The 72,089-nt window shown below is 39.0% G+C and overlaps 2 protein-coding genes and 1 long non-coding RNA gene across 3 annotated transcripts in view; 1 reads left to right on the forward strand and 2 right to left on the reverse strand.

The window, feature by feature from the left end:
* Nucleotides 1-2,481: 2,481 nt before the first annotated feature.
* Nucleotides 2,482-55,770, reverse strand: LOC130928943 (gastrula zinc finger protein XlCGF26.1-like). The gene is made up of 3 exons (XM_057855778.1): nucleotides 55,361-55,770; nucleotides 47,385-47,468; nucleotides 2,482-4,428 (listed from the first exon to the last, which is right to left on the reverse strand). Exons 1-3 carry the CDS (start codon nucleotides 55,485-55,487, stop codon nucleotides 2,765-2,767), a joined length of 1,875 nt encoding a protein of 624 aa, XP_057711761.1. The 5' UTR covers nucleotides 55,488-55,770; the 3' UTR covers nucleotides 2,482-2,764.
* Nucleotides 55,771-57,172: 1,402 nt separating this feature from the next.
* LOC130928977 (uncharacterized) lies at nucleotides 57,173-59,472 on the forward strand. Its single transcript, XR_009066774.1, has 3 exons — nucleotides 57,173-57,298; nucleotides 57,530-57,607; nucleotides 57,843-59,472. It is a non-coding gene; the product is annotated as an uncharacterized LOC130928977 (long non-coding RNA).
* Nucleotides 59,473-65,518: 6,046 nt separating this feature from the next.
* Nucleotides 65,519-72,089, reverse strand: part of LOC130928954 (zinc finger protein OZF-like) — a 10,291-nt gene continuing 3,720 nt past the window's right edge. Inside the window, exons 2-3 of the mRNA XM_057855803.1 lie at nucleotides 68,176-68,292; nucleotides 65,519-67,613 (exon numbers count right to left, since the gene is read on the reverse strand). Coding sequence (XP_057711786.1) covers nucleotides 66,331-67,613; nucleotides 68,176-68,292 — 1,400 coding nt within the window. The 3' untranslated portion in view covers nucleotides 65,519-66,330. The remainder of the gene's footprint in view (nucleotides 67,614-68,175; nucleotides 68,293-72,089) is intronic.

The raw sequence follows: 72,089 nt of genomic DNA on the forward strand, positions 1-72,089 counted from the left end.
AATTATTTAAAACTGATCTTACAGTCGTAAATCCATTACTGTAAGGCGTCCATGAAAACATTTGATGTTTTCACGTCAATAAAGCTTTATAAATAAGCGCTCCTGACAGGGGGAACATTTCACGCAGAGCAGCTATTTTTCGGCACACACCGGCCCGTTGTCGATCAAATTTCATTTTACAATCGTGACAACGGTGACGCTCAGCTGACCAAATGTCGGCTTTTATTCGGGCCGGTGCCAATTTTGGGTACCCGACTCCTCATCGTGACATAAACTGGAGTATGATTGGAAATTTTGTGGTCTCGGGACGAGCTCTGACGCACGGGACGGGACCGGACATCGGTTTGCGCATCAAATATGGATCTGGCGACTGAATCGACCGAAGCTTTTCCAAATAACTGCTTTTATGCGCCTCATCCAATGAGTTTACAATGTCTGAAAGCACCGGGGCTTCCATAATTTGCAAGTGAATCCGCCTATAGAAACTACGATCATTGACAATACGGACACACAACGACGGACAATATGGCGGCACAATACAGCGATCACGTGATTGTGTGATGTTGGTGATTGGGGTCTATTGCAGAAAAGGCTGTCCTGTCACATTTTCTGAATGTTAGAATCAACTTGGTAACGAAGTATCGGTTTTAGTTACAACCCTAGTTTTGAGTTATAATATTAGAATTATAATTAGGCTTGTTCTGAACGAAGGGAAGGGGAGGTTAGGACTGAATAAAAACAAGTTGTTTGTAATGAATAAAGTTAAAGTTAACAAGCACAGTGAAGTACAAGCACTTTAACATTTGAATAGGAAGAGTCGAGAGATTTTCATCGACGGGGGCCAGAATGATTAGCAGCTCAAACGATTTTAATCATCATTGTCCAATTTGTAAGACTAAGTATTAGGCCAAAATAAAGAGATTATATAGATTATGAAAATAATACGAGATTATGGTCGTACTGTTACTACGAGGGAAAAATGTTGTCCTGTTAAATCGGGGTAAAGTAGCTGAATAAACAGCCACGTGTTATGTATGCACATGTTATTCACGATTTTACCACAAGATGGTATCAGTTTTCTATGTTCTACATGTTGACTATGGGAAGTAGAAAACAAAGAAAAATGATAAATGAACAAGTGTGAACCAGCCAACAGTGTCAGCGTAGCTCGGTGTCGATGTAAAAGTGTTTACATTTAGACACAAAAAGGAGCGACATAACACCTCGTACTTTCTGTAGCGCTTTGCCATCTCCACTCAAGTCAACAATAATGAAAGGATCTCGTGGGGCTGTGTTTAAGAATCATTTTCCAAAACAAGGAAATCCGTTATCTTTTAGCTCATCTACATCAAATTATAATCAATAGAAGGATTTTACTGATGCTTTATCGGAGATACCAGCTATAGTACATGTACATAAAGTGCGTAGCCCCTTATTCAGCTATGTGGTGGCTACCACTACCAGCGCCATTTAGAGTCTCAAGATTTAGTTATTTATGTGATATTCTTTTGGACATGTACACTTTGGTTAAAGTTTGTTTGAATGCTTATGGGATCTGATTTTCTTCTTCTAATTTGAGGTAGCGACTACAGCTGTTCAAGATCTGGCACCTACTATTCTGGAGGGGGGATATTTAGGTTGTTTTAAATATGGTTTGGGGTAAAATTTTCAAGGATTATTTAAATGCACATTAGTTGATTATTGTTCTAAGTTGATGTATGTCATTTCTCCATCTGTTGTTGTTTAAATTGACAATGTTTACTTAACTGGTTGTCATGCCTCCCTCAGGTGGTAGTTCGTAGTCTGTCCTTATTTAAGCAGCCCCAGAGATGGGTCTGCAGGTCAGTTTGGTTGAAGCCTTTTGTTATGTTTGCCTCATTTATGTTGGGCCCAAGATATTTTGTTATATTGGTTCTCTTTTGTGATTTTATTAAATTGAATGTTCACCTAAGTTGAAACACCAGTGTCCTCGTGTATTTTTGGTCCACTACAAGCTACATTACTCCTACATAATAATACGACTTTTTTTCTTGTAGTAAGAGTACAACTTCAATCTCGTAGTCATTTTTTCCCATCCCTTTATTTGGCCCATTAATCCGTTGTAATATGTCACTGTCAATCAAGAGCAGTAATAGTAACTTTTAAAATTATATATAATCATCCCTCCCTCAAAAAACAAATATTTGCGAGTCATAATTTTCCATATTTATGTAATTATATTATTGATGAATGATTTAGAATTTTTGTAATTTGGGATCTACTGTTTCAAATATTGATTCTGAAAAGTGTAGTTTGAAAGAGGGAGACTATTGTATACTGGACTGTCTCAGGAAATTAGAATATTGTGTATTCTAATTTTATGAGACAGTCCTGTATATATATATCTATATATATATATATATATATATATATATATATATATACTGTACATCCAGTTGACGATAGCACCAACATACAGGACTGTCTCATAAAATTAGAATACACAATATTCTAATTTCCTGAGACAGTCCAGTAAATAATGCCACTCAACTTGAGAGTAAACGCAGGTGAGCCAGTACTTTTGGCAAAAGTGTGGATCCACATTATAAAAAGTGCCAATCCTCAATAGGATTTGAGGAAGCTCTCCAGAATACAATCGTCCTGTGAGCACAATCTGATGAATGCAGCATGTATGACAGGCAAGAGAATCATTGGCCACTGCTTCTCACACCAACACACACGTGTCTCTTAATCCGATCCTTGTGATCAAATTCTTGACCACAAACTAAGCAAGAAAAAGGTTTTCTCCAGAGTGGGCTCTTGTATGTACTTTTAAAGGGTGAATTTGAGTGAATCTTTGACCACAAACTGAGCAGGAAAAAGGTTTTTCGCCAGTGTGGGTTCTTGTGTGTACGATTAAGACACTCTTTTGACTGAACCCTTGACCACAAACTGAGCAGGAAAAAGGTTTTTCACCAGTGTGGGTTCTTGTGTGTGTGTTTAAGTTGTTTTTCTGAGTGAATCTTTTTCCACAAACTGAGCAGGAAAAAGGTTTTTCACCAGTGTGAGTTCTAGTGTGACTTTTTAATTCGTTATTGCGACTGAATTTTTGACCACAATCTGAGCATGCAAAAGGTTTTTCCCCAGTGTGGGTTCTTGAGTGTATTTTTAAGATTTGCTTTGAAGTGAATCCATGACCACAAACTGAGCAGGAAAAAGGTTTTTCACCAGTGTGGGTTCTTGTGTGTGCTTTTAAGGTAGTCTTATGACTGAATCCTTGACCACAAACTGAGCAGGAAAAAGGTTTTTCACCGGTGTGGGTTCTCGAGTGTCTTTTTAAGCTTTTCTTTACAGTGAATCTTTGACCACATACTGAGCAGCAAAAAGGTTTTTCACCAGTGTGAGTTCTAATATGATATTTTAAGTTGATCTGCTGAGTGAAATTTTGACCACAAACTAAGCAGGAAAAAGGTTTTTCTCCGGTGTGGGTTCTTGTGTGTGTGTTTAAGGCGCTTTTCTGAGTGAATCCTTTTCCACAAACTGAGCAGGAAAAAGGTTTTTCGCCATTGTGAGTTCTAATGTGACTTCTTAAGACGTTTTTGCGACTGAATTTTTGACCACAATCTGAGCAGGCAAAAGGTTTTTCTCCGGTGTGGTTTCTCGAGTGACTTTTTAAGCTTCGCTTTTCAGTGAATCTTTGACCACAAACTGAGCATGAAAAAGGTTTTTCCCCAGTGTGGGTTCTCGTGTGTGTTTGTAAGTCTTTCTTCTCATTGAAAGTGTGACCACAAACTGAGCAGGAAAAAGGTTTTTCACCAGTGTGGGTTCTTGTGTGTTTGTTTAAGGTGCCCTTATGCGCAAATCTTTTTCCACAAACTGAGCAGGAAAAAGGTTTTTCACCAGTGTGAGTTCTAGTGTGACTTTTTAAGTTGCTCTTCTGAGTGAAATTTTGACCACAAACTGAGCAGACAAAAGGTTTTTCACCAGTGTGGGTTCTGGTGTGTGTGTTTAAGTTGGCCTTCTGAGTGAATTTTTGACCACAATCTGAGCAGGCAAACGGTTTTTCGTCAGTGTGGCTCCTCATATGCATACGACAAGAATAGTTATTAGCAAAGTTTTTCCCACACTGAGAGCATTTGCAGAGTTGACTGTCACGGTGAGATTTCTTCTGATCGCCATCTTTGTAAGGGGAGTGTGACGTGGCACCTTTTCTATCTGATGGTGCAATGAAAATGTGTCCTTCTGTTGAGCTGCTGCTGCTGCCGCTTGGAGGCTCCGTCCCTCTGCTTACCTCACTCGGACCATCCTCGCCATTCGAGGGCTCACCAGTCAACATGGTGATATCATCCTCCTCTTTAACGTATGGCAGCGCTACATCCTCCTTTTTGATTGGAATTTGTACTTCTCTCTTTAGCTGTTTAGCATCAGGACCAAGATATTTGCTGAAACCTGCAAGACACAAGAAGATAAATTTTATATTTTATAGATCCTCTATGCCGCTGGTAGGCCGTGAGGGTAGATTGGCTGAGAGAGTGTGAGTGTATATCCCCGCGCACGCTAGATGCATAGGTACTGGCTTACCCACTTAATGGTGGCAACAATAATAAAGAAAAACAATAAAATAACAGCGAGCTACCGCGACATGCGACTGCTATCTCCTGCTATCTCGCCCATTCTTCCAACTCGCTTGCCCATACTTCACAGCTCCCCAGTCTTGGGGGGGGGGCGCTTTGTTACGGATTAAGCATGTACCGGTTACCGACTTCACGTGGTGTGAAAACGTCGCGGTTTCAAAACTCCTAAAATTTTCCGTCATACCGTAGTATGGTATTCGCTATTTTTCATGTGCTAAAAATGCAGCCGAAGTGGTTTGGCGCGGCAGTGCTCACCCCTTCCCCTGTTGCTGTGTGTGAAAGTGACGCTATTCTGTTGAACAGCCAGCGAACCCAAAAACACACACTCCAGACACAAGGCGTACTTTTCTTCAATTTATTGAGCTCTCAAATCGTGGGAAGTGAAATATACTAAATGAATACCGTAATTTCTCGAATATAACGCGCACTTTTTTCCCCCCAAAATCAACTTGTAAAATCATGGTGCGCATTATAAATGGGTACATGGATAAAGACAGCAATATAAAAATAGATACTGTATATCTATAAACCTTTTTTTTTTTTATTGACACGGCCACGTTGTGTTGAAGAATCGTATGCGGCGTTCTGTTGCTGACCATTATGGTACGTGACGTCACCATTTTGTTTCGGTAGTACTTCACTCTGATCGGCCGAATGATTTCGTCTGTGTTAAATTCTGCTTTTTTCACTCTTCATAAAGCACAGAATTTAGTTTCTTGAACTCATTTGAGTCAACGTTTATTGCAGCTCCGCAACTCGGACCATAACAAACGTAACAACGGGCTTCCTGTATATGTCCGTCAACTATATCTGTCCCTCGGGAAACTCAAACCCAAACTAGAAACTGCAATTTCGGGAGAAATTACACACCTTGGTCTTTCCTCTGTGGAGATACAGATCTTAGCCCCACTCAGGTCTATCAATAGAATGGACCATAATGCCAGTCAATGGCACTAAACAAAGTAAAAGCCATGAGAAAAGATTGGGAGAATTGGACGTCCATGTCCGTCAATGGCAGCACCCTCCATAATTGTTAATGGAATCGGGGAAGTTTGGGGGACACGTTCTATTGATATCTAGTCATTTTCTGTTGATTTGGGAAAAAAAAAAAAATTTCCCATTGAAAATGAATGGGAAAAATTTTGGACGTCCATGGACGTCAATGGTATCAACTTACATAAGCGTCAATGGAATCCAAGTACATTGGCATCAATAAAATGAACAAACATGAAGAAATGCCATTGGAAATGAATGGGAAGTTTGGACGTCCATGAACGTCAATGGCATCACCCTCCATAAGCGGCAATGCAATCGGGGACATTTGGGGGACACGTCCTAATGATATCTAGTCATTTTCTGTTGATTTGGGGAAAAAAAAAAAAATCCCATTGAAAATGAATGGGAAAAATTTTGGACGTCCATGGATGTCAATGGTATCAACTTACATAAGCGTCAATGGAATCCAAGTACATTGGCATCAATAGAATGAACAAACATGAAGAAATGCCATTGGAAATGAATGGGAAGTTTGGACGTCCCTGGACTTCAATGGCATCACCCTCCATAAGCAGCAATGCAATCGGGGACATTTAGGGGACAGGTCCTATTGATATCTAGTCATTTTCTGTTGATTTGGGGAAAAAAAAAAAATTCCCATTGAAAATGAATGGGTAAAATTTTGGACGTCCATGGACGTCAATGGCAGCACCCCCCATAAGCGTCAATGGAATTGGGGCGTTTGGGATATACGTCCTATTGATATCTGGTCATTTTCTGTTGATTTGGAGAAATTTAGTTTTTTCCCCATTGAAAATGAATGGGAAAAATTTTGGACGTCCATGGAAGTCAATGGCGGCACCCTTCATAAGCGTCAATGGAATTGGGGAAGTTTGGGGGACACGTCCTATTGATATCTGGTCATTTTCTGTTGATTTGGGGTAATTTTGTTTTTTCCCCATTGAAAATGAATGGGAAAAATTTTGGACGTCCATGGCCGTCAATGGCATCGACATCCATATAGTCAATTGAATCCAAGTACATTGGCATCAGTAGATTCGACATGCATGGCCGTCAATGGCATCAATGCAATGTAAATTCCATTGGAAATCCCATTGGAAGTGAATGGGACTTTTCCCATTCGAAATGAATGGGATAGTTTTTGGCAAATTTCCGAGGAAGCGTAATTTTTTTCCAAATTCTGTATACAACTTTTATGCCCCTCACCGTCCCGGAATTTTTGATGCCCAAATTATGTGATTTGGTCAAAAATTGTAGGACTAGATACATTTTGAAACTTTTTTTTTTTTCACGGAAAATTGCCGTTTACGGACGAACGGAAAATTTCTCGGGGCCATTTGTAAAGTTTCCTGTGTCACGCTAAAATTCCGGTCGTGCCGATACTTGAACGGTGCCGATCGGTCTAACGGTTCGGGCCGTGAAGCTCGCGTTTTTTTTCCATTCAAAATGAATAGGAAAGTTTTTGGCAAATTTCCGGGGAACCGTACATTTTTGCCAAATTCTGTATACAACTTTTATGCCCCTCACCGTCCCGGAATTTTTGATGCCCAAATTATGTGATTTGGTCAAAAATTGTAGGACTAGATACATTTTGAAACTTTTTTTTTTTTCCGGAAAATTGCCGTTTACGGGCGAACGGAAAATTTTTCGGGGCCGTTTGAAAAATTCCCATCGTCGCGCGAAAATTCCGGTCGTGCCGATACTTGAACGGTGCCGATCGGTGGTACGGTTCGGGCTGTGCGGCGCGCCGAAAAAAACGTCAACAATTATTGAATAATAATAATAAACTAGAAACTGCAATTTCGGGAGAAATTACACACCTTGGTCTTTCCTCTGTAGAGATACAAATCTTAGCCCCACTCAGGTCTATCAATAGAATGGACCATAATGCCAGTCATTAGCACTAAACAAAGTTAAAGGCATTAGAAAAGATTGGGAGAATTGGACGTCCATGTCCGTCAATGGCAGCACCCTCCATAATTGTTAATGGAATCGGGGAAGTTTGGGGGACACGTCCTATTGATATCTAGTCATTTTCTGTTGATTTGGGAAAAAAAAAAAAATTCCCATTGAAAATGAATGGGAAAAATTTTGGACGTCCATGGACGTCAATGGTATCAACTTACATAAGCGTCAATGGAATCCAAGTACATTGGCATCAATAAAATGAACAAACATGAAGAAATGCCATTGGAAATGAATGGGAAGTTTGGACGTCCATGAACGTCAATGGCATCACCCTCCATAAGCGGCAATGCAATCGGGGACATTTGGGGGACACGTCCTAATGATATCTAGTCATTTTCTGTTGATTTGGGAAAAAAAAAAAAAATCCCATTGAAAATGAATGGGAAAAATTTTGGACGTCCATGGACGTCAATGGTATCAACTTACATAAGCGTCAATGGAATCCAAGTACATTGGCATCAATAGAATGAACAAACATGAAGAAATGCCTTTGGAAATGAATGGGAAGTTTGGACGTCCATGGACGTCAATGGCATCACCCCCCATAAGCGGCAATGCAATCGGGGACATTTGGGGGACACGTCCTAATGATATCTAGTCATTTTCTGTTGATTTGGGGAAAAAAAAAAAATTCCCATTGAAAATGAATGGGAAAAATTTTGGACGTCCATGGACGTCAATGGTATCAACTTACATAAGCGACAATGGAATCCAAGTACATTGGCATCAATAGAATGAACAAACATGAAGAAATGCCATTGGAAATTAATGGGAAGTTTGGACGTCCGTGGACGTCAATGGCATCACCCTCCATAAGCAGCAATGCAATCGGGCACATTTGGGGGAAACGTCCTATTGATATCTAGTCATTTTCTGTTGATTTGGGGAAAGAAAAAAAAAATTCCCATTGAAAATGAATGGGAAAAATTTTGGACGTCCATGGACGTCAATGGTATCAACTTACATAAGCGTCAATGGAATCAAAGTACATTGGCATCAAAAGAATGAACAAACATGAAGAAATGCCATTGGAAATGAATGGGAAGTTTGGACGTCCCTGGACGTCAATGGCATCACCCTCCATAAGCAGCAATGCAATTGGGGACATTTGGGGGACAGGTCCTATTGATATCTAGTCATTTTCTGTTGATTTGGGGAAAAAAAAAAAATTCCCATTGAAAATGAATGGGTAAAATTTTGGACGTCCATGGACGTCAATGGCAGCACCCCCCATAAGCGTCAATGGAATTGGGGACGTTTGGGATATACGTCCTATTGATATCTGGTCATTTTCTGTTGATTTGGAGAAATGTAGTTTTTTCCCCATTGAAAATGAATGGGAAAAATTTTGGACGTCCATGTAAGTCAATGGCGGCACCCTTCATAAGCGTCAATGGAATTGGGGAAGTTTGGGGGACACGTACTATTGATATCTGGTCATTTTCTGTTGATTTGGGGTAATTTTGTTTTTTCCCCATTGAAAATGAATGGGAAAAATTTTGGACGTCCATGGCAGTCAATGGCATCGACATCCATATAGTCAATTGAATCCAAGTACATTGGCATCAGTAGATTCGACATGCATGGCCGTCAATGGCATCAATGCAATGTAAATTCCATTGGAAATCCCATTGGAAGTGAATGGGACTTTTCCCATTCGAAATGAATGGGATAGTTTTTGGCAAATTTCCGAGGAAGCGTAATTTTTTTCCAAATTCTGTATACAACTTTTATGCCCCTCACCGTCCTGGAATTATGGATGCCCAAATTGTGTGATTTGGTCAAAAATTGTAGGACTAGATACATTTTGAAACTTTTTTTTTTTTCCGGAAAATTGCCGTTTACGGGCGAAGGGAAAATGTTTCGGGTCCGTTTGAAAAATTCCCATCATTGCGCGAAAATTCCGGTCGTGCCGATATTTGAACGGTGCCGATCGGTCAAACGGTTCGGGCTGTGCAGCGTGCATTTTTTTTTCATTCAAAATGAATAGGAAAGTTTTTGGCAAATTTCCGGGGAACCGTAAATTTTTGCCAAATTCTGTATACAACTTTTATGCCCCTCATCGTCCCGGAATTTTTGATACCCAAATTATGTGATTTGGTCAAAAATTGTAGGACTAGATACATTTTTTAACTTTTTTTTTTTTTCGGAAAATTGCCATTTACGGGCGAACGGAAAATTTTTCGGGGGATTTTGAAAAAGTCCCTGCGTCGCGCGAAAAATCCGGTCGTGTCAATACTTGAATGTTGCCGATCGGTGGTACGGTTAGGGCTGCGCGGCGCGCCGAAAAAACGCGGAGAATAATTTGATGATATAATAATAATAATAACTAGAAACTGCAATTTCGGGAGAAATTACACACCTTGGTCTTTCCTCTGTGGAGACACAGATCTTAGCCCCACTCAGGTCTATCAATAGAATGGATCATAATGCCAGTCATTGGCAAAAAACAAAGTAAAAGCCGTTAGAAATGAATGGGAGAATTGGACGTCCATGGACGTCAATGGCGGCACCTTTCATAATTGTTAATGGAATCGGGGAAGTTTGGGGGACACGTCCTAATGATATCTAGTCATTTTCTGTTGATTTGGGGAAAAAAAAAAAATTCCCATTGAAAATGAATGGGAAAAATTTTGGACGTCCATGGACGTCAATGGTATCAACTTACATAAGCGTCAATGGAATCCAAGTACATTGGCATCAATAAAATGAACAAACATGAAGAAATGCCATTGGAAATGAATGGGAAGTTTAGACGTCCATGAACGTCAATGGCATCACCCTCCATAAGCGGCAATGCAATCGGGGACATTTGGGGGAAACGTCCTAATGATATCTAGTCATTTTCTGTTGATTTGGGAAAAAAAAAAAAAAATCCCATTGAAAATGAATGGGAAAAATTTTGGACGTCCATGGACGTCAATGGTATCAACTTACATAAGCGTCAATGGAATCCAAGTACATTGGCATCAATAAAATGAACAAACATGAAGAAATGGCTTTGGAAATGATTGGGAAGTTTGGACGTCCATGGACGTCAATGGCATCACCCCCCATAAGCGGTAATGCAATCGGGGACATTTGGGGGACACGTCCTAATGATATCTAGTCATTTTCTGTTGATTTGGGGAAAAAAAAAAAAAATCCCATTGAAAATGAATGGGAAAATTTTGGACGTCCATGGACGTCAATGGTATCAACTTACATAAGCGTCAATGGAATCCAAGTACATTGGCATCAATAAAATGAACAAACATGAAGAAATGGCTTTGGAAATGATTGGGAAGTTTGGACGTCCATGGACGTCAATGGCATCACCCCCCATAAGCGGTAATGCAATCGGGGACATTTGGGGGACACGTCCTAATGATATCTAGTCATTTTCTGTTGATTTGGGGAAAAAAAAAAAATTCCCATTGAAAATGAATGGGAAAAATTTTGGACGTCCATGGACGTCAATGGTATCAACTTACATAACCGTCAATGGAATCCAAGTACATTGGCATCAAAAGAATGAACAAACATGAAGAAATGCCATTGGAAATGAATGGGAAGTTTGGACGTCCCTGGACGTCAATGGCATCACCCTCCATAAGTAGCAATGCAATCGGGGACATTTGGGGGACAGGTCCTATTGATATCTAGTCATTTTCTGTTGATTTGGGGAAAAAAAAAAATTTCCCATTGAAAATGAATGGGAAAAATTTTGGACGTCCATGGACGTCAATGGTATCAACTTACATAAGCGTCAATGGAATCCAAGTACATTGGCATCAATAAAATGAACAAACATGAAGAAATGCCATTGGAAATGAATGGGAAGTTTAGACGTCCATGAACGTCAATGGCATCACCCTCCATAAGCGGCAATGCAATCGGGGACATTTGGGGGAAACGTCCTAATGATATCTAGTCATTTTCTGTTGATTTGGGAAAAAAAAAAAAAAATCCCATTGAAAATGAATGGGAAAAATTTTGGACGTCCATGGACGTCAATGGTATCAACTTACATAAGCGTCAATGGAATCCAAGTACATTGGCATCAATAAAATGAACAAACATGAAGAAATGGCTTTGGAAATGATTGGGAAGTTTGGACGTCCATGGACGTCAATGGCATCACCCCCCATAAGCGGTAATGCAATCGGGGACATTTGGGGGACACGTCCTAATGATATCTAGTCATTTTCTGTTGATTTGGGGAAAAAAAAAAAATTCCCATTGAAAATGAATGGGAAAAATTTTGGACGTCCATGGACGTCAATGGTATCAACTTACATAACCGTCAATGGAATCCAAGTACATTGGCATCAAAAGAATGAACAAACATGAAGAAATGCCATTGGAAATGAATGGGAAGTTTGGACGTCCCTGGACGTCAATGGCATCACCCTCCATAAGTAGCAATGCAATCGGGGACATTTGGGGGACAGGTCCTATTGATATCTAGTCATTTTCTGTTGATTTGGGGAAAAAAAAAAAATTCCCATTGAAAATGAATGGGAAAAATTTTGGACGTCCATGGACGTCAATGGTATCAACTTACATAAGCGTCAATGGAATCCAAGTACATTGGCATCAATAAAATGAACAAACATGAAGAAATGCCATTGGAAATGAATGGGAAGTTTAGACGTCCATGAACGTCAATGGCATCACCCTCCATAAGCGGCAATGCAATCGGGGACATTTGGGGGAAACGTCCTAATGATATCTAGTCATTTTCTGTTGATTTGGGAAAAAAAAAAAAAAATCCCATTGAAAATGAATGGGAAAAATTTTGGACGTCCATGGACGTCAATGGTATCAACTTACATAAGCGTCAATGGAATCCAAGTACATTGGCATCAATAAAATGAACAAACATGAAGAAATGGCTTTGGAAATGATTGGGAAGTTTGGACGTCCATGGACGTCAATGGCATCACCCCCCATAAGCGGTAATGCAATCGGGGACATTTGGGGGACACGTCCTAATGATATCTAGTCATTTTCTGTTGATTTGGGGAAAAAAAAAAAATTCCCATTGAAAATGAATGGGAAAAATTTTGGACGTCCATGGACGTCAATGGTATCAACTTACATAACCGTCAATGGAATCCAAGTACATTGGCATCAAAAGAATGAACAAACATGAAGAAATGCCATTGGAAATGAATGGGAAGTTTGGACGTCCCTGGACGTCAATGGCATCACCCTCCATAAGCTGCAATGCAATCGGGGACATTTGGGGGACAGGTCCTATTGATATCTAGTCATTTTCTGTTGATTTGGGGAAAAAAAAAAATTTCCCATTGAAAATGAATGGGTAAAATTTTGGACGTCCATGGACGTCAATGGCAGCACCCCCCATAAGCGTCAATGGAATTGGGGACGTTTGGGATATACGTCCTATTGATATCTGGTCATTTTCTGTTGATTTGGAGAAATGTAGTTTTTTCCCCATTGAAAATGAATGGGAAAAATTTTGGACGTCCATGTAAGTCAATGGCGGCACCCTTCATAAGCGTCAATGGAATTGGGGAAGTTTGGGGGACACGTCCTATTGATATCTGGTCATTTTCTGTTGATTTGGGGTAATTTTGTTTTTTCCCCATTGAAAATGAATGGGAAAAATTTTGGACGTCCATGGCAGTCAATGGCATCGACATCTATATAGTCAGTTGAATCCAAGTACATTGGCATCAGTAGATTCGACATGCATGGCCGTCAATGGCATCAATGCAATGTAAATTCCATTGGAAATCCCATTGGAAGTGAATGGGAACTTTTCCCATTCGAAATGAATGGGATAGTTTTTGGCAAATTTCCGAGGAAGCGTAATTTTTTTCCAAATTCTGTATACAACTTTTATGCCCCTCACCGTCCCGGAATTTTTGATGCCCAAATTATGTGATTTGGTCAAAAATTGTAGGACTAGATACATTTTGAAAGTTTTTTTTTTTTCACGGAAAATTGCCGTTTACGGACGAACGGAAAAATTTTCGGGGCCATTTGTAAAGTTTCCTGTGTCACGCGAAAATTCCGGTCGTGCCGATACTTGAACGGTGCCGATCGGTCTAACGGTTCGGGCTGTGAAGCGCGCGTTTTTTTTCCACTCAAAATGAATAGGAAAGTTTTTGGCAAATTTCCGGGGAACCGTAAATTTTTGCCAAATTCTGTATACAACTTTTATGCCCCTCACCGTCCCGGAATTTTTGATGCCCAAATTATGTGATTTGGTCAAAAATTGTAGGACTAGATACATTTTTAAACTTTTTTTATTTTTCGGAAAATTGCCGTTTACGGGCGAACGGAAAATTTTTCGTGGCGGTTTGAAAAATTCCCATCGTCACACGAAAAATCCGGTCGTGCCGATACTTGAACGGTGCCGATCGGTGCTACGGTTTGGGCTGTGCGTTGGCTCAAAAAAACGCGGAGAATAAGATGAATAATAATAATAATAATAACTAGAAACTGCAATTTCGGGAGAAATTACACACCTTGGTCTTTCCTCTGTGGAGATACAGATCTTAGCCCCACTCAGGTCTATCAATAGAATGGATCATAATGCCAGTCATTGGCACTAAACATAGTTAAAGCCATTAGAAAAGATTGGGAGAATTGGACGTCCATGTCCGTCAATGGCAGCACCCTCCATAATTGTTAATGGAATCGGGAAAGTTTGGGGGACACGTCCTATTGATATCTAGTCATTTTCTGTTGATTTGGGAAAAAAAAAAAATTCCCATTGAAAATGAATGGGAAAAATTTTGGACGTCCATGGACGTCAATGGTATCAACTTACATAAGCGTCAATGGAATCCAAGTACATTGGCATCAATAAAATGAACAAACATGAAGAAATGCCATTGGAAATGAATGGGAAGTTTGGACGTCCATGAACGTCAATGGCATCACCCTCCATAAGCGGCAATGCAATCGGGGACATTTGGGGGACACGTCCTAATGATATCTAGTCATTTTCTGTTGATTTGGGGAAAAAAAAAAAATCCCATTGAAAATGAATGGGAAAAATTTTGGACGTCCATGGACGTCAATGGTATCAACTTACATAAGCGTGAATGGAATCCAAGTACATTGGCATCAATAGAATGAACAAACATGAAGAAATGCCTTTGGAAATGAATGGGAAGTTTGGACGTCCATGGACGTCAATGGCATCACCCCCCATAAGCGGCAATGCAATCGGGGACATTTGGGGGACACGTCCTAATGATATCTAGTCATTTTCTGTTGATTTGGGGAAAAAAAAAAAAATTCCCATTGAAAATGAATGGGAAAAATTTTGGACGTCCATGGACGTCAATGGTATCAACTTACATAAGCGTCAATGGAATCCAAGTACATTGGCATCAATAGAATGAACAAACATGAAGAAATGCCATTGGAAATGAATGGGAAGTTTGGACGTCCGTGGACGTCAATGGCATCACCCTCCATAAGCAGCAATGCGATCGGGCACATTTGGGGGAAACGTCCTATTGATATCTAGTCATTTTCTGTTGATTTGGGGAAAAAAAAAAAATTCCCATTGAAAATGAATGGGAAAAATTTTGGACGTCCATGGACGTCAATGGTATAAACTTACATAAGCGTCAATGGAATCCAAGTACATTGGCATCAAAAGAATGAACAAACATGAAGAAATGCCATTGGTATTTAATGGGAAGTTTGGACGTCCATGGACGTCAATGGCATCACCCCCCATAAGCGGCAATGCAATCGGGGACATTTGGGGGACACGTCCTAATGATATCTAGTCATTTTCTGTTGATTTGGGGAAAAAAAAAAAATTCCCATTGAAAATGAATGGGAAAAATTTTGGACGTCCATGGACGTCAATGGTATCAACTTACATAAGCGTCAATGGAATCCAAGTACATTGGCATCAATAGAATGAACAAACATGAAGAAATGCCATTGGAAATGAATGGGAAGTTTGGACGTCCGTGGACGTCAATGGCATCACCCTCCATAAGCAGCAATGCAATCGGGCACATTTGGGGGAAACGTCCTATTGATATCTAGTCATTTTCTGTTGATTTGGGGAAAAAAAAAAAAATTCCCATTGAAAATGAATGGGAAAAATTTTGGACGTCCATGGACGTCAATGGTATAAACTTACATAAGCGTCAATGGAATCCAAGTACATTGGCATCAAAAGAATGAACAAACATGAAGAAATGCCATTGGAAATGAATGGGAAGTTTGGACGTCCCTGGACGTCAATGGCATCACCCTCCATAAGCAGCAATGCAATCGGGGACATTTGGGGGACAGGTCCTATTGATATCTAGTAATTTTCTGTTGATTTGGGGAAAAAAAAAAATTTCCCATTGAAAATGAATGGGTAAAATTTTGGACGTCCATGGACGTCAATGGCAGCACCCCCCATAAGCGTCAATGGAATTGGGGACGTTTGGGATATACGTCCTATTGATATCTGGTCATTTTCTGTTGATTTGGAGAAATTTAGTTTTTTCCCCATTGAAAATGAATGGGAAAAATTTTGGACGTCCATGTAAGTCAATGGCGGCACCCTTCATAAGCGTCAATGGAATTGGGGAAGTTTGGGGGACACGTCCTATTGATATCTGGTCATTTTCTGTTGATTTGGGGTAATTTTGTTTTTTCCCCATTGAAAATGAATGGGAAAAATTTTGGACGTCCATGGCAGACAATGGCATCGACATCCATATAGTCAATTGAATCCAAGTACATTGGCATCAGTAGATTCGACATGCATGGCCGTCAATGGCATCAATGCAATGTAAATTCCATTGGAAATCCCATTGGAAGTGAATGGGACTTTTCCCATTCGAAATGAATGGGATAGTTTTTGGCAAAATTCCGAGGAAGCGTAATTTTTTTCCAAATTCTGTATACAACTTTTATGCCCCTCACCGTCCCGGAATTTTTGATGCCCAAATTATGTGATTTGGTCAAAAATTGTAGGACTAGATACATTTTGAAACTTTTTTTTTTTTCACGGAAAATTGCCGTTTACGGACGAACGGAAAAATTTTCGGGGCCATTTGTAAAGTTTCCTGTGTCACGCGAAAATTCCGGTCGTGCCGATACTTGAACGGTGCCGATCGGTCTAACGGTTCGGGCTGTGAAGCGCGCGTTTTTTTTCCATTCAAAATGAATAGGAAAGTTTTTGGCAAATTTCCGGGGAACCGTAAATTTTTGCCAAATTCTGTATACAACTTTTATGCCCCTCACCGTCCCGGAATTTTTGATGCCCAAATTATGTGATTTGGTCAAAAATTGTAGGACTAGATACATTTTGAAACTTTTTTTATTTTTCGGAAAATTGCCGTTTACGGGCGAACGGAAAATTTTTCGTGGCGGTTTGAAAAATTCCCATCGTCACGCGAAAATTCCGGTCGTGCCGATACTTGAACTGTGCCGATCGGTGCTACGGTTTGGGCTGTGCGTTGGCTCAAAAAAACGCGGAGAATAAGATGAATAAATAATAAGTACAACTAGAAACTGCAATTTCGGGAGAAATTACACACCTTGGTCTTTCCTCTGTGGAGATACAAATCTTAGCCCCACTCAGGTCTATCAATAGAATGGACCATAATGCCAGTCAATGGCACGAAACAAAGTAAAAGCCATTAGAAATGAATGGGAGAATTGGACGTCCATGGACGTCAATGGCATCACCCTCCATAAGCAGCAATACAATCGGGGACATTTGGGGGACACGTCCTATTGATATTTAGTCATTTTCTGTTGATTTGGGAGAAGGAAAAAAAAATCCCATTGAAAATGAATGGGAAAAATTTTGGACGTCCATGGACGTCAATGGTTTCAACTTACATAAGCGTCAATGGAATCCAAGTACATTGGCATCAATAGAATGAACAAACATGAAGAAATGCCATTGGAAATGAATGGGAAGTTTGGACGTCCCTGGACGTCAATGGCATCACCCTCCATAAGCAGCAATGCAATCGGGGACGTTTGGGGTATACGTCCTATTGATATCTGGTCATTTTCTGTTGATTTGGAGAAATTGAGTTTTTTCCCCATTGAAAATGAATGGGAAAAATTTTGGACGTCCATGGACGTCAATGGTATCAACTTACATAAGCGTCAATGGAATCCAAGTACATTGGCATCAATAGAATGAACAAACATGAAGAAATGCCATTGGGATTTAATGGGAAGTTTGGACGTCCATGAACGTCAATGGCATCACCCTCCATAAGCGGCAATGCAATCGGGGACATTTGGGGGACAAGTCCTAATGATATCTAGTCATTTTCTGTTGATTTGGGGAAAAAAAAAAATTTCCCATTGAAAATGAATGGGAAAAATTTTGGACGTCCATGGACGTCAATGGTATCAACTTACACAAGGATCAATGGAATCCAAGTACATTGGCATCAATAGAATGAACAAACATGAAGAAATGCCATTGGAAATTAATGGGACGTTTGGACGTCCGTGGACCTCAATGGCATCACCCTCCATAAGCAGCAATGCAATCGGGCACATTTGGGGGAAACGTCCTATTGATATCTAGTCATTTTCTGTTGATTTGGGGGGAAAAAAAAAAATTCCCATTGAAAATGAATGGGAAAAATTTTGGACGTCCATGGACGTCAATGGTATCAACTTATATAAGCGTCAATGGAATCCAAGTACATTGGCATCAAAAGAATGAACAAACGTGAAGAAATGCCATTGGAAATGAATGGGAAGTTTGGACGTCCCTGGACGTCAATGGCATCACCCTCCATAAGCAGCAATGCAATCGGGGACATTTGGGGGACAGGTCCTATTGATATCTAGTCATTTTCTGTTGATTTGGGGAAGAAAAAAAAAATTCCCATTGAAAATGAATGGGTAAAATTTTGGACGTCCATGGACGTCAATGGCAGCACCCCCCATAAGCGTCAATGGAATTGGGGATGTTTGGGATATACGTCCTATTGATATCTGGTCATTTTCTGTTGATTTGGAGAAATTTAGTTTTTTCCCCATTGAAAATGAATGGGAAAAATTTTGGACGTCCATGTAAGTCAATGGCGGCACCCCTCATAAGCGTCAATGGATTTGGGGAAGTTTGGGGGACACGTCCTATTGATATCTGGTCATTTTCTGTTGATTTGGGGTAATTTTGTTTTTTCCCCATTGAAAATGAATGGGAAAAATTTTGGACGTCCATGGCAGTCAATGGCATCGACATCTATATAGTCAATTGAATCCAAGTACATTGGCATCAGTAGATTCGACATGCATGGCCGTCAATGGCATCAATGCAATGTAAATTCCATTGGAAATCCCATTGGAAGTGAATGGGACTTTTCCCATTCGAAATGAATGGGATAGTTTTTGGCAAATTTCCGAGGAAGCGTAATTTTTTTCCAAATTCTGTATACAACTTTTATGCCCCTCACCGTCCCGGAATTTTTGATGCCCAAATTATGTGATTTGGTCAAAAATTGTAGGACTAGATACATTTTGAAACTTTTTTTTTTTTCACGGAAAATTGCCGTTTACGGACGAACGGAAAAATTTTCGGGGCCATTTGTAAAGTTTCCTGTGTCACGCGAAAATTCCGGTCGTGCCGATACTTGAACGGTGCCGATCGGTCTAACGGTTCGGGCTGTGAAGCGCGCGTTTTTTTTCCATTCAAAATGAATAGGAAAGTTTTTGGCAAATTTCCGGGGAACCGTAAATTTTTGCCAAATTCTGTATACAACTTTTATGCCCCTCACCGTCCCGGAATTTTTGATGCCCAAATTATGTGATTTGGTCAAAAATTGTAGGACTAGATACATTTTGAAACTTTTTTTATTTTTCGGAAAATTGCCGTTTACGGGCGAACGGAAAATTTTTCGTGGCGGTTTGAAAAATTCCCATCGTCACGCGAAAAATCCGGTCGTGCCGATACTTCAACGGTGCCGATCGGTGCTACGGTTTGGGCTGTGCGTTGGCTCAAAAAAAACGCGGAGAATTATTGAATAATAATAATAACTAGAAACTGCAATTTCGGGAGAAATTACACACCTTGGTCTTTCCTCTGTGGAGATACAGATCTTAGCCCCACTCAGGTCTATCAATAGAATGGATCATAATGCCAGTCATTGGCAAAAAACAAAGTAAAAGCCGTTAGAAATGAATGGGAGAATTGTACGTCCATGGACGTCAATGGCGGCACCTTTCATAATTGTTAATGGAATCGGGGAAGTTTGGGGGACACGTCCTAATGATATCTAGTCATTTTCTGTTGATTTGGGAAAAAAAAAAAAATTCCCATTGAAAATGAATGGGAAAAATTTTGGACGTCCATGGACGTCAATGGTATCAACTTACATAAGCGTCAATGGAATCCAAGTACATTGGCATCAATAAAATGAACAAACATGAAGAAATGCCATTGGAAATGAATGGGAAGTTTGGACGTCCATGAACGTCAATGGCATCACCCTCCATAAGCGGCAATGCAATCGGGGACATTTGGGGGAAACGTCCTAATGATATCTAGTCATTTTCTGTTGATTTGGGAAAAAAAAAAAAAATCCCATTGAAAATGAATGGGAAAAATTTTGGACGTCCATGGACGTCAATGGTATCAACTTACATAAGCGTCAATGGAATCCAAGTACATTGGCATCAATAGAATGAAAAAACATAATTAAATGCCATTAGAAATGAATGGGAAGTTTGGACGTCCATGGACGTCAATGGCATCACCCCCCATAAGCGGTAATGCAATCGGGGACATTTGGGGGACACGTCCTAATGATATCTAGTCATTTTCTGTTGATTTGGGGAAAAAAAAAAAATTCCCATTGAAAATGAATGGGAAAAATTTTGGACGTCCATGGACGTCAATGGTATCAATTTACATAAGCGTCAATGGAATCCAAGTACATTGGCATCAATAGAATGAACAATCATTAAGAAATGCCATTGGAAATGAATGGGAAGTTTGGACGTCCGTGGCCGTCAATGGCATCACCCTCCATAAGAGGCAATGCAATCGGGCACATTTGGGGGACACGTCCTATTGATATCTAGTCATTTTCTGTTGATTTGGGGAAAAAAAAAAATTTCCCATTGAAAATGAATGGGAAAAATTTTGGACGTCCATGGACGTCAATGGTATCAACTTACATAAGCGTCAATGGAATCCAAGTACATTGGCATCAATAGAATGAACAAACATGAAGAAATGCCATTGGGATTTAATGGGAAGTTTGGACGTCCATGAACGTCAATGGCATCACCCTCCATAAGCGGCAATGCAATCGGGGACATTTGGGGGACACGTCCTAATGATATCTAGTCATTTTCTGTTGATTTGGGGAAAAAAAAAAAATTCCCATTGAAAATGAATGGGAAAAATTTTGGACGTCCATGGACGTCAATGGTATCAACTTACATAAGCGTCAATGGAATCCAAGTACATTGGCATCAACTGAATGAACAAACATGAAGAAATGCCATTGGAAATAAATGGGAAGTTTGGACGTCCATGGACGTCAATGGCATCACCCTCCATATGCAGCAATCCAATCGGGGACATTTGGGGGACACGTCCTAATGATATCTAGTCATTTTCTGTTGATTTGGGGAAAAAAAAAAATTTCCCATTGAAAATGAATGGGAAAAATTTTGGACGTCCATGGACGTCAATGGTATCAACTTACATAAGCGTCAATGGAATCCAAGTACATTGGCATCAATAGAATGAACAAACATGAAGAAATGCCATTGGGAATTAATGGGAAGTTTGGACGTCCGTGGACGTCAATGGCATCACCCTCCATAAGCAGCAATGCAATGGGGCACATTTGGGGGAAACGTCCTATTGATATCTAGTCATTTTCTGTTGATTTGGGGAAAAAAAAAAAAATTCCCATTGAAAATGAATGGGAAAAATTTTGGACGTCCATGGACGTCAATGGTATCAACTTACATAAGCGTCAATGGAATCCAAGTATATTGGCATCAATAGAATGAACAATCATTAAGAAATGCCATTGGAAATGAATGGGAAGTTTGGACGTCCGTGGACGTCAATGGCATCACCCTCCATAAGCAGCAATGCAATCGGGCACATTTGGGGGAAACGTCCTATTGATATCTAGTCATTTTCTGTTGATTTGGGGAAAAAAAAAAAAATTCCCATTGAAAATGAATGGGAAAAATTTTGGACGTCCATGGACGTCACTGGTATCAACTTACATAAGCGTCAATGGAATCCAAGTACATTGGCATCAATAGAATGAACAAACATGAAGAAATGCCATTGGAAATGAATGGGAAGTTTGGACGTCCGTGGACGTCAATGGCATCACCCTCCATAAGCAGCAATGCAATCGGGCACATTTGGTTGAAACGTCCTATTGATATCTAGTCATTTTCTGTTGATTTGGGGAAAAAAAAAAAATTCCCATTGAAAATGAATGGGAAAAATTTTGGACGTCCATGGACGTCAATGGTATAAACTTACATAAGCGTCAATGGAATCCAAGTACATTGGCATCAAAAGAATGAACAAACATGAAGAAATGCCATTGGTATTTAATGGGAAGTTTGGACGTCCATGGACGTCAATGGCATCACCCCCCATAAGCGGCAATGCAATCGGGGACATTTGGGGGACACGTCCTAATGATATCTAGTCATTTTCTGTTGATTTGGGGAAAAAAAAAAAAATTCCCATTGAAAATGAATGGGAAAAATTTTGGACGTCCATGGACGTCAATGGTATCAACTTACATAAGCGTCAATGGAATCCAAGTACATTGGCATCAATAGAATGAACAAACATGAAGAAATGCCATTGGAAATGAATGGGAAGTTTGGACGTCCGTGGACGTCAATGGCATCACCCTCCATAAGCAGCAATGCAATCGGGCACATTTGGGGGAAACGTCCTATTGATATCTAGTCATTTTCTGTTGATTTGGGGAAAAAAAAAAAAATTCCCATTGAAAATGAATGGGAACAATTTTGGACGTCCATGGACGTCAATGGTATAAACTTACATAAGCGTCAATGGAATCCAAGTACATTGGCATCAAAAGAATGAACAAACATGAAGAAATGCCATTGGAAATGAATGGGAAGTTTGGACGTCCCTGGACGTCAATGGCATCACCCTCCATAAGCAGCAATGCAATCGGGGACATTTGGGGGACAGGTCCTATTGATATCTAGTCATTTTCTGTTGATTTGGGGAAAAAAAAAAATTTCCCATTGAAAATGAATGGGTAAAATTTTGGACGTCCATGGACGTCAATGGCAGCACCCCCCATAAGCGTCAATGGAATTGGGGACGTTTGGGATATACGTCCTATTGATATCTGGTCATTTTCTGTTGATTTGGAGAAATTTAGTTTTTTCCCCATTGAAAATGAATGGGAAAATTTTTGGACGTCCATGTAAGTCAATGGCGGCACCCTTCATAAGCGTCAATGGAATTGGGGAAGTTTGGGGGACACGTCCTATTGATATCTGGTCATTTTCTGTTGATTTGGGGTAATTTTGTTTTTTCCCCATTGAAAATGAATGGGAAAAATTTTGGACGTCCATGGCAGTCAATGGCATCGACATCTATATAGTCAGTTGAATCCAAGTACATTGGCATCAGTAGATTCGACATGCATGGCCGTCAATGGCATCAATGCAATGTAAATTCCATTGGAAATCCCATTGGAAGTGAATGGGACTTTTCCCATTCGAAATGAATGGGATAGTTTTTGGCAAATTTCCGAGGAAGCGTAATTTTTTTCCAAATTCTGTATACAACTTTTATGCCCCTCACCGTCCCGGAATTTTTGATGCCCAAATTATGTGATTTGGTCAAAAATTGTAGGACTAGATACATTTTGAAACTTTTTTTTTTTTCACGGAAAATTGCCGTTTACGGACGAACGGAAAAATTTTCGGGGCCATTTGTAAAGTTTCCTGTGTCACGCGAAAATTCCGGTCGTGCCGATACTTGAACGGTGCCGATCGGTCTAACGGTTCGGGCTGTGAAGCGCGCGTTTTTTTTCCATTCAAAATGAATAGGAAAGTTTTTGGCAAATTTCCGGGGAACCGTAAATTTTTGCCAAATTCTGTATACAACTTTTATGCCCCTCACCGTCCCGGAATTTTTGATGCCCAAATTATGTGATTTGGTCAAAAATTGTAGGACTAGATACATTTTTAAACTTTTTTTATTTTTCGGAAAATTGCCGTTTACGGGCGAACGGAAAATTTTTCGTGGCGGTTTGAAAAATTCCCATCGTCACACGAAAAATCCGGTCGTGCCGATACTTGAACGGTGCCGATCGGTGCTACGGTTTGGGCTGTGCGTTGGCTCAAAAAAACGCGGAGAATAAGATGAATAAATAATAAGTACAATAAAGTTGCACAATAACAATACCTTGTTCTTTCTTTCAGAAAGACCAAGGTAATAAAGTTGCACAACAACATAACCTTGTTCTTTCCTTCAGAAAGACCAAGGTAATAAAGTTGCACAATAACAATACCTTGTTCTTTCTTTCAGAAAGACCAAGGTAATAAGAACAATAAAGTTGCACAATAACAATACCTTGTTCTTTCTTTCAGAAAGACCAAGGTAATAAGGCGAATAAAGTTGCAGAATAACAATACCTTGTTCTTTCCATAGGAAAGACCAAGGTAATAAAAATAGTTCCTATTGTTACTGTCGTGTCGACAGCGATGAGCGTTCTCGGATTTCCGACTTACGTTCTCACTTTCATTTTACCGTATCAATCCATGGAAGAAACATTTATTCATCATGATGAAACAAGCAAGTTATACAGCAGCCTTTAAAAGAAAAGTCACAAGTTTTGTTTTCTCCTAGATTCTGGTCAGTTGGAGAAGTTGTCAAATCATATTATTACCGTAAATATTGTCAGTTTATGGTAATGTTTTGAACTACCAATATGCTATGCTTGTGCTGTGTTTCACCATTCAGTAAAATGACATTTCTGTATCTGTACACGAGCTCTGTTTTCTTGTATTCTTCTATTTGATAAAAAATCAGTCAGGAAGCCGCAGCTAGTACAGAATGCTGCAGCCAGAGTCCTCACAAATACAAGGAAGCTGGACCACATTACACCGGTTTTGAAATCGCTACACTGGCTTCCAGTGAGTCAAAGGATAGACTATAAAATACTACTGCTCGTCTACAAAACACTTAATGGCCTTGGACCAAAATGCATGCTTGACTTGTTAGATTCCTATGAGACATCTAGACCCCTAAGGTCGTCTGGAACGGGTCTTCTGCATGTTCCAAGAACAAGAACCAAGCAGGGTGAGGCAGCATTTAGTTATAAATGCGATCATTTGTCTTGGTTTTTACGTTGTGTTGATTTAAATGTGATTTTTATGGTCTTCATGTGATGTAAAGCACTTTGAATTGCCTTGTGTTGAATTGTGCTATATAAATAAATTTGCCTTGCCTTGCCTTATTGGTGCTAAGATTAGGGTGCGCGTTATAAACGGGTACAATAATTTTTCCTAGATTTTACAAGTAAATTTGGGGTGCGCATTATACACGGGTGCGCCTTATATTCGGGAAATTACGGTACATTTAAAACGTTGTACAATTGTAATCTTCCACATGTGAGTAGGTTCAAAAGGTTAGCACCTTCGCTAAAAACAAAACACACATTTTCTTTCAAATTCAATATACAAACGAACTAAAACTGTACAAAGACGAATGTTAGCCTAGGTTTAGCTAGGAGAGCAACTACGTCGAGGTTTTAAGTCTCACAGCCGCCGAGTGTGAAAAAAGCTTGAATGAAGGGGGAAAAAAGGATAGCGTCAAAGATAGCTAATTGGGAAAGATGATCTTGCCTGAAACACAAATCCATGTTCGCTAGTCTAGGAGAGGTCTCACACCCAATGTTTTTTTTAGATGTAACCCTTTCACAACGATATTTCCATTTTAACTAATATGTTTTTAACTAACTTTTTAACTTGAATGAATTCTTTATGTTCTTTTTAATACAAAGGCATGACAACATGTAGACTTGAGTTGACAGTGGCTGAAAATGGCTCAATTTCCCTTGAGCCCCGCCCCCCTCAAAAAAAGGTCATCCAGTATATAGATTTTCTTAATTTTATCTAGAAGTGTTTTTACTTTTTTATAGCAATTATTTTGTTCTTGCGCTAATCATGAGCAACTTGAGCTGTAGCTGTGGGTTCTGTTTATTTTATTTTTTTTGAAATGTTATTTTTTGTTAATTTATGTATTTATTTTAACATTATATTCATGTTCCAATTTGCAAACATGTTCTGAAAAATTAAAAACATCCAGTTCAATGGAAAAAATATTTTTTTTAACCCATACATCTCAAAATAACACATTTTGGAGCTATAATTGCCATACCGTGAAACCGCGGTATTTTTGCTCATGGTTATTTCATCATCAAAATCTCACACCGGTGTACTGACAAATGAAGATCCCTGTCAAATTGATAGCCAAAGCGCTACTGAGCATGCGTATGGCAACCACGCCCCTCCAGGGGTGTTCACGTGCCAAACTTTTGTCAAGTGGAGATTCCTTTTTGACTACGACGCCTTTCCTGCTATTGTTGTCGCTGCAGGTGAGTAAATTTCTCAAGTAATTACATTTTATAGTGCCTTTTGACCACTAACCTCTGTAAGCAATTACATATCCATGAAAGACTGAATTGGAAAATTGATGATATTGCAAGACAAAAACATAATGAAGTTAACGTCGCATGATAAGCAGTAAACACGTGCTTCAATGCTTTTGTTGTTGTCGTTGGAAGTGAGTAATATTTCTAATGTATATTCATTTCATAGTCCCTTTTGTCCGCTAACCTCTGTAAGCAAATACATATACACGAAAGATTGAATTGGAATATTGATGATATTGCACGAAAAAAGCGTAATGAAATTAACGTCGCATGATAAGCAGTAAACACGTGGGTCGCCAGGGTTTTAATGGCGATTCGGTGATTGTTCAAGATAGATTTTTTTTTACATTATAGCGGGTTAACAGCGTACGGAATTTAGCATTGTATGATGTAAGCATTAAACATTTGGGTAACCTGGGTTTTAACTGAGTTTCGTGCTTGAAATCATACAGAAATTAACCATATCTCCAAATGGCTAGTGACCCAATTATGCCATTATATTTTGAGAAAGTCCTATATATACAGTGGGGCAAATAAGTATTTAGTCAACCACCAATTGTGCAAGTTCTCCTACTTGGAAAGATTAGAGATGCCTGTAATTGTCAACATGGGTAAACGTCAACCATGAGAGACAATGTGTGTGAAAAAAAACTGAAAATCATATTGTTTGATTTTTAAAGAATTTATTTCCAAATGAGAGTGGAAAATAAGTATTTGGTCATCTACAAACAAGCAAGATTTCTGGCTGTCAAAGAGGTCTAACTTCTTCTAACTAGGCCTGTCGCGATAACAAATTTTAGTGTGCAATAATTATTCTCATAAATTATTGCGATATGCGATATTATTGCGCCCCCCCATTTTTTTTTTACCAATTTACAATAACACAGTGAGAATACAGTATATATTAATAGATGAAGTACACCCATTTAAACACGATAAATATTTACTTAAATTCAAAAATACTTTTTAAGAAATCACAACAAAAAACAATAGACGATGCCTCTTAAGTAAAAAACAACAATATTGATACCGCACAGAAACACAGAATGAATCAAATGTGTTTAAAAAAAAGAAAATTGCATTTAATAATTATAGCATTTAGGCAAATGAAAACTTTCCTCAATAGGGCTGCAACAATACAGTTAAGTCATGGTTCGGTACGATTTTTGATACGGGGACACGATTTTCGATCAGAATCAATACATTTAATGCTCTGTAAAAAAATAACTATTTTTTGTTGCGTTTTTTTTTTTTTTTTTTTTTTTGCTAACGAGCAAAAATTAAATTGCCATCATATAAACATGCATTTTAGTGCATAATATTTATGTGCTTACTTCTTACTGATCTGAATTTTTTTTGTACAAAAGTGCTGAGAACAATCTTTACTGTTTGTAAAGTGAGGCAGGGCACACTGTTGATTGCTACAGCTCTCTTAGCACCTAGGTTTACTACATGAGCAAGACATCCTGTTTGTGGTCCGAATCCATCTGTGTCACGTACTGAATTAACAATATTTGCAACATTATCTATAGTCACTGGTATGGATTGATTTGGCCTTCTTAACTTCCATTCAGTCATGACAGTTTAGAATTCATCGATGTATTATATGGACTATATGTCCCATAATCACTCTGGGCTCACGTAGCCAATGGCATGGGACATAGCACATCTACTTTGCCATTTCATGATATGTTGTGTGTGCGCGCATTAAAAAAGTTAGCAAGCGCCGCTGAAGTCACGTCTACTCATTACTACACAACACCAGCATGTGACGGCTTTCATAAACAGGACGAGTTTGAAGCACAGCGCTCTTAATTTCATTCAGCTGTTCGTTGTCAAAGTGAGGTTGTTCGTAGCAGCCAAGTCGGCAACAATGTTTTGGCGGACTTCGTTGTAAATATCCGGCGTTGTGCCGAAAAATAGCCGCCCCGCGTGAAATGTCACTGACGGGAGCGCCCGCACGTCAACAACACCGGTGCGCCATAGATGGTCCACAGTCACTCGGAGCACTAATGCGGCCGGTATACGTTGAATAATAGGATATAATGGGAAAGATTGGCTCCAGCGCTACTTTTTGCCGGACCTGGAACGAAGATGCATTTTGCTCAGTTGGTAACTAGGAATTCTAACTTTAAACAGCACGTCTGCCGCAGGCGCGCACGCACGTATTATATATTGCGCAATAAATGGAATTATTGCATATTGCGACAGGCTTACTTCTAACGAAGTCTAACGAGGCTTCACTCGTTACCTGCATTAATGGCACCTGTTTTAACTCATTATCGGTATAAAAGACACCTGTCCACAATCTCAGTCAGTCACACTCCAAACTCCACTATGGCCAAGACCAAAGAGCTGTCGAAGGACACCAAAGACAAAGTTTTAGACCTGCACCAGGCTGGGAAGACAATCTGCAATAGGAAAAACGCTTGGTGTCAAGAAATCCACTGTGGGAGCAATTATTAGAAAATGGAAGACATACAAGACCACTGATAATCTACCTCGATCTGGGGCTCCATGCAAGATCCCACCCTGTGGCGTCAAAATGATAACAAGAACGGGGAGCAAAACACGGAACCACACGGGGGGCCTAGTGAATGACCTACAGAGAGCTGGGACCACAGTAACAAAGGCTACTATCAGTAACACAATGCGCCGCAGGGACTCAAATCCTGCACTGCCTGACGTGTCCCCCTGCTGAATAAAGTACACGTCCAGGCCCGTCTGCGGTTCGCTAGAGAGCATTTGGATGATCCAGAAGAGGACTGGGAGAATGTGTTATGGTCAGATGAAACCAAAATAGAACTTGTTGGTAAAACACAGGTTCTCGTGTTTGGAGCAGAAAGAACTGTGAGTTGCAGCCGAAGAACACCATACCCACTGTGAAGTAATGTATTTGTTTGAATATCCTCTACATGTTAAAAAACATTTTTAAAAACATCAATTAACAATTTGCTGTGGATATACATTGATATACATAGATATTTAGAAATACTACAACTAAGCACACCATGCAACAGTGGTGAAACGAAGAGCTCGACACATGAAATTGCTGGAAAAAAATATGCAAGATTAGTAAATACCACTCTTGGTTCAGAAACAAACTCATTCAGGGTTCATACAATGGTGTAAATATTACATTGAATTTGAAACCTAATTAAATTAAACTGAACTAGGGATGTCCCGATCCAGGTTTTTGCACTTCCGATCAGATACCGATATTGTTTTGTACTTCCGATCCGATACCGATATTGGCCGATACCGGCCTATCTGAGCATGTGTTAAAGTTTAAAGTTATTTAGCCTCCTTACTTAGTTTTCAGACTCATGTTGAAAAGGGTTTTAGTACTCTTGATAACAACTAGCCAGCTGAATTGAGTTTGAATTACACACCATGGTTGGTAACAACGAACTGACCTGTTTATTCAGTGACAAACACAAAACATTATAAATAACAAACAGAAATGGCATAGTCAGTCAGTAAAACATGCAAATAATATTGTAAACTGTCTTAAAAAAGCAAAACACACAAACAACCTCAGTGGAAAATCCCACAAAACCCCCAAGCTATTAGATGCTTTTAATGTTTCGTGCATTAGTTACAATAATTGTATAAAAAGCCTCTCAGGTTTTAATAAACGACTATTTCAGTATCAAGTTAACATTTTAAAACAGTAAATAAAATACAGTGGTACCTCTACATACGACCACTTCGACACACGATCTTTTCGACATCCGACGTAAAATTTGAGCCGCCATTTGTTTCTACATCCGACGAGTTGCTCGAAATACGACGACATGACAGCACTGCAAACGAACGCAAGGTGGATTTTCTTGTGTGAGAAATCAACACAGTTTTCAAAAAAAGTTGATACAGTTGGAGAAACAAGGAAAAAAGTGATGCTTACCTTTGAAATGAAGATGCAAGTTATAGAAAAATATGAGCTTGGGGTGCGCGTCCCTGAACTGGCTCAACAATACAGCTCCATGGTCCTCTTCCGACCACCGTTCGCCACTATTTATAAGTTAAGGTGACAATTATTATTGTGGTAACATTGCCAAGGAAATCGCCAGCTTCGTCACGTTTTTATCATTTATTTAAGAACTTATCCAACACAAAACGCCCATTGTCTTCAGCAGTTGACTGCTCTCAAGAAAACGAAAGTATTATCTCTACCGCACCGACCTATCTCACTGAGACGTCAGCTTCGCGGTGCGTTCAGGGACAGTAAAAAGTGTCCGCCATATTAGAATCCGATTCGTTACATTATTTACAGCAATAATTATTAATTATTTTTCTTCTTATTATATTATTCTGAATTATTTTTTTATAACTTATTTGTTTTTCTATGTTTAATTGCCATTTTTAACAGTGCCAGCAGTATTTATTAAGAATTTAGTGTATGTTTTTAGGCTTTGGAACGAATTAATGGAATTATAATGTATTCCTATGGGAAAATCCTGCTCGACATACGACCATTTCGACTTACAAACAAGGCCCTGGAACGAATTAAATTCGTATGTAGAGGTACCACTGTACTCAAGTTCCCATCCTGTATCAGCAGCTTTAAACTACATTCAATTCATTTAATTTTGCGAATCAACTGTTAAAGTTGTTAAAATTGCTCCCGTTATTCCATTATTTCCCTTCTGTCTACTTTCGACATGTGAAAGTTTTAAAACTGTTTTGAAGATAGATTCAAGTCAAAATTTTGCCGATTTAGGAGTATTTTAGATAAAAAGTTAATTAGGTTCGCTTGGAAGGTTCACAACAGCCTAGGGAAGTCTCCTGCTTTCAGATGGCAGCTGTTTACTAATGCATCTAATTGTCCATACTTCAATGTTGCTACCGCCGTCGAGTCTGTCATTTTGCATCTAGTTCTATATACATATGATATCGATTATCTACAGTAAAACGATGTTGACGTAGTTTGTAGCGGCCGTCAACAGCAGTCAGGTATTCTTGTGTTTTTTATCCAGCGGCATGAGTTGAGCTGAAGCCGTGAGTCGAGCATTGGCAATATCCGGGTCTATGACAAGCATGCTCTCATCATACTCTCGGGACGTGCGATCCGTTTCTCATTGCGTCCCGAAGAAGGCGCTGTGTATTAGTTCCGCTTTACTTGACATATTTCAATAATCGGGATTTTGGATGTTTGTCAATCGTTCTCGAAGCTACAATGGCCGAATCGCTCAAGGAAGTAATGACGGCTGGGCATGTTGTACCGTGGTTCTAAGTGTTGGATTGTGCGTCTTTACTCACAATAGATAATGGCTCGTCATCCAGAATGAATTCTTCAGCAATGACTCTTGTTATTCCCTGGGCTTTGGGACTGTCGAGTGCCAGTTTGTCACTCATAGCAAAAGTTTCTGCCAGTGTTAGTTGCGTAGGACCTTTCTTTTTGTCTTCGGTTTTCTTAACATACTCCTCATATTGTTTGTGGTGGTATTTCGCTAAATGCTTGCTTAGGTTGGTTGTATTAAAACTTCTTACAGCTTTACCACCACGCTTGACTTTATTGTGGCATATGTTGCACTCTGCCTCTTCGTCTTTGTCGTCCTTTAAGGTGAAATGATCCCACACAGCTGACATTTTTACCGATAAAGTCTCTCGGTAAATTGGGAGACGGTAATGTAGTGTGTTGAAGGTGTGCCGCAAAATGCGGACCGGATTTTAGGGAAACCGAAGCAAAAACTGGAATGGATTATGTAACTCGGTGCGCTGGAAAACCCGGACCGGACTGTAAAAAAAAAAACTGGATCGGAAGTCTGGATCTGAATTTTTCCGTGTCGGCCATCCGATACCGATGCGCATTATTTTGCCCATATAGGCGTCCGATCCGATCCAAATATGGGATCGGGACATCTCTAAACTGAACTAATGCTCCACATCTATGTGCATGTGTTGTGGACCCTTCCGTTAGTTACAAGTGTCTTTTGTTTGCTTTGTTTAAATTAAATGAAACAAGCTTGATACATCCAATAATATTCTAACAGCTGATGACCAGTGTTATCTACTCTCAATGTGTTTTCTTCAGTCAGAAAAGTAACAGTTAAAAAAGATTAATCACGATAAAAAGTGCACTAATTAGGGGTGTAATAAATAAAAAATCGACACCACTAATTGTAATGTTAGTTCATTGTTCTTTGTGTTTCTTCATTTGTAATGTTTGTTTTGTTTTTCAGTTTTGCTAAACGCACAAGTCCACTTAATGCACTTTTTATCGTCGCGTTTGGTTATGTAACAACTGGCCGAACGGACTTATGACGCAAGTGAGTGTAAAGAGGTGTTCCAATTTGTAGGGCTGACGTTTCAAGCCCTCCCCCTGCGGGGGAAGAAAAATAGACATGGGATGCGGCCAGCGGTGCATAAGTAATGGCCCCATTTACAAAACAAAGGCTAGGCTCGGCTTGAGGGCGTCCCAAAATGGGACACCCTTGGGGATGATCCCAGGGTGTCCCAAAATGGGACACCCATGGTACTTCTAGTGTTAAAATGTCCTGGTATTTCAAAGAATTCATGATGTCATGCACCCTAACAAGGTTCCCAGGGCCTTTGGAAGTGAAACAGCCCCACAACATGCGCATCTTTCGTGGCACGCCAGACCCACTTAGAGTGTTTGTTGCCAAAAAGCTCAATCTTGGTCTCATCTGACCAAAGTACACATTCTCAGGCTTCAACTGGGATACTTGATACTCTCATCGTCTTGGTCCATTTTTACGTGTAGAAAAATAATGTTTGACAATGCCGGCGATTTTGCTGCTTAACCGGAAACAACCGTCTGAGCGGACCAATCATAGTCCATTTCCACCACGTCACACGCGCTGACGCGACGCGAAGTCAGAAGAAGAGGAAGGACCCAGAGGCTACGGCGGAGTGTCGTAAATCATGTCTTCGTAGACGGCGCAGGTCTCACGCGGAAGCATAACTCTGCCATTACTTCCTCTCTTGTTGGTGTAAAATCTAACACGTGTGATTTGTAGCAATATTTTTCTCACTTTTTCCCCCACCCTTCTCACGAAGCTTTTTTATTTTTTTCAACCCACTCGGACCCCCCATACGGAGCTTCCTCTCTTCTTACACACATACATTTAATCATAGAGGCTAATGCCCGGACTTTCACTCGCAACACAGTAATTGTTTGTTCCCAAATATTTGTAAATCCCACATATCACATTTTGGGCATATACGTAAGAAAAATGGCTGTAATTTCAAACCCTGAAAAATACTACTAGTTACTTGAATTTAAGTAATATCAGGCTAATTGTCAGGCTAATTTGCCTTACACACACACACACACACACACGCACGCACACAAACATACATCCAAAAATGATTCATAACATACATACAGTAAAGGCCAAAAGTTTGGACACAACCGAAGGTCCCAAACCCATTGCAATAATTTCCACCAATTAACCCTGAAAAGACATACCTGTGAAGTCAAAAACCATTTTAGGTGACTCCTTCTTGAACCTCATCAATAGAATGGCAAGAGTGTGCAAAAAACTCATCAGAACAAAGGTTGGTTACTTTGAAGATACTAGAATATTAGACGTTCTTAATTATTTTACCTTTTTTGTCAAATTACATAATCCCACACATGTTCATAGTTTTAGTAACTTCAGTGAGAATTTACGATGTAAATAGGCATGAAAATACAGAAAACGCACAAATGAGATGTGTCCAAACTTTTGGCCTGTACTGTACATGTTTGTGTAGAGGTGTGTGTGTGTGTGTGGGGGGGGGGGGGGTGCTATATATAATATTCAGTTTGGCTTTCTCTATTTTCTAATCATTACTCTCCTACTGACCTTTTATGTAGAGGTCTCTCTCCCCCGTCACCCTCTTTGCTCCTCTACTCTGACTGCTACAGGTCAATAAAGGTGGTGGAGTGATTATTAGTAGTAGTAGAGGTGTGCGAAATTTCAGATTCTTAGATTATTCGCGATTCGGCCGTGGAAGATTCGAGAACGATTCACAAATATCCAAATTCCGATTATTGAAATATGTCAAGTAAAGCGGAACTAAAACACAGTCGGCGCGGCCTTCGGGACGCATTAAGGAACGAACCGAGAGTTAACAGCATGCTTGTCATTACCCGGGTAATGACAATGATCAACTCACAGCTCTGGCCCCGGGTAATGACAATGATCAACTCATGCGCAACTCATGCCGCTAGATAAAAAAACAATAATACTGCTGCCGACAGCCGCTACAAACTGCGTCCACATAATGCTATGCTATATGCGAAACGACAGACTCTGCGGCATTAGCAGCATGTTTATAGAAAACTAGATGCCAAATGACAGACTCGCCGGCATTCGTAATCAGCCGCCATCTTAAAGCAGTAGACTTCCCTGGAAGGCTGTTGCACCCAACCTTCCGAGCGAACCTAATTAACTTTTCATCTAAAATACTCATAAATCCGCAATATTTTGACCTGAATCCATCTTTAAAACTGTTTTATAACTTTCACATGTCGAAAGTCGACAGAAGGGAAATTAAGGAATAAAGGGAGTAACTTTAACAACTTTAACGGTTGATTCACAAGTTCATTCAATTAATTGAATGTAGTTTAAAGCTGCTGATACAGAACAGGGACTTGAGTATTTTATTTACTGTTTTGAACTGTTAACTTGATACTGAAATAGTTGTTTATTTAAGCCTCAAAGGCTTTTTGTACAATTTTTGTAACTAATGTACGAAACATCACATCATCAATCATTATCAATAATGGATTTATAACCGAATCGCAGCCTCTTAATCGTAATTGAATCGTTAGGTGCCCAAAGATTCCCACCTCTAATTATTAGTGTATTAGTATGACGATCCACTGATGATAATCAAGGAAGTCCCCCTACCCAAAGATAGTGGGAACAAGAGTACACACTCACTTCTGCTAGGACTTTCACGATATATTTCAAGCTAACTAGCTAAGTAGCAGCGTTATTTTACAGCTGGGATGTAACTTTTGACCGCAAAACAACAAAGGTAAAAAACGCGCGCAGAAACAGATTGCAGGGGGGAAAAAGTACTACTGACTGCTAGCTTGGTCACAGGGAAAACGCGGACTGGGTTTTCAGTACGATTGTGACAATATCTCGATACAGCGATATATCGCGATATTTTGCAACCCGATTGGTTATGGATATGCTCTCGCCAAGTATCGATACTTTTAGTTGACATATTGGCTATACAATGGAGTATGAATGCTGTAAACTGCTCAATGTTTGTTGAGCAATTCCTTGGCGGCTCGCTAGGGGCGCTCATGAGTGGCGGTGAAGGTAAAGTGCGCACAAGTCTAGAGAAGAAGAGACGAAGCTCCAAGTGGGTTGAAAAAAATAAAGCACCGTGAGAACGGTGGAGGAAAAAGTGAGAAAATATTGCTACAAATCACACATGTGGACACATTTTAGATTTTACACCAACAAGAAAGGAAGTAAAGTGAACAAGGACTTTGCTGTATGCAAGAATTGTCGAAGGAAAATAAGGTTCACTGGCAGCTGGTGACGTAGTGGACACCGGAGTTTGTGTGCTTCGCTTTCATCACTTGAGGTAAGAAGGTTTTGCAACGTAACTGACTTTTTAATTTATATGTATTATTTTGATGATATTTGGTGTTGAATGATATAAACCAGGACCCTAAACTGGATGAAAAGGAATATCGAACAAGCCTACATGAATTTACTGATTTATTTGATATTATTTGAGTATCACTTTCCATCTAGTTTACTACACAAACTGTTAATACTACCATTTTGATATAATAAGCTATAACAATGGTTTGAATAGCTTCCAAGATATATAAGGTGATGTGCATGATAATTAATGTAGCCTACATATTAAAAATAGGTAATTGTTGCATTTTTAAATTCTATACATTCATATTTTTTTAATTTACTCAATACTTCCAACACAACAACAACAAATCAGGATTTAAACTGAAAAGCTAATATTTTTTGTTTTATTTTGTTTTTAAGGTAAGGAAGAATGCGACTGACCGAGTGCGACATCTCAAATGCTGAAGCAGATTGGGGAAGTGCTCAAACCAATGCTTTTGGTAAAAAAGGCCACATACGAAGAAAAGACCCACCAATTTTACCATTGCCCCACTCCAAGCTCAACTGCTGACAGACACCTACAGCTCCGTTAATTATTTTTAAAAAGATTTAGAACTTTAAACAAATTAAGGGTGCCATTCATCATGATCTCTCCAAGAGATATCAGTGGTTGTGGTGTGTTTCCTCTATATGTGCAGGTACACAATTTGCAGTAGATGTATATTTTACAGCAATGTTGCACAAAAAAAGGTGTCACTGTTCAATAAATGACAAACAGTATTTTTTTCTATTTTGATTTTTTTTCTCTCGTTTCAACAGTTGTATCGTAGAATATCATGTATCAAATTTCTGACCAGTATATCGATAATCACTGTACGTGATATCGTGAGATAAACGTTATCGTGAGCCTTGTATCGTGAATCGTATCGTATCGTGAGGTGCCCTGAGGTTCCCACTCCTATTTCAGCTATGTGGGCATTCTCTATATGAACAAGTGGAATGGATTGGATAGCGACGAACTGAAGTGGCTCTCTACCTTACTCTATAGTCCCTTTCACATACTCCGAAACACCGGGAATATCGCGGGACTTGACCGTGCAGTTGTTGTGTGTGAAAACAATTTCTCGTGTCGACTGACACTGTGACTACGCGGACATTTCAAGGGTCGCATCCTAGTATCATATCCTGGACTTTTCCGGGAGGTGTGCGTGAAAGCAGGCGTTAAATTCCCGGGTCACAGCACGATGGCTGATGACTAATATCACGGTGGGCCGATCGTCACTTCCTCCCTCTTCGCAGTAAGACGAAAAGCGGTAAACAAACATCACAATTATAACCATAGCAAGCTGACAATCGCTAAATTAAACTGAAAACATACCGAAATCAAAATGTCAATTATTACGTTCGGGTCTGGCCGGGGCTCTCTCTCGCTAACTTTTAAAAATAAATAAATGTTTACATATGTAAACTAAAAGGATGTATGGATGCTAAACAAAGGAATACTTGCTATAAAATAAATAATTTGGATTAAAAAAAGAGAGAAGGCGCTGTACGGTCATTGCAGAGCCAGATCGTGCCATGCGTCCTCTTTTTAATTTTCCCCGCTGCGAGTCTGCAAAACTGCATCTGCTTATTTATATTTAATTAACTTTTCCAGCATTATTTCATTCTGTAAATACATTTATAATTATCATAAAAATACAGTGGGGCAAATAAGTACAGTGCCTTGCAAAAGTATTCGGCCCCCTTTAACCTTGCAACCTTTCGCCACATTTCAGGCTTCAAACAAAGATAAAAAATTTTAAATTTTTGTCAAGAATCAACAACAAGTGGGACACAATCGTGAAGTGGAACAAAATTTATTGGATAATTTAAACTTTTTTAACAAATAAAAAACTGAAAAGTGGGGCGTGCAATATTATTCGGTCCCCTTGCGTTAATACTTTGTAGCGCCACCTTTTGCTCCAATTACAGCTGCAAGTCGCTTGGGGTATGTTTCTATCAGTTTTGCACATCGAGAGACTGACATTCTTGCCCATTCTTCCTTGCAAAACAGCTCGAGCTCAGTGAGGTTGGATGGAGAGTGTTTGTGAACAGCAGTCTTCAGCTCTTTCCACAGATTCTCGATTGGATTCAGGTCTGGACTTTGACTTGGCCATTCTAACACCTGGATACGTTTATTTTTGAACCATTCCATTGTAGATTTGGCTTTATGTTTTGGATCATTGTCCTGTTGGAAGATAAATCTCCGTCCCAGTCTCAGGTCTTGTGCAGATACCAACAGGTTTTCTTCCAGAATGTTCCTGTATTTGGCTGCATCCATCTTCCCATCAATTTTAACCATCTTCCCTGTCCCTGCTGAAGAAAAGCAGGCCCAAACCATGATGCTGCCACCACCATGTTTGACAGTGGGGCTGGTGTGTTCAGGGTGATGAGCTGTGTTGCTTTTACGTCAAACGTATAGTTTTGCATTGTGGCCAAAAAGTTCAATTTTGGTTTCATCTGACCAGAGCACCTTCTTCCACATCTTTGGTGTGTCTCCCAGGTGGCTTGTGGCAAACTTTAAACGAGACCTTTTATGGATATCTTTGAGAAATGGCTTTCTTCTTGCCACTCTTCCATAAAGGCCAGATTTGTGCAGTGTTTGATTGTTGTCCTATGGACAGACTCTCCCACCTCAGCTGTAGATCTCTGCAGTTCATCCAGAGTGATCATGGGCCTCTTGGCTGCATCTCTGATCAGTTTTCTCCTTGTTTGAGAAGAAAGTTTGGAAGGACGGCAAGGTCTTGGTAGATTTGCAGTGGTCCGATGCTCCTTCCATTTCAATATGATGGCTTGCACAGTGCTCCTTGAGATGTTTAAAGCTTGGGAAATCTTTTTGTATCCAAATCCGGCTTTAAACTTCTCCACAACAGTATCTCGGACCTGCCTGGTGTGTTCCTTGGTTTTCATAATGCTCTCTGCACTTTAAACAGAACCCTGAGACTATCACAGAGCAGGTGCATTTATACGGAGACTTGCTTACACACAGGTGGATTCTATTTATCATCATCGGTCATTTAGGACAACATTGGATCATTCAGAGATCCTCACTGAACTTCTGGAGTGAGTTTGCTGCACTGAAAGTAAAGGGGCCGAATAATATTGCACGCCCCACTTTTCAGTTTATTTGTTAAAAAAGTTTAAATGATCCAATAAATGTTGTTCCACTTCACGATTGTGTCCCACTTGTTGTTGATTCTTGACAAAAAAATTAAATTTCATATCTTTATGTTTGAAGCCTGAAATGTGGCGAAAGGTTGCAAGATTCAAGGGGGCCGAATACTTTTGCAAGGCACTGTATGTAGTCAACCATTAATTGTTCGAGTTCTCCCACTTGAAATATCAATATAAATATGTTGAAATGAAAAAAAATGAAATAATAAATATATGTTAATATATATATATATATATATATATATATTTAATAATAAATGAAATATCAACATGTGTAAACTAGAGCTGTCCCAACTAGTCGACGTTGTCGACGTCATCGATGACGTAAATGAGTCAACTGGTAATGACGGGTTAAAAAAAATTAACACGCGGATAAATTTTAGAATGGCGGGCGCTCGCGATACAAGCGGTTGTTACTGGCACCCCCAAGGGGGCCGCTGTCATTTCAATGTGACCGGCGTTGTCAGCTTGAGCAAAGAGGAAGAACGTGGGCGAGCGAGCGAGATTGGTGAGTTGGAAAAGTGCGCGGGTAGCGCCGAGTTGAGTGGCTTCATCCCCCACGTTTTTGTTTTGGTCAATAAAAGTATCCATAAAGAGCCATCCGACGCCTCTCATTGTTTTTATGCACGCCGCCGCCTTCTTGAAGAGGAAATCAGACGAACCCAGACGAACCGACGACAACGAGCCAAGTGAATCGCTGGTGAGGAGTTGAAAACACCGCCAATTTCCAAAAAGGGCAGAGTTGGTAACACGTGAAAGCGGCAAAAAGCCAAAAAAGCGGACCAGAATAGCCAGAGCCTGGAATTATTTCAAGGAAAATATGGAGGGTGCCACTTTGTGTACTCTTTGCTAAGCTGAGCTCGCATACCACGGTAGCACGTCGGCTATTAACGAACACTTGAAGAAAGTTGCCTTTACGTGCGTCGTACAATGTGCATTTTTATCTAATAAAATAATTAATTATATGTTTTTGGAAATTATTATTACATTTATTAGGATCATGGATGCTCCCACTTGGGGAAAATATATACATATATCCTGTATATACATAATAAAAATATATATGGAAACAGCACTGGCCTGCTTACTGTAATCCATGACTGCACTAATGTTAGTTATTTAATATTATAAAGTTTTACATATAGTATTAAAATACTATCTATTTAATTTTTGTTACTGTGAGTATGTGTGCTTTTCATTCAAAATAATTGTTATATTTCAGTGTGCCCTCTGCTTTATCTACTTTCAGGTTAAAACAAAAGTTGAACAGTTTTTCCCATCCCCCAAAAATGCGACATGCACACCAGAAAAAGCATCTGAACTCACACAAAGTATTCTGAAAATGGTTGTCCGGGACAATGCAATTCATTTTAACATTTAGAAATATATAGACAATGACATACCACAAAAAGAGTAAGAATTGTTTTGACTCCTGTTAAAGAGGTGAAGTCACAGTGTTTCCGTTGACATTTTTTTGCACTAGTTAATGCCAGCAGCATTTGACCTCATTGTTTGTGATTTATATTTGGTATTTATGTTATTTATTTATACGTTAATAAAGATTTTAGGTGTTCTAAAATGTTTTTTTGTGAATTAATAAGCTTGAACAAAAATTTCATTATTAAGATTATTAGATTAGTCGACTAATCGTAAAAATAGTCGGCTGACTAATCGGGAGGAAATTAGTCGTTTGGGACAGCCCTAAGGGTGAAACGGTACATGTATTTGTATTGAACCGTTTCGGTACGTGGTCCTCGGTTCGGTACAGGGGCGTACCGAACAGGTTTCTGACGTAATGTAAAGTGCTGTCAAATTTAGCGCGTTAACGGGCGGTAATTAATTTTTTGAATTAATCACGTTAAAATATTTGACGCATTTAACGGAAGCACGGAATGCCTGCTCATGCTTCCCATAATTCCACTGTTACGTCCCACGGACGGCTGCTAAGGGCGTAACATAAAACGAGACACGCACACAAGTTGCAAGTGGACACAAATTTATTCACACAAGTCGAACTCGCAATGAACCAAATATACAAAATGCGGAAGAAGCTGGCTTCAGCTTAAGCCCAGACCAACACAACAAACAAAATGAAACTACACTTAAACCCCACCCGCTAAGTAAAACCTGACCGTAATAAAGAAAAAAATAGAGCCACTGCCCTGCCTTCTACACTAAACAAAACGGGTTGAATGAAAACGGCAGTTCACCTCTACTGCTGTTGTGCTCTTATTTACAGTGGTGAAAAAAAAAGATCCAATAACGAATGAACACAAAATAACTCACCAAAAAAGCGGGAGTGTAACAAAATAGCGATCCAGAGCCGTATTACTGTGTATCGGTTTTAGATGCCGTAAAGCAAGTGTCGTTGTTGCCACAAATGTAAACAAAGCGCTGCATAATGGATACATGTCAGACAGCGGCTAGTTCGGGTGGCCCGTCAGCGGCGGTGACGTCGTCTCCCCGTCCGGCGTCAATCAGGGTACGCCACGTTGGGAGGGGAGGCAGCTAGCTGAAGGACGCGGTGATCAGATGACTGACAGTCTCAAAAAAGATAACAATTAAACGGCCAGGGCCGTCGCACCACTCAGAAATGCAGTGAGCAGCGTGGGTAACTGTTAAATGTAAACAGGTCGGCCCTCTGGGTGGGTAATTCAAATGGGGGGGAAGAGAAATTCCCTTGTTTTCAGTGGAAATCTACTAGAAATAAATTATCTACCAGTGCTTCAAAGTACATTTTACCCAGATTGAAATAAGAAAAATAGCTAGCTGAAAAGAACATTTTAAACAAAACGTCTGTAGACTAAGTTGCTTGTCAGAAATGTTCTTAATTCAAGAATAGAAATTGTTCAAAACATTATTTGAAAGCATTTTTTTCTTGATTTAGGTGAAAAATGACCAAATTTTAGATGTATGGGCTGAATAAGAACAAATTATAATATTTACTCAAATTAGGTGGAAGAATCTGACGCATTGATCTGTTAACTAGCCTTTTTTTAAAACTCAAAACAAGATGGAGAAAATTTATTCTATTAGATTTAAGAAAAAATGTCAGATTAAAACGTTATACTGTAAATTTGCAGTGTGAAAGTTTAATACAGATTTATTTTGCATGAATCATTTAGCCCATCAATTAATTAAGTTCTTATTGGTAAGAAATCTAGCCCTGATGTCCCGTCTCCAGCAAAAATGGGTACATGCAGGTTATGCTGTTACTCGTATATCGTCCCTACCCATATTGAGACCAAACCTACCTTGTGATAAGGCATCTTTGAGTAAACCTGGAGTACAATTCAAGTATCTCAAAGCCGGGCAGAGTGTCCTCTTTTTGTTGTTGTTGCCAAGATGCTTACTAATACACATACGATAAGAAAAAAAAAATCACAGGCTGTGAACTCATGACTGAAACTGTGGCGTTTTTTTCATCTCGTCTCGTCAGACGACATCTGGCATCCGTTTGGTTATGTTTTAGTTTCTCCCAAGACACGTTTTCAGCGCATCAGCGAGACGACATCGTCATGAAAAAATGACGAAAACAAAACTGCTCCCAGCATACCAACTCCTTCTACGGCTTTGAGAGGGTGAAAACATTTTCTCGGAATATTGCCAATGCAAAGGACATTTATTTGAAACGAATGAAATAAAATAAATTTTGAACTAGCCCTACAAGCAGGACTGAACGGGCCCGCGCAGTTTGGCGCAACTCGGACTTCACGCAATTCGATGGCATGCAGATCAGGGTGGTGGCAGATCGTCTCCCTCTCATCATCTAATGAGAACCTAACTTCCTCGAAACTCGGCTCTTTTTTGGGGATTAGAAATACATTCACACACACCTAGGAGAGAAAACCCTATTGAAGAGGGTCCTATAAAAAGGGGGCGCTACAGAGCTGTGCAGCCATGCCCGTATTCAAAACCAAAATTTATCTTCTAATTGGGCCAATTCGACCAAGTGTGACAAATTTCGTCGCTCTATAAGCTGCCTAAGTCCCTGAGAAAATCTACTTCCTTTTAATGGCGAACAAAGGGTTGACAGATTTAGTGTAAGTAAACAAAGGTGTATCTCGCATGACTAAATGTTCCACTGGGATCCAGTGTGTTTCACACAGCGTTACGTATTTGCGCGTAATATATCTACATTAAGAGTGTGACAATATCTCGATACAGCAATATATCACGATATTTTGCAACCCGATCGGTTATCGATATGCTCCCGCCAAGTATCGATACTTTTATTTGACATATTGTCCATGCAATGGAGTATGGATGCTGTACACTGCTCAATGTTTGTTGAGCCATTCCTTGGGGGTCCACTAGGAGCGCTCAAGAGCGGCAATGAAGGTAAAGTGTGCACAAGTCATCCAGAGAAGAAGAGAGAAAGCTCCAAGTAGGTTGAAAAAAAAAAAAAAAAAAAAGCTTTGTGAGAACGGTGGAGGAAAACGTGAGAAAAATATTGCTACAAATCACACATGTGGACACACTTTAGATTTTACACCAACAAGAAAGGAAGTGGGTGTACAAGGACTTTGCTGTATGCAAGAATTGTCAAACAAAAATAAGGTTCACTGACAGCTGGTGATGAAGTGGACACTGGATTTCTTCACTGCTTCGCTTAAATCACTTGAGGTAAGAAAGTTTTGCAATGTGATTTAATTTGGTGTTGAATGATATAAAATAAACCAGGACCCTAAACTGGATGAAAATGAATATCGAACAAGCCTACATGAATTTGATTTATTTGACATTATTTGAGAACCACTTTCCTTCTAGTTTACTAAATATTACTGCCATTTTGATACAATAAGCTATAAAAATGGTTTGAATAGTTTCCAAGATATACTAGGTAATGTGCAATGTAGCCTACATATTAAAAATAGGTAATTATTGCATTTTTAATTTCTGTACATTCAATTCATATTTTGTTAATTTACTCAATACTTCCAACACACACGAAAAAAAAAAACAGGATTTCAACTCAAAAGCTATTAAGTAGCTCATATTTTTTGTTTTATTTTGTCGTTTTTAAGGTGAGGAAGAATGTGACTGACTGAGTCCGACATCTCAAATGCTGAAGCAGATGGTGGAAGTGCTCAAACCAATGCATTTGGCAACAAAAGTCATATACGAAGAAAAGAGCCACCAATTTTATCACTGTCCCACTCCAAGCTCAACTGTTGACTGACACGTACAGCACTGTTATTTTTATTTTTTTTTGTAAGATTGAAAACTTTAAAGAAATTAAGGGTGCCATTCATCATGATCTCTCCAAGGATATCTGTGGTTGTGGTTTGTTTCCTCTATACTAGTATGTGCAGGTACACAATTTGCAGTAGATTTATATTTTACAGCAACGTTGCACGGAAAAGGAGTCACTGTTTAATAAATGACAAACTGTATTTTTTCTATTTTGAAATCTTTTTTTCCCCCTCGTTTCAACAGTTGTATCGTAGAATATCATGTATCAAATTTCTGACCAATATATCGACAATCACTGTATCGTGAGATTATCGTCATCGTTAGCCTTGTATCGTGAATCGTTTCGTATTGTGAGGTGCCCTGCGGTTCCCACTCCTAATCGACATTATGTAATTACTTCAAACAAAGCAAAATCGTTTACATAGAAAGAAATCTTTCAATCTGCAAATACAGGTAGTCCCCTGGTTACGAATGAGTTTCGTTCCGAGGCTGACGACGTAACCCGAATTTCTGCGTAAGTGTGAAAACATGGACTGTATGTCATATTCATAAGTACACAATAGTGATGCACGATAATACATTTTTCAACCGATACCGATAACCGATAATTTCCTCCTCATTCCAACCGATAACCGATAATGTCAAGCCGATAATTTTATTAAAAGATTTATGTAAAATTTTAAAGTATACACAAAAGAAAATATTACTGTACAAAAATATAATTTATTGCTCTTTTTTTCAACATAGAATATGAACAAGTCGTCAATTCCAACATCTAAATAATGATAGATTGTCTGACATTGTGTAATGGTAAACTTTTGGCAACAATTACTTAGAGTAAATACCTAAGTTGCATAAAAATGCCTTTAAAAGTAAGCCATTCCTAACACATATAACATTAATACACTGCAAAATATACCTCCTTAAAACTAGTCAGTTTTAAGTGTAAATCTATTGGAAATAAGGGAAATTATCTGCCAGCGCTTCAAGTGTATTTCGCTCAGATTTCATGGAAGAAAAATAGCTAGCTGAAAATAATCTTAACAGCCTTATTTTAAGCAATACATTATTATACTTCATCCTAAAAAAAAACTTGGAAGAAGAAAAGATTTTGAATAATATTTGTGGCTACAGAATATTATTGTTATTTCATTACAACAGGAATGTGCATATTTAAATTGGTGTTAATAAGTGCCAATAAGTTTTGATTATCTACTGTGACTGTAATTGAGCAGACAAATAAGTTAAATTAATTTGAAAAGTGATTGCTAATGTTATATGCTTTGTTGCACACTGTGAAAATGATTAACTCAAAAGAGCGAGATGTCACGTACCCATCCTGCAGCGCTTTGTTTACATTTGCGGCACTCACGACATTTGGTTTACAGCAGCTAAACTGATACACGGCAGTACTATTTGGATGGAGTTGGAGCTCGCATCTCCGTGCGTGTTGTTTTGTGCCTGAGTTTTGTTAAGCCGAAAATAAAGGCAGCGTTACAAAGTCATCTGACCGCTCGTCATTTTACATACTGAATGCATTATTGACTGGCTGACTTCGTTTTCTCCATGTTTAAATTATCATGTAACCACTGTGCCGTCATGATAAGCTTGCATACAGAGCATCCGACATTCTGAACTTTCCACGCATATATATTTTTTTTAACCCTTCATTAACCGTCGACGGGATGTTTTGCTCGTCGACGGATTTACGTCATCGATGACGTCGACTATGTCGACTAGTCGAACAGCTCTAATATAAACATATCACAAAAAGGGAAAGTAAAAGGGAAGTCACAGTGTTCTGAATCTGTTAGTATTCCGTTCTTCTGCACTAGTAGTGCCAGCAGCATTTGACCTCATTGTTTGTCATTTATGTGTTTATTTGTACCTTAATAATTTAAGTCTTCCAAAATGTTTTGTGAATTAATAATTGTCAACAAAAATGTAATTGCAAGATCAGTCAAAAAAAAAAAAAAAAACTAGACTAGTCGACTAATCGTTAAAGTCTGCTGACTAATTGGGAGCAAAATAATTGTTTGGGACTGCCTTTGAAGTTTTTGGGGGATTGAAACAACTTTTTGATTGAAGTAATGTTATAATTCAATCCAAAAAAACAAGCTGCTTCACACAAAGGAAAAATATTCCCAAGAGAAAAATCACATCAATCAAAAAAACAATTTTCTTTCAATCCAGGGCTCCAGACTGCCCCCAATTGGGGCATTTTGAGACTAAAATTAGAGCCTGAGCGAGTATTATTTTTATCTACTCGCACTCCTTCATGGTTAAATCGACTACTTCACTGCAATGTAACGAGCTGGTTTGCCAAGGGAAAATACAACAGAAGAAAAGGACTTCCAGGCAACTTCCAGGAGAGAGCGAGAATTACTAAACAGCCGTTCCGAGAGGCACCGCTATCTTCCAAGTGTTGAGTGCGCATTGATTGTAACATTCTAAGTAAAAATGTTAAACATTTTCGTTTACTCAAGATTTATTTCGCAACTCTGCGACTACTTGTAAAGGCAGAGTGTGACCACACTCTCCCTCCTGTATAATGCATTCAAATGAGTTCACGAAAGAAACAGTGCTCTTTTTAAAATATGTTGGGTGTTTTGGCTCACTCGGTCAAGAAGGTTCCCGACCCCTGACTTAAACCCATGACTATCTTTAGATTCTGCTTTTTTTTTTTTTTTTTTTTTTTTTTACTTTTTCATATTTATATTTGGTTTCTGTCATAATGGGACGCATCAATGTAACTGCTGGAGCTCCCGAGAAAAAAAAAAAAAAAAAAAAACATGTTAAAAGGGAATAGGCATGTGCCGGTATGAGATTCTGACAGTATGATAAGCTTAAGCAAAAATAGGCATGGCAAGAACTAGGTACCTTTTACAAACACAACTGGAGACAGAATGACGGACAAGACTTTCGCATCGTAAAGTCGAAATCGGGTAAGTCAGGTACGTCGTAACCCCGGGACTACCTGTAGTCAAGTCGATGCCATGGCGCAACCCTTACGTCGGTTCATGAGTCCATTGCACAGCTACTGAGTAAGCAAAGCCACTATATTAGACTGAAAGACATTTTCGTACTTATGAGAAGGTACCATATTTGAGTTCTGCCTCATCTGAAGAAAAACAAAACAAAACACTTAGAATGACCTTGGATGGGTGTGGACTCTTCCTCCTCTTTGATGCATGCAGACTCTTGGTGCTCAGGACGATGGTCTTGGCTGACATAAAGATCTGCAAGACCACAAACACATGGGTCAAATCTTATTTCATTTGCAAACTTGTGTCCCCAAAGTTGTTTTCTGTTAGAGAAAATTCCATCATAGTGTCTCAGTTAACTCTAAGGCAGCATTGACGGTGCACGACGCCGAATCCATTTAGACTGGGAACGTTCGTTCATTCGAAACTGGAGCATTCACAGTCATTCTGTCTGATTTTTAGGGCATTTACAGGTCATTTCCCATTGAGTTTGAGTCACTGCCTATTCATATGGGTGACTCCCAGGTCACGCCCTGTTAGGCCTGTCGCGATAACAAATTTTAGTGGGCGATAAATTATTTCATTTTTTTTTGCGGTATGCGATATTATTTCACAAAAAAAAAAAGTGGGAATACAAAATATATTAATAGAGCAAGTACACCCATTTAAATGCAATAAATGTTTATTCTTAAACAATTCAAATATACTTTTTGAAAAACCACACCCAAAAACAATAAACGATGCCTTTTTTTTAAGCAAAAGACAATATCACACAGAAACACAGAATAAATAAAATGTCTTCCCCCCCCCCAAAAAAAATTGCACTTCAATAACAAGCATTTAGGCAGAGGTATAAAGTTGTAAACATGAACAACTGCACTTCAACAACAGAAAAAATAGAGTAATAAAGTAGCAGCAACAAAAAAATGGCTTTAATAAGTATCATACAACATTAAACCGAAGTATCAATAAATAGCAATAAATGTTTATTCTTAAACAATTCAAATATACTTTTTGAAAAATCACACCCAAAAACAATAAAGGATGCCCTTTTTTAAGTAAAAGACAATAACACACAAAAACACAGAATAATAAAAAAAATTTCCAAAAAAAAAAAAAAAATTGCACTTCAATAACAAGCATTTAGGCAGAGGTATAAAGTTGTAACATGAACAATTGCACTTCAACAACAGAAAAAAATAGAGTAATAAAGTAGCAGCAACAAAAAAATGGCTTTAATAAGTATCATACAACATTAAACCGAGGTATCAAGTTGCTATAAAGTAGAAAAACTGCCAATCCAGTTTGTCAAAGGTAAAACAAAAAAGTGCAGAAGAACATTTAACACTTTAGTATGAAGAGTCTATCTGCATATATTTCTGGCTATTTTAGTTTGGGAGATTCCTTGAAAGAAACACACATGTTGACCTTATTTGGTTTAAGGCAGGATCTCTGTGGAGTAGCAATGTTGCCAGCTGTGCTAAACATTCTCTCTGAGCTGGAGCTTGTTGCGCAGATGCCCATGTATTTTTTGGCCAATTTGGCCATCCAAGGATATCTTCTTTGATTTTCACACCACCACATCAGGGGGTCAGATGATGAATCAAGGGTTTGTTCCTGGAGGCACATGGAAAGCTCTGCTTCAACCTGGACACTTTTTGGAACATTAGCTTGACACTTGAGCTGAGCTTTTCTGTTTTGAAGAAGGTCACTCAGCTTCTTTTTTGTGGGTGGAGGAGACACAACCGCATTTCCTCCGACATCTTCTGAGCTGGTACCTTCTCCACTTTTTTCTGGATCCTTTAGGTCCAATATCTCTTGCACTAGCTGATTTTTAATATCTTCCAATGTCTCATCCGCCTCCATTGATGGACGATATCTTGGGTCCAAGATGGTGGCCTTTCTCAGGAGGAGTTGGATTGGAGATGAGCTATATTTACTCATTAACACCCTGCACATGTTTTGCTTAATATTGGCTGTCAGTGAATTATCATCAGGGCCTGGAGAGAGAAGATCAGCGGTTATCAGTTCCAGCACAGGCCTAACTGAGGACACAGTGACATATTTTTCCCCTGAGAGGACATCTGTGAAGTCAGCTACAGGTTTCATTGCTGCGTTGATGGACTCCAAAACAGAAATGTCCTGCCACGTTGGGTTGAGGTGACCATGTTTTCTGTCCTCAACGAGAACATGTCTTATGGCTGGGAGCTGCTCCAGCACCCTCTCAACCATTTTCTGCTTAGTGCCCCATCGTGTGGCAACATCCTGTGGGGCATATAATACTTAATGTAGATTTTTCACCATTTTGGCTACATCAACAGTCTTAAGAATTAAGAAATGCACATCCTCTATCATTAATTTCCATATTGTGTTGTTAATATACAGTATGTAATTTTGCATTATAGCTGTCAATGAATTAAACTTCACTCACCAGAACTAGACTGTGTTGGGGAAGATTAGCATCATTCTGTGCCTTCCTCAGGGCCCTCCTCTTATTCCAACTCAGATGAAATATGTTGACTAAACTTCTACACAGTCCAATGGCACGGGCTGTCCGTTCTTTTTCGCTGTCCAAAGCGTGGGACACAGCAAGATGAAGGTTGTGGCCAAAGCAGTTTAGCCATGGCCAGCCGAGGTTTCTTATTGCAGCCACAATGTTGGCCCCATTGTCTGTTGTAATGCATGCAAGTTTGCCTTCACCCAGTCCCCAGTCTGCAAAAGCTGCTTTTAGGTTTTCCTCCAGGGTGTTGGCTGTATGGCTTTCTGGGGTGTATTTTGTTTCTAAACATTTTGAGTGCAGAGTCCAGTCATCTGTGATATAGTGTATTGTCAAACTCATGTAGGGAGTCATGTTTGAGCTTGACCACATGTCTGTCGTGGCGGAGTAAAATAAAATATTTTTTATCTCGTTTAATATGTCATCTTTCACTTTACTGTACAGTGCTGGAATTGCAGTTTGTGAGATATAGCATTTCCCTGGCACTTCATACTGTGGGTCAAATGTTCGCAGCATGTCTCAAAATGCTGCTTTATTAACAGTGTTAAACGGTCTCATTTCTTTGGCAATGTAGCGGACAACACTGTCTGTGAGGGAACGCCACTTCGCTCTGTCGTGTTTGTATTTTAGACATGAGCAAACCCTTCCGTAATTGTTGATTGACGTAGCGAGAGGGGCTCTGCTTGCTGCGGTGCAGTTTGCTTACCAAGCAGTGAATATTGAAGAGGGTGGTGGTGTCTCAAGTGAGCGTGAAGATTTGTTGTGTTGGCCCTCTTTGTTGAAACAACGTCAAAACAAATTTTGCAGACTGGTTCGTCCTTGTTGCCTGGCTCGCCATCCTCATTTGGTTTAAAACCAAAATATTTCCACACCGAGGCTGTGGCGTTTGGCTTGGAAATAAGGATATTTCCTTTTTCATCTTTCCCACTGTGCTCGCTCATTGCTGCGTGTCCTTCTTTTTGTTTTGGTGGCAGTCGACTGTGCACTCTGCCCCACCTCCCTCAATTGAATGATTGACATGATGGTCACTCAAACTCAAATGTATAAAACGAACATACCCAGAAGTCAAAACACAGCATACTGCACAACAAGGAAGCCATATTTATAGTACACTAACAGTATGTTCGCCACAAGCGCGTGCGTGCACACACACACACACATATACGTACGCGCTGAGCGATAAATCGCAGCGGGGAAAGTTACCGCCTTCATTTTTTTTTTACCATGCGATAAATGAATTTATTGCATATTGTGACAGGCTTACGTCCTGTTCTGTAACTCAAAATAAACACGAAGTGACCTGTAAAAAAACCCAAAATCAACAGGATGTAACTGAAAATCAACAGGTAAATGACCTTAAATGGCCCAAAATTACCTCATTGCCTGGCTTTGGCTGCCACTGACGGCCATAGACGTTCTATCCGTTTGAAGTGGGAGGGAATCACCCTCCCATTTCAAATGGATTGGACGTCTACTAGTGATTAACTAATTCCAATTCACAGCAGAAGCTTATTTTTCTGTTTATTAGTTGTTTGCAGAATATTCTAGAATGATTTCCTGACCAATGTATCGATAATCGTTGTATCGCCATATCGTCAGATCATCGTTATCGTAAGCTTTGTATCGCAAATCGTATCGTACCATGATACACCAAGAGGTTCTCACTCCTATTCTAAATTATAAAAATTAGAATGTTTCATTAAATCTTAAAAAAAAAAATCTCATTTGCAATGCCTGGCGGCTTTTAATTTGGTGCGGTGGTGTGCCACAATCTTTTTTGTGTAGGAGAAACCCTGCAAAAAATAATAAGGATATCCTTATTTGTAAAGCCGATTACTAAAACACAAGATGCCTTCAATATTGTTGATTTTAACGGAGGCGGCTTATTCAGCTACATTAGCCCGACGTAATAATACGACTTTTATTCTCGTACTATTAATCCAACATTTATTCTCAAAGTAATTTAGTCCGACGAATAATACGACTTTTATTCACTATTACTTTGAAAATAAATGGCGCCTCCATTAAAATCAACAATATTGAAAGCATCTTGTGTTTTAGAATCAGTTTTACAAATAAGTAAATCATTATTTTGCTTAATCTACATCAAATTATAATCAATTAAAGAATTTATACTAATGCTTGGTAGTAGCTCCCGGCTAAGGTACATGTATAGCCGTAGCGGCTCACAGCTACATTACTCCTGCTTAATAACGCAATTTCTTTTCTCTCGTACCAAGAGTATGGCTTGAATCTCGTAGTCCTTTTTTTAATTGATGAGGCGTGCCATTTTCGTCTGGGCCCGGCCCGATGAGTAGTGGCCATGATTCTTGCTTCTTCATGCTTTTCAGAAATACGCCATCGGCGTAGCCACTTGTCACTCAATTGCCACGTTTACATGGAGCCAAATATTCCAATTACAATCGGAATATTTGTTCAAACCGAATAAATGTGTTCCATATAAACACCTCATTCGGAATGAACAGGCCCAAACCGAATGGAATTTCATTCCGATTCACAGGGGTGGAATATTCCTTTTCCCAAACCGATTAGAAGTAAAATTATATCATGTAAACAGGGAAGCGGAATGGTGTCTGGTTGCGTTCTTTCTGCACATGCTCCGTACTGACGTGGTGACGTCACTTGGTGACGTAGGTAACGTCACATGCAACATGGCTGCCAAGCACACGCACAGCGCACCCACACAACTTTTTAAATGAACGGCGTGTCATTCTGAAGTTTTGTTTCCACTCGAAAAGTTAGAACAGCAGCTGATCTGACGATCGATCTCCATGTTTTGCAACGTGACGCTTTGTTTTGATTAATCTGCGCATGTCAGACGGCAGTTGTCAAACGTCCTTTCGGAATAAAGGCAGACACATGTAAACGCTGGATCGGAATAGATGAAGTGCCATGTAAACAGCTGATGTGAAATTTCCATTCAGAATGATTTGAATCGGTATGAATAAAAGTCAGCATGGAAACGTGGCTAATGTCTGACCAGTATGGAGGTAGATTTGTGTCTTTATTATTCAATCAAAAAAAAAGTTGCTTCGAGCAAAATATATACTTTCAATCGAAGAAAACGTCACTTCAATCAAAAAAAATGTGTTTGAATGCAAAAATAAATTTGAAACTCAAAAAAATATATTTGAAAACTATTTTTCTTTGATTGAATTTTATTTTTTTGATCAAAGTCAAGTTTTTTTTAATTGAAACACCATTTTTGATTGAAGTCATGTAATTTTCCGTTTGGACCACATTTTGGCTAGGACATTTGTGTCTTTATTATTCAATCAAAAAATAAATTGCTTCAAACAAAAAAATATATATTTTCAAAAGAAAAATCACTTCAATCAATTTTTTTTAAACAGTCAATCGTAGAAAAAAAGGTTTGAATGTGAAAAAATATTTGAGACTCAGAAATTCGCATTTGAACACTTTATTTTTCATTCAAACTGTTTTCTTTGATTGAAGCAATCCTTTTTGTGTTTGAGCCATATTAGGGGTAGGACATTTGTGTCAAAATCATTCAATCGCAATAAAAGTTGCTTTAATCAAAAAACTATTTTTAATCAAGAAAAAAATCATTTGCAAAAACTTTTTTTTTTTTTAATATATTTTTTATTTGAAATATATTTTTTTTTTTTATTGAAGTGTCACTTTTTTTGAAAAGCAAAAAGTTTTAAACTTATTTTTTTCAAAGTGGAAAAAGATTTGAACACACTTTTTTTTTTGAAGTGGAAAAAGTTTTGAAGGCACTTTTTTTCGATTGAATCATTTTGACACAAAGATTCTCCTTCAACGCTAGTTCCGGTGTGTTTGATTGGCAGGTAGCTGAGCCAATGACATAAAAGTATGAAGCAAGCATAATGGCCACCAGGGCTCCATCCAGCCATCGGAGTCTGTTGGAGTCTAAGCCGAATATAGGGCACCGGTACGGGCGTGTGACATCGGCATTTCACCGGAGTACCCGCAACGGTACGGTGCCCTGTCGTGGCACACTGGTCGGACCCCGATATACCCCCCCAGGCGCGGAGGCCGGCTGTCGAGTGGACGCCAAAATGTGGTCCAAACGGAAAATTACATGACTTCAATCAAAAATGGTGTTTCAATTAAAAAAAACTTGACTTTGATCAAAAAAAATAAAATTCAATCAAAGAAAAATAGTTTTCAAATATATTTTTTTGAGTTTCAAATTTATTTTTGCATTCAAACACTTTTTTTTTTGATTGAAGTGACGTTTTCTTCGATTGAAAGTATATATTTTGATTGAAGCAACTTTTTATTTGATCGAAGCAACTTTTTTTTGGATTGAATAATAAAGACACAAATCTACCTCCATAGACCAGTAACAAAGGACACCATTTATGTCAAAAGGATTCAATTGTGCTGCAAAGATGATTGGATTTACTCGAGGAATTCGATTAGAAAACGCTTCGATTCAAATTCTGCAGCTTCGATGATTCGTTGAATTAGAGTGGCGTTGCAATGGTTTGTTTTGAAAGTGTTTATATCTAGTTTTATTGATTTGGGTGGCATCACTGCAATAGTGATTTTGACCTATTTCGTCTGACATGGCTGAATCCAGCTGCTCCTTGTTGAGACCAAAATAGGATATGTTTTTGAACCAATATATTTGTTTATGCATTCGTTATTTAGCTTAGAAGTATGTTTAGCAGTTTTTTTTTTTTTTTTTTTGTGGGAATATGTGTTAGAACAATTTGCTAAGATTTTATAGCATTTAAGCTAGTGAACTTTTTCTATGCAAGTTAGCCAGTTCTTTTGTTTTATATTTAGTTTTTTTTTTTTTTTATACTGTTTGAGGCCAAGCTCAGGTATTTCAATTTATTTTTAAGTCATTTATTGGTCTTGTGAAATGAAAGTGCAATTCTGCATAGTTTGACGAAACACTCACGTATTTCATTTTGCATTCACATGTATTGCTTTTTTGAAAGTGCAATCTTAGCAAGCGGAATAAATGTTACTGCAAGCATAAACACTTTTTTTTTTTTTTTTTTTTACATCTAAAATTTATTTGGCAACAATAAATGTTTGTAATCTGATTACGCGATTATTCGAACTAGCTAATCAAAAGACAGGCATAAATCAATAAAAAAGGTAAGTTCAAAACTTTTTTCACTTCAACCCAAAAAATAATTTCAAATACAATTTTTTTTAGGGAGGGCAATTTTATTTTTGCATATAAAATTTTTCCTCGATTGATTTTTTTTTTTAATTGAAGCAAATTTGGGGGGTGGGGGGATTCAATGATTTAGACCCAAATATCCTACGCACAATATAGCCCAGACACAAAAAGGATTGCTTCAATCTAAGAAAACATTTTCAATAAAAATTGACTTGTTCAAATGTAAATTTTTGAGTCAAATATTTTTTTCGCATTCAAAATTTTTCATATGATTTAAAAAAGTTTTTGGGATTGACGACGTTTTTCTATTTAAAATCTTTTCTTTTGATTGAAGCAATTTATTTTGTGATTTAATTATTAAGACACAAATGTCCTACCTAAAATGTGGGCCAAACTCAAAATTACATTACTTCAATCAAAAAAAGCTTTGCATGCTCATCTTTCAATTCAAATACCATCAGGACAAAAAATGAAGAGTATTTTCCGAATCGGTGAACCAACCTGGTAGTGTGCGAGGCATAACCTTTACTTGCATTTTGCAAGAAGCCGAGCATTGATGTTGTCGCAGATCTTTTGCGCCACAAAGTTCCGCCTCGAACTTTGCGGCTGGCGTCGTTCTTGCGTGCATTTTGCACACTTTAGAAGGCTCCAACTTGATGTTCAAGCGTCGAACCAAGTTGGTCTGTGTTCGCAAGCTAAGCTAAGCTTAGATAACTAGGCTTCGAAGCTACAACGCGCACGAAGACCACTTGGATGGACCAAATCTTTCGATTTTGTTCCAGTCAAGTAGTTCTGAACTTCAAGCGTCGCAAACTTAGTGGGTTAACTCCGCACAAAAAGCAGCATGTTGCTGAGCACGTTAATTTTACCGCAAGGGTAACTGACCCTTTGTGTGAATGTCACTGTGTGGCGACCAGATAGCGGCGCGCATGTGCAGACAAATGTGGCTCGCTCCGTGAGTAGCTCCGCTACTGCGCATGCGCCACTCACATCGGGTTGCGACACGCCTACTTAAAGGGGAAATGTGAACTAAGGTTGGCCAATATGGAGGTAGATTTCCGATGTCACACGCCCGTACCGGTGCCCTATATTCGGCTTAGAATCCAACAGACTCCGATGGCTGGATGGAGCCCTGGTGGCCATTATGCTTGCTTCATACTTTTATGTCATTGGCTCAGCTACCTGCCAATCAAACACACCGGAACTAGCGTTGAAGGAGAATCTTTGTGTCAAAATGATTCAATCGAAAAAAAGTGCCTTCAAAACTTTTTCCACTTCAAAAAAAAAAGTGTGTTCAAATCTTTTTCCACTTTGAAAAAAATAAGTTTAAAACTTTTTGCTTTTCAAAAAAAGTGACACTTCAATAAAAAAATATATATATATATTTCAAATAAAAAATATATTAAAAATTTTCTACGATTGATTTTTAAAAAAAATTTGATTGAAGTGATTTTTCTTTTGAAAATATATATTTTTTTGTTTGAAGCAATTTATTTTTTGATTGAATAATAAAGACACAAATGTCCTAGCCAAAATGTGGTCCAAACGGAAAATTACATGACTTCAATAAAAATTGTGTTTCAATTAAAAAAAACTTGACTTTGATCAAAAAAATAAAATTCAATCAAAGAAAAATAGTTTTCAAATATATATTTTTGAGTTTCAAATTTATTTTTGCATTCAAACACATTTTTTTTGATTGAAGTGACGTTTTCTTCGATTGAAAGTATATATTTTGATTGAAGCAACTTTTTATTTGATCGAAGCAACTTTTTTTTGGATTGAATAATAAAGACACAAATCTACCTCCATAGGCCAACCATGTTTTTGAATTAGGCTCGAGCGTATGACGTGGCACTCGCGTATGGAGGACCAAAGCTGCCAAAATTCAAAATAAAAATAAAAATAAATCAATCAATAAAATGCTAAATAAAAACGAAAATAAATACAAAATAAGAATTAAGATACAAAAACTAAAAATAAATCCAAAAATAAATATGGAAATAAATAGCTAATTAAATAAAAGTAAAAATAAAAATGAATATATATACAAAAATAAGAAATTACATTAAAAATGTAAGAATAAATACAAAAATAAATGTGGAAATAAATACAAAAATAAATATATTGATTGAAATAAATGTCAATCAATAAATAAAAGCGCTTTGCCTTATATTTACTTATTTCATTGTCAGCGCCAACTTGCAAGTGGAAATGTAATTCAAATGAGGGGGCGTTCCTAAGGTTGCCATGGGTTGAACTATTCGCTTATTGGTTGATCGACATTCGATTTCTGAAATCTACTAGCCATGCCTGCCACAGATGACAGAACGTGGGTCTGAAAGTCAGGGAAACAGCCGACCTAGTTTAGTAGTCCTACTTGGTGAGAAGTGAGAGAATATGCATTATCCACCGTCGAATGTCAAAGCATGGTATAAGGTGAGTTTGTATGACAGTGGCATATTTTAAAATGAAAACTTGGTTATTCGTATGGCATGCTGCACTCTATATATATCTGACTGCTACTGGTATCAAAGCTACTTGTAACTGCTCCAGTGTAGCTTAGCAGAAGTTACAACTAAGTTCTCATGAAAGCAAACGATATTCCTGCTCACCATAGACTTGAATAATTCCACTGACATCGCAACGTTGGATGCTCGGTGATTACAGGGATCCCAGGATCTCATCCAAATTCTGGGTTCAGAATGATGCAAGGACGTCTCAGGTTCCGACGTACAAAGGTTCAGAGTAAGTGAATGTCATTAATAATTTGACTTGGACTATAGTTTCATTCATTCAAATGAAGTGTCAAGAGGAAATATTTGTGTTTAAAAAAAAAATAACAAGCCGAATCATGACTTTGCCATCAGGGTTAAACCATTTTGTTATTTCAAGTCCTGTTTAAACACTAGAAATTACTTCTTCAGCTTTTATGCAATGCAACTTTTTAAATTGCAACTTGTTTTCCTGTTTTTTCATGGAGGACTTCGTGTGCAAGAATCCATGCCACGTCTGGATCCACCGGGAATTGTCCGCACACTACAACTACAAACTGTTCGGCGTAGATGATATTCTGTGCCAGCCCCCAACAGTCAAAGGCATAGCTATGGCAACCATAAAGTCATAAATTAAAGCTCTATATTGGGGGACTCGGAAGGAAGTACAAAAATAAATTAAGACCATATTTTTTTCACCCATTTTGGAACGATAAACCCATATACAGTATAATATAGACCAGCGGTCTCAAACCGACTCCACAAAGGGCCGCAGTGGGTCCTGGTTTTTGTTCCAACAGATCCACCACAAACAGTTCAACCAATGAGGTTTCTACTAACATAAGCAGCACCTGATTGCAATCAACTGATTACACTTGTAAGAAACCAGATTGGTGAAAAGGTATTTGTCTCGTTTGGTTGGAATGAAATCCAGTACCCCCTGCGGCCCTTTGAGGACCGGTTTGAGACCACTGATATAGACCATTTTAAATTAAGTTTAAATATTTCATGCTTTTATTATTATTTATTACGCGCTAGAAATCTAATTCATTTAGATTTGGAGTGCTTTCGCTGCCAGCCTCTCCCAGTCAACAATTGATTGGATGTCAAGTGCTGTCAATGGCAGCCAATGAGTTAAATGTTGATGTTTATGGCTTGCAAAAATAAGAAACCCTAAAACTTTATGTCTCAGAATTACGAAAAAAAAAAAAAAATCTGGGCCCTGCAACACATTGTCTGTTATTGCAGAAATGTTGGTATAGTTTTAGTTGCCACTTCTGGGAGATGATTGGATGAAATTTTACCCATCAAAATCAAATTATGAGGTGTGGCACGCCCTCTTTGTTTGTTGGCTCTTTGAAAATGGCTTAACAAGTTCAACTTCAAAAGGGATCATGTAAAGTGCACATTTCTAATCAAAAACATAACATTAAAAAAAAAAAAAAAACAATAAAAGCATGAAATATCCCTGACCAAAAAAGTTAAATAAAATTATATAAATGCGAACACTTTCACAGTCTAGGGCTAGGCACATACAGATGAGGCTAATCAATAACTAAATTTGCCATATACGATGTGTGCATGTTTAGTTATATTTTAGGACTAGTTGGTTCAACTTTAAATTACATATTTGCATATATGTGATGGTCCACATGGTCATCCCCCCCATGTCGATGTCAGTCCCAGAAGTGCAGCTGTGACAGGCCTCGACTCCTGAAGAAATTCAGCAGATGTCAGAATTTTCTAATGTACTGAATGTCTACAACGAGACTATCCATCCTGCGTCAAATATTTGGATTTGTTTTAAATGACAGCATAGAATGTTGGTTGTCGTTGATGTGACATTACCTCAATAATGTGAAGAAATAATAAAGGCAATGATTGTTTTTCTGCAAAGTAATATTTTATTGATGACCAGTGTAATACAATACAAATGATAAACAGGCAATTGATGTACAAAAAAGGACTTCCAGCACAACTAACTCGTTCATCAAAAAAATTGTCCACTGGACACCAACATGAGCCACTTAAGGTCAGTAACTTTTTCCCCTAATACTGGCCAACTGCTCACCATCAGCATTCCCTGAAATGTAAATTTATTGCGTCTTCGGGGAGCTTTAGGGTAAAAAATTTTTTTTAAAAACGCACATAGATAAGTGAGGACGAGAGATGTCTTATTGTTGAGGAACGACACCCCAACCTTCCTCAGAAGTATCTAGAAGAAAATAGATGACAACGGCAAAATGGTATAATAGATTAGCTACGAAAGCATTAAACGAGACACCAGCAGGTGCAAACAGTCTTCCGGAGCACCACACGAACTTGAATGTGTGAATTTTGCTTCATTAAATTGCGCTAACGCTAAACTATTCCTTGTGAGTTTAATGTTGTTAGCAGCTTTATCCGTGTCCCGCCTTGCCTCCCCTTCCTGAGACCCAATGCAAGATATTAGCTTATGGAAGATTATATAGATTCAACATACCTCAACTGGACTTAGGTAAAAAGTTTTTCAAAAAACACACACCAAATTACCAATTTAATACGTACCTTGTCCTCATCCAACCGATTGCCAGCATCCCGTAGCCGCTTGGATTCCGACCTTCTCGTCTCGTCCCATTATTTTACGAAGCAAGCAAGCAGCAGGAAGGCAGACATTACTTCGTCGATCGAGAGGATCACTGAACTGGCATGTCGATCGACCAATGGGTGAATAGTTCAACACATGTAGTACCGCCCCCTCATTTGAATAACATTTCCACTTGAACGTTGGCACTGACAATGAAATAAGTAAATATATGGCAAAGCGTTTTTATTTATTGATTGACATTTGTTTCAATCAATATATTTATTTTTGTATTTATTTCCACATTTATTTTTGTATTTATTCTTACATTTTTAATGTAATTTCTTATTTTTGTATATATATTCATTTTTATTTCTACTTTTATTTAATTAGCTACTTATTTCCAAATTTATTTTTGCATTTATATTTAATTTTTGTATCATATTTCTTATTTTTGTATTTATTTTCGTTTTTATTTAGCTTTTTATTGATTGATTTATTTTTATTTTTATTTTGAATTTTGGCAGCTTTGGTCCTCCATACTCGCGAGGTTTCCGCCGCTATCGCCACTGTGGAAGCGAGAAACATAAACAGTGAGGCATTTCAACACAGGTCGCTCTTTAAAAATGGTTGGAAATTATTGTGCGGTAAAGAATTGCAACAACCGATCGAATAGAAAGGAGAATGTACAGCTCGATGGAACACCATTGAGTTTCTTCCGGATCCCTACATGGAGAAAAGGCGAGGCGAAGGTCATATCTGAACTTACCAAACATTGAAGAATGGCATGGGTGGCCTCGATCAGAAGGAAGGGCATAACGTTTGATTCTCCAGTTACACACTGAGTTTGCTCTATGCACTTCCACTCCGGTAAGTTAATTTCGTTTGTTTACGCAAATTTCAGTAACTTTATGCCCTAAGTCGGCCTGTTGTTAGCTATAGCTACAGCTAAACAACTAGCATGCATACATGTGCATTGTCTTCATAAGACATAATTCCTGTCGTGCTAAATGAAAAAGCTGTAATATTTTGACGTGAGAGAGTGGCAAAGAATTTGTACACAGGCTACATTTTCTGCAACAAAAAATTTGTACATCCGTGGTCACAGACTAATGTAAACACACATTGCCTACCTTTGCTAGAAAGATGGTGTTGCCGTTTGCTATGGTCATAATGTGCAGATCCTGCACCCATCCGCAGCAAAACTGTTTGTAGCTTTGTAGCGATTTGTAGTTTCGGAATTGCTGATGAGTGTAGTAACATACACCAAACACTAAATACAGCATGATGTCCATTTCGCGTAGTGGTGGAAGCTTGTCGACATCTTTATTCCATTTGTGTTCGGCTTGCTCGTGAGGGTCAACATTGTTCACATCCTTAAAATTGCTCACATATCTGTCCTTCGCTGTGGTAACAAGTTTGTCTCTGTAGCGAACTGGCAAGTTTTCCCTACATTTTTCCATCTTTGACACTCGTAGTTGAATTGTATTTGCCGTTAAGTTTAAATGTCCCGTGATGCAGACGTGCTTCCGAAATGGCTGCGTTGTCGCAAATGTCGCACGATCCCATGCTGCTGTGACTTAAACGCTCGAGCCTAATAATATCAATGGCTAAACAATTATAAGCATATTTTCTTTTTTTTTTTTTTTAACGCAACCCTTTCAGATTCTTTGTTTAACCTATAGCAACGCCCTTGACAACGAAAATGCTTTTCTTCGGCAATCTTCGGAAATTACGCCACACCGGGAAGTGCGAGGGAAGTGCGCCATAGAACAGTATTGTTTGTAGCATTGCTTCTCGGTAAGATGCCACGGCGGTGTGTGGCGATGTTTTGTTCTCACTCAAACGAAAACTTGTATGAGTGGCCAAAGGATAGCAGGGCACGTAAATGGACATCTTTCGTTCGCACGAAGTGAATGAATTTCATGCCATCATCGAGTAGTGTTCTCTGCTGCAAACACTTCGATGATGCCTGCTTCCTTAACCGGTCTGCTTATGATCAAGGATTTGCCAAAAAGTAAGTGTGATTTTTGGATAGATGACTGATGACTTTGTCAAAGCAGAGCTGCCAACTGTTGTGGAATGAACAGTATAAGCTAGCGACGTAAGCCGAGGCTATCCCCGATCATAGTTGTTGTTGCGTTCGCTAGGTTTTTAAATTGTGCGTCATCTACGATCTTGTCCGAAAGGGTTAATCCACTGTCAATCGGGAAAGGGGTGTGGATGTGCACATAAGCGGGTCGGCGTCGCGGTAATTCACGGTCACGTTGCAGTAAGAGACACACACCGCTGGTGAGTTTGTTTATTTATTTTTTATTTATTTGTATTTGTATTATGTATTTCCACCTTCATGCTTCAAGCATTGCATTGCATTTGTACGGTTCGCCGTTTCTTTCATGGTGATCGCTTTGAAGCCTTCTAGTTTGTGTTTCGCCGCTTCGCGAGAGCCGCTGACAGGTGACAAGCGTCGCTTTTAATGTCTGGTAGCGAATCAGCGAGCGCCCAGTCTCGGGACAACACTGAAGTGGTGCTTTGTAATCTGTTCGCTTGTGTGAAAAAACTACATTTCCTCACGCCATTAGACGCCACTTTGTTTTCTTATTGTTGCCACAATAAAGTGGTGAAAGCCATCGGCGACTGTGATATAGACCCTACCCACGTGACGTCACAACTCCGCTCTCCTGAATGGTACCGCCCACTTGTCCGTCAAAACATAGTGTTAACCTGTTACGGCTACGTACATTTCTCCTATTTACGGCGTGTTTTTCTGCTCCTTAACATTAATAATCAAAATGGTGAAGGCGTGTGTGGCTGTTGGTTGCACTAACAGAGAAGATGGAAGGAGAGACTTGAAGTTTTACCGTATTCCGAGGGATCCAAAGAGAGCGAAATGGACGGCTGCAATTCGACGTGAAAACTGGGCACCAAAAAATCACCACGGACTATGTAGTAGTCATTTTATATCCGGTAAGATGCATTTAAGATATACTTAGAGGGTTTTGGGCTGACAAATAACCACAATTAAGATCATTGCGAGGCTAATCGCCGACAACATACGACGTAGTACGACATAGTTTCAAATTCAAGATGTTTGTGACTTCCCTTTCTTCCACCATCGTTATTTTTTGAATAATATTTAGCTGGTACCAAGTGAAAGAAACTGGCCTCGTCTACGGGGCTGACAAATAACCACAATTAAGATCATTGCTAGGCTAATCGCCGACAACATACACGTATGTATGTAGTGAGAGTGCTATCGCTAAACCATATAAACATTAAAAGCCTTAACTCCATTGACAAACGACATGAAATACATTAGACTTGACAGTGGATGTTAGCAATAACAAAAGATTTTGAATTGAAAATTTCGTAACTCACCTTTCCAAGCACAAGATAGATTCCTGCCGAATTTTCGTGGAGGAGGACCTGTTTCACCCAACCAGCAACGAAGTATTTATAAGCCTCCAAGCTCTTGAAGTTTTTCATATTTTCGTGAGAATAGGCTGATTTAGTGTGGACAAGATAGTTGTAAATATCTGCGTAGCAGATGTCAGGCAGACAGGGCGAAGACAGTGGGTCGAAAAACATCGATTTGGGCATCAAATATGGATCTGGCGACTGTATAGAACGAAGCTTTTCCTCATAACGCCTTTTATGCAACAGATCCAGTGAGTTTGCGGCATCAGAAAGCACCGGGTCTTCCATGAAATGCATTTTAAATTCCGCCATCAATTGAAAACAATGCTAATACAGAGTCAAAATGACGGACAAGTGGGCGGAACCATACAGCGAGCACGCGGTTTTGTGACGTAGGTGGGTAGGGTCTATAGTGGATTTTATTTAGTTGTAATACGGGAGTTCACCAGTAGAGTGTACGCATGTCATTTAGATGTGTTATTGTTTGTGCCTTACTCCTTCACTAAAAGAGAGAAAAGTTGTTCAGAGTCACTTGGCAAGACGTTGAGTAAAGTTGTAAAAGCCAATAAAGGTGTCGTGTGGGTCACTCGGTCAAGATATAACAATGACTCATCTGCCTCTTTCCCCCCAACGTTTTTATATTATTATTTTATATGCACGAGAACTGCCGGATCTGCCAAAATGAACATGAAGTCTGATTATTATTTTTTTAACAATGTCATCAGATAGACAAAAACATAAAATTATGTGCAAATAACTGCATCTTCAAATCATGAAAATAATAACAGCCTGTATCTTACCAATGCTGTAATCTCGATGGGTGTTGTATCCATTCCATGTCAGGAAGTCTAGGCACATTGTTTGCATCCTGATTAGCGTCTGGCTAATAACATGAAATTCCAATCTCCTCTTCTTCCTCCAACTCTTCAAAAACTTGGATCTCCTCCCTTGCGCTTGATCTATCGCTTATATCGCTGTTTGAATCATTGTTTGAAGGGCTTTGTATGGCGGCCGTATGTATGGAGGTGCCATCGCGTTCCCGGTGTGACGTATCACTTCCGGACTTCGGAAACGCGATTATTTTGTCAAATATACAACATATAAATTATTTTTTCATGCTTTATTTGTTAGACAATGTTTACTTTACTTGTGACCCTATTTGGCATGTGAAGAAATTACTTCACATTACTGCTTTAAACATGATGGGGGCCAGCTGAGGAGTTCAATGGCGTACCGCAAGCAACACGTCACTTCCGCTCATTAATATTCATAATGTTACCTACTGTTGCTAAGGGGGGGAACAAACGGGAGCTTGCCCCCAGGGCCGTTCCTGACCAATATTTAGCACAAGATTGTTATTTGTCATGACCATACAATTTATATAGCAATCGGGGAAAAATATTTAGAATGTCCTGGAAAAGTATTGGAATAGAAAGATAAAAACAATGATGACATTTTGTGTTGTCCAGGCTGTCTCCTCTAGTCATCAGCCTCGTGTTTGTTGCCTTTTTTTCATTCTGAATTTTCCTCCTCCTCCAAATGCGACTCAAACATAGATAGCTTTACGTCACATACTTGCTCTGGATTGACAATATCGTTCGAAAAATCCACACTTGAACCAGAATCATTGTAAAACGTTCCTCCATTGGGCTCCATGCTAAATCCGCTGAAATCGCTCATTATCTGACGTCATCACCAATATGGAGGCGCCAGTGCACTATTAATGACTGGAGGAACTAAACTGCAGATTTAAAGATGCATTTCTCATCATCTGCACTTTGCCAAATTATGGTATATTGTTGAATCGTCTCAAAATATGATTTAAATTCCCATAGTAATGCTATTTAAGATATTTTGTCAAGTCATAAGCATTTTAATCATAAATACTGGTTAAACCTACTAGTAACTTGTTTTTCATGTAACAATCAAAAATTCATCGAGTTGGTCACATTGGAGTGCTGGTATTTTGAACACTATCGCATTATATCGTGACCCTGCATACTGAGGCGAATCGCATCGTAGGTGTTATGGTGTATTGTACCGTTCCTAGTAAATATGCCAAAAGTGGCACAACAACATGAGCACAGGAGGCTTGGACTGAATGAAAACAAGGTCTTTAGTATGAATGAATGTAAACAAGGACCGTGAAGTACAAGCACTTTGAAGTTCAAAGAAGAGTCGAGAGATTTTCATCAGTTGGGACTGGTATAATTAAAAGCACATACAATAAAAATATCATATGTCCAATCAAAGCCGTATTTTTACAATGAAAAATAAAAAGTCGAACTGTCACGACAAGAAAATAAGTTGTACGATTACTATGAGAATAAAAGTCGCATTATTACGTAGGGGTACTGTAGCTGAATAAGCAGCTATATATTTTATGTTGCGCGTTGCCGCCTATGCTAAAATCCGCAATCATGAAAGCATCTTGTAAGGCTGTTTTTAAGAATCACTTTCCAAAATGAGGAAATCCTTCATCTTTTAGCTCATCTACATAAAATTATAATCAATAGAAGGCTTTGTACTAATGCTTCATCATAGCTACCAGCTAAGGTACATGTATGTAAAGTGCGTAGCTGCTTATTCAGCTATATAACCCCTACTTAACAATACTTTTCTTGTAGTAACAGTACAACTTTAATATTGTAGTCCTTTTACCCCCCCCCCCCCCCTTATTTTGCCCAAATACTCTGTTGTAATACATCACTGTCAATCAAGGGTAGTAATAGTAATTTTTTAAAATTTGTCATCCCCACCCCAAAAACATTATTTGTGAGCCAATCGTAATTTTCCATATTAATGTAATTATATTATTTATTAATGATTCAGAATTTTTGTAATTTGGGATCTACTGTTTCAAATATTAACTGTGAAGTGTCATTTGAAAGAGGGGGAGTACAGTATAAAAAGTGCCACTTAACTTGACAGTTAAATCAAGTGAGCAAGTACTATCGTGTGGATGCACATAATACAAGGATTGGACATAGCACATGTTAGACACACACGTGTCTCTTAATCTGATACTTCCAAGCAAACCCTTGACCACAAACTGAGCAGGAATATGGTTTTTCTCCAGTGTGGGTTCTCACGTGTATGTTTAAGTGATGCTTTCGAACAAAACCATGACCACAAACTGAGCAGGAAAAAGGTTTTTCACCGGTATGGGTTCTTGTGTGTTTTTTCAAGTTGCCTTTTTCAGAGAATTTTTTACCACAAACAGAGCAGGAGAAAGGTTTTTCACCAGTGTGGGTTCTTGTGTGTCTTTTCAAGGCTTCCTTTTGACTGCATGCTTGACCACAAACTGAGCAGGAAAAAAGTTTTTCACCAGTGTGTGTTCTCATGTGTGCGTTTAAGTTTTTCTTTTGAATAAAACCATGACCACAAACTGAGCAGGAAAAAGGTTTTTCACCAGCATGGGTTCTTGTGTGTTTTTTCAAGTTGCCTTTGTCAGAGAATTTTTTACCACAAACGGAGCAGGAGCAAGGTTTTTCACCTGTATGGGTTCTTGTGTGTTTTTTCAAGTTGCCTTTGTCAGAGAATTTTTTACCACAAAAGGAGCATGAGAAAGGTTTTTCACCGGTGTGGGTTCTCATGTGTGTATTTAAGTTTTTCTTTTGAATAAAACCATGACCACAAACTGAGCAGGAAAAAGGTTTTTCACCAGCATGGGTTCTTGTGTGTTTTTTCAAGTTGCCTTTGTCAGAGAACTTTTTACCACAAACGAAGCAGGAGAAAGGTTTTTCACCTGTATGGGTTCTTGTGTGTTTTTTCAAGTTGCCTTTGTCAGAGAACTTTTTACCACAAAAGGAGCAGGAGAAAAGTTTTTCACCTGTGTGGCTCCTTATGTGCATAATATAAGTATAGTTATTAGCAAAGGTTTTCCCACACTGAGACCATTTGCAGAGGTTGTCATCACGGTGAAATTTCTTAGGACCATCATCTTTGTAAGGTGAGTGTGACGTGGCCCCATTTCTATCTGACGGTGCGATGAAAATGTAGGCTTGCAATCCTTCTGTTGAGCTGCTGCTGCTGCTGCTGCTTGGAGGCTCCGTCCCGCTGCTGACCTCACTCGGACCATCTTCACTCTTCAAGGGCTCACCAGTCAACCTGTTGATATAGTCTTCCTCTTTAATATATGGCAGCTTTACCTCCTCCCTTTTGACTGGAAGTTGCTGTTGAGAGTGCTCTGGCTCTTTCTCTTTTATATGCGCGTGCTCGACTTCCTCTTTAACACCAGGAGACTCCTGCCCCTCAAGACCAAGATATTTGCTAAAACCTGCAAGACACAAATAGACAAATAATATGTTTTATGAACAGTCTATCCAGCTAGTAGGCCGTAAGGTTAGGATGGCTAAGAGAGCGAGATGGAGAGGTATGTATGCGCTCGTACCAGATGCATTCTGGGCTGTCAATCCCATGACAACGATGCGCCTATTGGCTGTTAATCATTGTGCATTGACACGCCCTCATCCTTCAGGCGCAACAGTGGCAATTTATTTGCGGCTGGAGCGTTGCTCACACCCGTGGCACGACATCAAAATGGCATGTCTGAGAAAGGTGGCCACTGAAAACTGCCGATTAAATAAAGAACGGACTGAGAAATATACAGTAAGTTTATCTTGCCATCTTCGAGCACGAAGCCAATGTGTCCTTTGTGTCGAAGCAATATTCAAGTCGACGCCGTGCGAAACCCTTACGTCGGTTAACGAGCCCATTGCACAGCTACTAAGTAAGCAAAGCCACTATATAAGACAAAAGCATTTCCGGACCTAAGAGACGGTACCATGTTTGATTTCTGCCTCATCTGAAGAAGAAAAAAAAGTAGTGGTTAGAATGACCTTGAATGGGTACAGACTCTTCCTCATCCTTGATGTATGGTGACTCTTCCTCCCCCTCCTTCTTGATGCATGCAGATTCCTGGTGCTCAGGATGATGGGCTTGGGTGACATTCAGATCTGCAAGACCACAAACACACAGGCCAATCTTATTTCCTTATTTCCTATCTTGTGTTCCCAAAGTTGTTTTCTGTTGGAGAAAATTCCTCCCTGCCAATTTTTTGTCTATTGATATTTTGTTGTCATCCAATCCAACACAAATCTAATTCAAAGTGCTTGACATTACACCCAGATAGATGACCGACACTGAATAAAAGTTGATTTTCAATCAAAATCAGGATCAGTATGGTTGACATCGAAATTTTCGTCAATAACCAATGTTGAATCAATAACACATGACAGTGACGTTGAAAACAACACTGTTTTATAGTATGTCAGGCAATGGTTGGGTTAACATTGTTTTATAGTTGATGAACTAATGTTGACAAAAAGTTGATAAATTAGGTACCGGGAAATATGATTTAAAAAGTAATCCAATTATGGATGAGCAGTGGTTTTGGTCAAAAAATAGTTGTGATCTTGATTGACCGGGAAGACAGCGAATCACCTCAAACAAACTCCACTGGAAACGCCTCATTTAAGGATAGCTGTATTTTAAGATAAGCCTGCTGCACCTCATTAGAGCCTTGAACAGCAATGATTGATGTTTTACGGTAGAAAGAACCACGTTTGTCCATAAGACTTGAAAGCTCCTTCATTCTCTGCGCCCTGGCTGCCCGTAGGGGGCTTTGTGACTCAGCTTCATTTATTAGAAGTCAGTGGGAGTGAAACTCTTACACATGCTTTTGAGCACAATGCCGGATTTACATTTATAAAGTATGAATGATGGAACGTATACTAACAAGAAGGATTGTCTTAGGAGTGATTTGTTCGGGAATTCTTGGTAATTATTATATTTTTCATACCATGCATCTTGAAATGTGAAAAAAAATCAATGGGAGAAATTAGCCGCTCCATACACCCCAATACAGTGGTACCTCTACATACGAATTTAATTCGTTCCAGGACCTTGTTTGTAAGTCGAAATGGTCGTATGTCGAGCAGGATTTCCCCATAGGAATACATTATAATTCCATTAATTCGTTCCAAAGCCTAAAAACATACACTAAATTCTTAATAAATACTGCTGGCACTGTTACAAATGGCAATTAAACATAGAAAAACAAATAAGTGATAAATAATTCAGAATAATATAATAATAATAATAAGAATAATTAATAATTATTCCTGTAAATAATGTAACGAATCGGATTCTAATATGGCGGACACTTTTTACTGTCCCTGAACGCACCGCGAAGCTGACGTCTCAGTGAGATAGGTCGGTGCGGTAGAGATAATACTTTCGTTTTCTTGAGAGCAGTAGAGATAATACTTTCGTTTTCTTGAGAGCAGTCAACTGCTTAAGACAATGGGCGTTTTGTGTTGGATAAGTTCTTAAATAGATGATAAAAACGTGACGAAGCTGGCGATTTCCTTGGCAATGTTACCACAATAATAATTGTCACCTTAACTTATAAATAGTGGCGAACGGTGGTCGGAAGAGGACCATGGAGCTGTATTGTTGAGCCAGTTCAGGGACGCGCACCCCAAGCTCATATTTTTCTATAACTTGCATCTTCATTTCAAAGGTAAGCATCACTTTTTTCCTTGTTTCTCCAACTGTATCAACTTTTTTTGAAAACTGTTGATTTCTCACACAAGAAAATCCACCGTGCGTTCGTTTGCAGTGCTGTCATGTCGTCGTATTTCGAGCAACTCGTCGGATGTAGAAACAAATGGCGGCTCAAATTTTACGTCGGATGTCGAAAAGATCGTGTGTCGAAGTGATGGTATGTAGAGGTACCACTGTATTTAGGTAAAATGACTGCCAACTGCCCGGTTTTTGCTTTTAACCAAGAAGCGAGACAACTTTACCTCTATGTGGATAAAGAATTCAGTGATTTAAGCATTTATTCACAAGAATTTTGAACGGAAAAAGCCATTGTGGCAGCCCCCTTATCATAACAAAGAGCTAGAAGACTAGCATCATTCTTTGACATATTTACTTAACGTAAATTCAAACTGCCCGTTTTTTTTTTTTTTTTTTTGCTTTTCACCAAGAATCGAGACTCCTTTATGTCCATATCTATAAATAATTCAGGGATTTAAGCATCTTTTAAGAATTAAAGCATTTATTAAGAATTATCACCAGAAAAGCTCTGTTTACATCAGGCGGCTGCTAGCTACATTCACTCACAGAATAGCATTGTATTTCGACATTTACAGAAACTAAATCCTAACCGCACTTTTTTTTTTTTTTTTTTTTACCATGTATTCGGGGATTTAAGCATTTATTCACAAGAATTTTCAATGAAAAAAGCTCTGTCTGTGTTTTCACTCAATGCCAACAATGCTGGCTGCTACACAAGCCTTGAGCTCTTAGAGGGCACCTGGTCCTACACTAACCCCTATGGCAGAGGTCAAGGAACTGCGGACCTCGGTCCGGTTCCGGACCCCCAAGCCGTCTGGACCGGATCTCAAGCTGTCGGGACTAATACACGTAGCAACAACAAAAATCATTTTTGTCTGCGGGTTTGCAGAGCGGAGGTGGACAACAAACAAAAACCTTAGCGTGTGAGCCAGCCAATGGGAGTGAAGCATTTGAAAGTTATGTTTAGAACAGCATGTCTCACACTTGCTTTCCAGACTCTGCGGATTGACAGCCAAAAACTGAGCTGAATGAAGTTGGAGGATGAGGCGAAAAGGTACGGCAAATGGCGTGCTCAAAACTACGCAAGATTGATGCAGAAAACAGATTGTTTAAGGAGGAGTGGACCAACACATTTTTGTTCATTCTACCTGGTGGCAGCACAAGACTGCTATGCCTCGTCTGTTCAGAGACGGTAGCGCTTGTAAAAAGCAGCAATTTGAAAAGGCACTATGAGACGAAGCACGCAGCTTTTTCGCAGTTTCCTTATGAACTCCGCTATCCGTTCTCAAAATAGTGGAAATGAGGGCTCAATATGATCGAACCTCAAGGCTAATGGTTCATTCATTCACTGCACATCAACGCGCAAATGAATGCTCCCTCAGAATAGCGTGGATATTGGGTCAAAACAAAAAGTCTTTCAGTGACGCACCGATTGTCAAAGATTGTATGAGTGCAGTTGCTAAAACTTTGCTTCATGGAAAGCAAAAAGAAGAGGTCTGTCAAAAAATAAAGCAAATCCCCCTGTCAGCATCCACAATAAAAAAAAAAAAAGTCTTGAACATGCTCTTATGTTGCTATTTAATGATTCAATTAAAGCACTTTTTTTTAGTTTTATGCACCTTTTATATTTTATTTACATTTTTGAATGTTGTAATTATCAGCATGGCCACGTAAAGATACGTTTGTATTTTTGGGAAAAAAAGAAGCATTAAAAATATTTCCGGACCTGAGATTGTTGTAATTTTTTAATTTCGGACCCAGAGGATTTTTAATTCATGACCCCTGCCCTACGGCAACAAGTAGATCTTCGTCTACTTTGACCTCGTGCACCTTTGAAAGAACATCTACAGCAGCTTTTACAACAACGGCTGTATGGTGCTGCCCAGGTGCCCTGGGGCTGAAGTGAGTGGCCAGCATTATTCACTTTATAAAAAAGATGAATCAAAACACCTATCTTTTGACAACTAACATGTTTTTTAGGAGCCTGGGAGGATGAGGACGGCCCGATTCTCAACCCTGAAGGTGCTGGCCAGGTGGGAGAGCTACAAGTCCGTCAAGGCCGGCTACAAGTTGACCCAGAAGGTGCTGGCGCGCTCTTCGATCGAGTTGCAGAACGTCGGGCTCATCACGGCGGTCGTCAACGCAAACACGGTCGCTGGCTTCCTCG

The sequence above is a fragment of the Corythoichthys intestinalis genome, chromosome 13, assembly GCF_030265065.1.
Source record: "Corythoichthys intestinalis isolate RoL2023-P3 chromosome 13, ASM3026506v1, whole genome shotgun sequence".
Lineage (NCBI taxonomy): Eukaryota > Metazoa > Chordata > Actinopteri > Syngnathiformes > Syngnathidae > Corythoichthys > Corythoichthys intestinalis.

What these genes read in the sequence shown, in the direction of transcription:
- LOC130928943 (XM_057855778.1), bottom strand. Translation starts at nt 55,487, where the DNA reads ATGCACGCAAGAACGACGCCAGCCGCAAAGTTCGAGGCGGAACTTTGT. An exon ending in TATGCCTCGCACACTACCAG is followed by an intron (nt 47,469 to 55,360) that starts GTTGGTTCACCG and finishes GTGGTCTTGCAG; the next exon opens with ATCTTTATGTCAGCCAAGAC. An exon ending in AGAGTCCACACCCATCCAAG is followed by an intron (nt 4,429 to 47,384) that starts GTCATTCTAAGT and finishes TGTGTCTTGCAG; the next exon opens with GTTTCAGCAAATATCTTGGT.